The sequence below is a fragment of the Protopterus annectens genome, chromosome 2.part2 (assembly GCF_019279795.1).
Source record: "Protopterus annectens isolate FY-2018-M chromosome 2.part2, PAN1.0, whole genome shotgun sequence".
Classification (NCBI taxonomy): Eukaryota; Metazoa; Chordata; order Ceratodontiformes; family Protopteridae; genus Protopterus; species Protopterus annectens.
Genome location: NC_056730.1, coordinates 925,423,629 through 925,495,717, shown reverse-complemented (window position 1 = coordinate 925,495,717; position 72,089 = coordinate 925,423,629).

The following is a 72,089-nucleotide window of genomic DNA, read 5'->3' as shown; positions in this document are numbered from 1 at the left end:
GCTGACCCTCTAATATACCTATTCCTAATCCTGTCCAACCTCGTCACACCCAATGCAAATTTTAACTCATTCCCACTAGTACAAGTCTTTTGAGAGTGCACCGTTAACGCCTAGTGGGTGTGGCCTGAGCCTTTCAAAATGAAGTTGTCACCTTACAATTCTAACTAATACTCATTGACAGAGGTCAAATATCAGTGCAATTGTGTTTGCCATCATGTATGCTTCAAGATAAAATATTCTGATACCTTGTATGTTTCATAGTTTTGGAATTATTAATGCAAGTATGAACAAGTAATATCTGATGCCTAGAAGAGCAGTAGGAGGTAACTGCAGAAACGCCTGGAGACGTCACTCAGATGTAATGAGTTAACTCTGCCACATCTAGCTCAAACTCCTGCCTTTTTATCAATGCCACTGTCTCCAACCTATATAACATAGCTGGTCTCACTACCCTCTTGTAGACATTCCCTTTCACTCTTACAGGTACTCGTCTGTAACAAATCACTCCTGACACTCTTCTCCACCCACTTCATCCTGCCTGTACTCTCTTCTTCACCTCTCTTCCACACTCACTGTTACTCTGAACTATTGACCCCAAGTATTTAAACTCATCCACCTTCGCCACCTCTACTCTTTGCATCCTCACAATTCCTCTATCCTCCCTCTCATTCACACACATATATTCTGTCTTAGTCCTGCTGACCTTTATTCCTCTTCTCTCTAGAGCATATCTCCATCTCTCCAGGGTCTCCTCCACATGTTCCCTACTCTCACTACAGATCACAATGTCATCTGCAAACATCATAGTCCATGGGGACTCCTGTCTGATCTCGTCTGTCAACCTGTCCATCACCATTGCAAATAAGAAAGGGCTCAGAGCTGATCCTTGATGTAACCCCACCTCCACCTTAAACACATCCATCACTCCCACCGCAGACCTCACCGCTGTCACACTACCCTCGTACATATCCTGTACCACTCTTACATACTTCTCTGACACTCCTGACTTCCTCATACAATACCACAACTCCTCTCTAGGCACCCTGTCATATGCTTTCTCTAAGTCTACAAAAACACAATGCAACTCCTTCTGACATTCTCTGTACTTCTCCATCAACACTCTCAGAGTAAACATCACATCTGTAGTGCTCTTTCCCGGCATGAAACCATACTGCTGATCACTAATCATCATGTCCCTTCTTAACCTAGCTTCCACTACTCTTTCCCATAACTTCATGCTGTGACTGATCAATTTAATCCCTCTGTAGTTACTACAGCTCTGCACATCACCCTTATTCTTAAAAATCAGTACCAAAATACTTTTTCTCCATTCCTCAGGCATCCTCTCACTTTCTAAGATTTCATTAAGCAATCTGGTTAAAAACTCCACTTCCATTTCACCTAAACACCTCCATGCTTCCACAGGTATGTCATCTGGGCCAACAGCCTTTCCATTCTTCATTCTCTTCATAGCTATCCTTACTTCCTCCTTGCTAATCCATTGTACTTCATGATTCACTATCCCTACATCATCCAACCTTCTCTCCCTCTCATTCTCTTCATTCATCAACCCCTCAAAGTACTCTTTCCATCTTCTCAACACACTCTCCTCGCTTGTGAGTATGTTTCCCTCATTATCCTTTATCACCTTTACCTGCTGCACACCTTTCCTAGCTCGGTCCCTCTGTTTAGCCAATCAGTACAGGTCCTTTTCTCCCTCCTTAGTGTCCAACCTTTCATACAACTCTTCAATGCCTTATCCTTAGCCTTCGCCACCTCTCTCTTTGCCATGCACCTCATCTCCTTATACTCCTGTCTACTTTCTTCATCTCTCTAACAATCCCACTACTTCTTTGCCAACCTCTTTGTCTGTATACTCTCCTGTACTTCCTCATTCCACCACCATGTCTCTTGTCGTCCTTTCTCTGTCTCGATGTGATACCAAGCACCTTTTTAGCCATCTCCCTTACTAGCTCTGCTGTAGTTACCCAGCTATTTGGTAACTCCTCACTGCCACCCAGTGCCTGTCTTAACTCATCCCTGAACTCCACCTCACAATTGCCCTTTTTCAATTTCCACCATTTGATCCTTGGTGCTGCCCTCACAATCCTCCTCCTCTTCTTGATCACCATCGTCATCCTACAAACCACCATCCTATGCTGCCTAACTACACTTTCTCCGGTCACCACTTTACAGTCTCCAATCTCCTTCAGACTGGCCCTCCTACATAAGATATAATCCACCTGTGTGCATCTTCCTCCACTCTTATATGTCACCCTATGCTCCTCCCTCTTGTTAAAATACGTATTCACCACAGCCATGTCCATCCTTTTTGCAAAATCCACTACCATCTGACCTTCTGCATTCCTTTGTTTAACACCATACCTACCCATCACTTCCTCATCCCCTCTGTTCCCTTCACCAAAATGCCCATTGAAATCTGCTCCAATCACCACTCTCTCACCCTTGGGTACAGTCATCACCAATTCATCCAATTCACTCTAAAATTTTTCTTTCTCATCCATTGTACACCCAGCTTGTGGAGCATATGCACTAACAACATTCATTATTGCACCATCAATTTCTAACTTCATAAACATCACTCTATCTGACACTCTTTTCACCTCCAAAACACTCTTAGCATACTGTTCCTTCAGAATAACTCCTACGCCATTTCTCCTCCCATCCACACCATGATAAAACAATTTGAACCCACCTCCGATACACCTAGCCTTACTCCCCTTCCATCTGGTCTCTTGCACACACAATATACCAACCTTCCTTCTGTCCATCATATCAGCCAGCTCTCTCCCTATACCAGTCATACTGCCAACATTCAAAGTTCTGACCCTCATTACCACAGTCCTAGCCTTTCTCCTCTCTTCCTGCCTTCGGCCATGCCTTCCGCTTCTTCTCCTCCTTCGGCCAACAGTAACCCATAAGCAATGAATAACAATAATAAATAAATGCAGATAAGGGGTGGGGAGAGAGAGGAAAACAGTCCATTAATACCATTATAGGCTATTTACTTGACAGCAATACTACTATCTACTCTATGGGTATGTCCTTTCTTTATGTGTACAAGCCCCTATAGCTGCTGTAGCATGTAAATACCTCTATTCGCATGGGACAGTATGGGCCATGCAGTAACAACTGCAGGTACACTACTATACAGAACTACCCCAGATACCCCAGATACCCCTGTATCTTTGGTATTCCAAAGATACATAAAAATGAGGTTAACCCCCCTTTGAGACCCCTAGTTGATGGCAGGGGCTCACCCACCTATACTTGTGCAAAGGTTGTAGATTCCATACTACAAAAATATGTGATTAAGGAGAGCCAAATATGTAAAGACTATTGGTCATTTCTCCAAAATTTAAACAGTTTGGAGTTTAGGATGGACTACAACTTTTTCACAGTGGATGTTAAAGACCTATATACTTGTATACCTCAAGAGTTAGGCATAGAGTGGGTTGGCCTTCTATTACGGAAGAAAGGGGCTCCACCTAATGAGATATTACTGGCAACTGACCTAATGAAAATAGTTTTAAATAACAACTTTTTTATGTTTGGTGATCATTTTTATTTGCAAAAAGTCGGAGTAGCCATGGGCTCACCATGTGGGGCCAGTATAGCCAATCTCGTTATGGCATATTGGGAAGCTGAATTTGTCTTTAACAATTCTAGACTTAATGACCAGATAGTATATTACACCCGCTATTTGGATGATATTTTTATCCTCCTTAAAGGTGATATTGAGAATAGTAACACTATATTACAAATATTTAACGAATCCACGCAATTTTTGCAATTTACAGCTTCCTTTAATACAGAAGCAATAGCTTTTTTGGATGTATGGCTTTCCAAGAATAGGGAATTGGGTAGTATTTTAGCTACCATTTATAGGAAGAGAACTTATTCTAATTCCTTTTTACATTTTACAAGCTGCCATCCATACCATCAAAAACGTTCCATTATTAAAGGGCAGTTAGTACGGGCAGCGCGTATTGTGAGTGAAGACAGTGATTTTATGCAAGAATGTCAGGTTTTAAAATCAGTGTTTTTGCATAGAGGTTACCCCGTTACTTTATTGGACGATTTAATACATGAAGTCCACTCAAAGAGATTAAACGGTACATATCAACCCTTGTTGCGGTCTAAACAAATACCTGTTGTTGAAGTTGACATTTAGAGAACATAGATAACCTTCCGAAAGTTGGGTATGAATCTGAAACACAGGTAGTCCCCAGTTTGATAACTACATACAACCGGTGTAGCAGTTTGTGCTTGGAGGTTATCAAGAAGAACTGGGGCTTATTTGGTACCAACTACAATATTTGTGTTAAGTTGGGTAGTGGTCCAAGTGTAACATTCAGGAGGGGTAATGACCTTAAAAATTTACTTGAATGTCAACAAAGGGTACCTCCAAAAATCACTGGCATGTTTAAATGCCAAGATTGTAATTTGTATTCATTAATGGTAAATGGTTACCATATTAAATTTAAAGCTAAGTTCAACTGTAATACTAGAATGGTTGTATATGTGGCAAAGTGCCAAAGGTGTCCCGCATTTTATGTGGGTTAGACGGAGCATAAACTCCATGAAAGGATGTATGTACATCAATATGCCATTAGCAGAATGAAATTAGATAATGCATTGACTAAACATATCCAAAAGTACAGTGACCATAGCTTTACATTTTCAGTTATTGATCAGGTTAACCAAGCTAAAAGAGGGGGCTCAACACCATTGCAATTGGAAGAACTTGAATTAGAATGGCAAATTAAGCTTAATGCCTATAATTACCCAGGTCTCAATGAAAATTGTTCAATTAGTAGTGTATTAAAACTTAAGAGCTTGAAACGTTAATGTTGCCCATATTTTAATAGTTTCACTTACCGTGTATGATTCTTAAGGGGTTTATTAATGCTGTTCATATATGGCTATTGTTTTATATAGATATTTATGCTTGTATTAGCCATTGGTTTGCCACTTTTAGCAATTTCATAGAATACGTTACATTATTCATGTTTAGTATATTGTAATGGTTTAAATTGTACACATATTTATACATGTGGATGTGCATTTGTTCCTAGGTAGTGCATTGTGGAGTTTTAGTTTGAATATAATCACAGCGATGTGATTGATATATGTTTTTATCTTTGAGTCTGTACTGTCATGTGTTTATACCTTTAAGTAAAAGAAAGGCGGGTTTTATTTGAAAGTTTAATTGATGTGATTATATAAACTTGAGTAGTTAATATTATTAAGCTTTCCGATGAAGTGTGTTCATGGAGCACACGAAAAGCGCTTCAAATAAATAAGAGTTTGATTTTACATATACGCAAGTTTGTGCTTTTGTTTTTTCGCACTGTGACCATTCATACATTTCTTGGTTTGTTTTCTTGATTGTTTTTTAACTACACAGAACACTTGCACATCAGATTGAGCTATATAACTACCAAGGTGTATTATGGGCTGATGTAGTGATACTTTGCAATTCAGGTAATCATTTTGATGGTAATCCTGTGACAGAAGGATTACACACTACTAATTACATTATCCACGAGCAGTCGACAATACTCCTTTACTGCCCTAAAGGTGGCTGTGCTGGAGCCTGGGTGCCAGAGCCAACCTACCCCATCAGATTGGCCAGTGTTCCCTCAATCTGGTGCAGGTGACACTTGAGAGACATGTATGTGTACAGTACAGAAATTAAACAACTATCATGCCTTGCTTGGCAGGCATGGGGATAGAACCCAATAATAGTGACTGCAGAGGACATTTGCATGGAATGCATGAATTGGCTCCAGCAACTTTTAACAGACACTCCAGGCATACAGCCATACCAAAATTACACAGTTCTTTATTTCATTTTATTATATTATTATCATGTGTATTTCCTTTATCTTATGCTGGATTTTCACATTCATGCTAATGATTTTAGCAGTCTGTGACATCTAAACCCACAATTATTTACTCATAATGTGGGCTACCTCACTCATTTACCTTTAGTTCCTGTGGAGAGAGAATCTGTAAATATTACGTGACTGATACTGTAATATTTAGTCAACATAGCACTGGATTTGAACCCTGGTCTGTGTGTAGCAAAATGTACTACATACAGAGCATTTAACAGACTGTAATACTGAGTCACTATGAATTACTGATTGACTGATATTTGCCAGGAACTCACCTGGAACCAACATATGACTTTGTAGTAGTACTACACTTTTATACTAAACTGCATTGACAGTAGAACATACATGCATGAAATACAAGCGTGACAGAGATAGTAGGTAATCTATACAGTATTATATTGAATGCAGGTGTACACAATATATTGTTAGTGGGTTGAAATATCTGTGAAGTCAACAAACAATATCAGATTATGGAGTGGGCTACCTCACCCATATACCTTGCTTACCTGCTGTTTGTGGATGAAAGAGCATTATGCGAATGATATTGGCCTAGAAACTGCCATGAATGGTACTATATGTGTATGTGTTACACAATACATTTGACAGCCATTATATTTGCATTCTACAGCTATTACAGGTTATACTTGACTGCAACACCTTACCTTACAGCCTGAATGCATACAGCTATACTGCAATGGTTAAAACAAGACAATCCTGATGTACACAATTTACCTTGGTGTTATTGGTATTTGTTCATGTGTTATTGCAGAACAGTTGGCATTATTCATTTCTTGCAAAACAGCTCTAATGCCACATGTATTGCACTACAGACTTTACTGTATATACTTTAATGCAGTGTCTGTTATTGTTTTGAGTTTTTAATGCAAAACAGTTGTCATTATTCAGGTCTTGCAATATCAGCTCTACTTCCACAGTTATTGTACTACAGACTTTATTGTGTATACTTTACTGCAGTTTCTGGTACTGTTTCATGGTTTTATTGCACTACGGTTGGCATTATTCTTTTATTGCACTACAGCTCTAAGTCCACATTTATTAGTTAGCATAATACATTCATACTCACCACACTCACAGCACAAGCTGGCCAAGCACCCGGCATGTACTTTGATGTTGCGAGCCTTCTCCTCTGCAGCTGTTGGGAGAGAAGCACACTATTATGCATACCAGCTTAGCAGACATTCGGATTAGATATTGGTGTAACAGAGGTAAAATTACTTACACATTTGTGGGGCATTCCCTGCCTGAGCTTCTTGAACCCAGGTGTTCAAGAGATCCCTCTTTTGTCTCTTCAGGTTGTTATGGTGGTGATGACACTGCTCATCTGTGCAGGGGATACCAGTAACACTGGTGAGTTCCCTTGCCAGCTGGTCCCAAGCCTCTGCCTTACACTCTGAGCCCTGCCCTGGAAACCTCCTTGCAGCAGCCGGTCATCATGTTATTTTCACTAGGAGTCCAACCATGACCTTGGACTCTAGATTTCCTCAATGTTGCACCTAAAAGCATGAACCCTCACCAATGCCTGCCATAATATCCTTCAGAGACAGAACTCCAACAGATTCTGCTGTATTCCCATGTATTGGGCTTAATATATCCTGGTTTCCTGCCCTTAGACACCATTGGGCAGCATTTAAAAAAGTGCAGCATTGCTTAGCACCATGTAAACCAGCATGGCTGAGCTGAGCAGTACAAAAACCCGCAGAATCATATGCTTAGCAGTATGCAAACCAGCTGCTGAGTGGTGCATACACATTTTCAGCTATCATGTTTATGCGGTTGTCTTCGTTGAAGGTTGGGCATCAAGCTGGCACCTCGGCACCAGTAAAAATCTACTGCCAATCATTAGTGGACCGGAGTTCCGCTGTGGCGACCCCTAACCGGGAAAAGCCAAAAGAAGAAGAAGATCATGTTTATGCGGTGCTTATCAGGTCTTAGCAGAGCTTAATGAAGGGCAGCGGGCCATAATTTAAAATAACTGGCATAATTTGTATTTCAAAAATAAATGCTTATTTTACCTTCCATGTATTCAAACCCTGGACCAACTGCACATAAGAGGGTCACTTTACCTATTTAGTTATGTGGATATGTGGAATTCTGCTATACCTTTATATATACCTCTCAGCTACCATTAAGCACTGCTGAGCACCACACCACGCCATGCAAATCTGCTTAGCTATGCTTAAACATGACATCTAATTAAATAATAATTAAATACATCCTGTTTCTATTTTTAAATGTCTGGCAGGTGTCTCAGCAACACTTAGCATTACTGTGCTCCACTCCTCACCACTCAGACATGCTTAAAATAAATACATAACATTGGACTATTACTATTGAACAGTGCAGGGAGTGTCTTACTCATCTGTGGACACAGTCAGCACTGCATTCCCTACACTGACTCAATAACCGTGTTCCATGGCTCTCCCTCAGCAATGCCCTATGATTAGTATGCATGGCACACTGCCGAGGGGGAACCATGTACACAGCCATGGAAACATTCCATGTAAGCTCTACACTGTGCCTACATGGAGTTTATTAAAGCCTGGGGGTAATCTTTCACTGGGTCAATTACATCATTAAATTATTACATTTCCCAATCAGGGTAGATAAGCTTGTTACACTGCTGTCATACTGTACTGATAAGGAGGCAAGTTCCTTTTTAATCAAATATTTTTCTTCAGGTTCCCCATTGGGTCTTTCATATATTTGAACTCCAAGCTAATTCAAAACCTTTTGTCTATCAAAGATAGTAAAAAAGAGTCTCTCAAGCTAATTCAGAAAAAATCTTTAGTATGCAGGATCATCAGCCCATTCTCTCACCCTCTCTGGCCTACTTGCAAGATATCCCCCATAGGCATAGTCCCTAAGAAAAGAAAAAGACAATGTAGTTTCACTTCACCCACCATCCATTGAATCCAGCAGGATCATCTGTCAATAATTTATTGACAAGCACCAATTTAAAGTCCACTATTCATCATTACACTAAGCTGCATGGGCCATCAAAAAATTCTCAGATTTGTGGCTGCAAATTAGACTTCCAGTCCACATTCTGTCTTCTCACATTCATTAGGAGGACTAGCGATATACATTCATATTGTCGTAACTGACAATAACGATCACGCATTTGGGCAAACCAAATGGGCGTATTTCAAACTTCGACATTTGCAGAAGTTTGAAAATCAGCAAATTGAACAGCTGACTTGCTGATTTTTTAACTGAAATGTTGAAGACACATCATAATGGAGGGGGGCAAGCCCCCTGCACCTCCCATGTGGGGGGCTGTGCCCCCCACACTCCCCCTACTTTAATATACTAACTCCGAGATCACACTACAGTGGGGAAAGGGATCATTTCCTGATCCCCGCTATAGTGCAATCCACACCCACAATGTCGAATCTGCAATGAGCGAATGCCAATGTGCATTCGTCCATTGCACATTTCGACTATTTGTTTTTCAAAGTTTTGACACTTTGAAAACCTCCTTTCGAACAAAGTGGATTCGCACGACTGCATAACGCACTTTTAAAGGTAAACCAGATTAGCCTTTACTGGGTTTCATTTTGTCAGGAACTTCTTTTTGGAAACCATCATGCCTATGGGTCTGCTTCATGGCTTGTGCAGTTTTTGTAACCTATAGCTCCATCTTACACTGGTTCTGGCAGCAAAGGGCCCTAAAACAAGCTGCTATTCATTACTTAGATGATTTTCTTTTAGTGGGTGAAATGAAGTCTGGAGTCCCAGGAATCGTCACTGAGCTTTGCTACCAGTTAGGAATGCCTTTGGCTGAAGATAAATTGGAAGGTTCCTCCCAAGCCATTACATTTCTAGGCTTCCATATTGATGTGCTGGCTAATGAATTCAGGCTGTCAGCTGACAAACTTCTCCAGCTTAGGTTATCTATCCTCAATTTTTTTTGAGCATGCAAGATTCATGTCAGGTAATTCATGCAGGTGCATGGACTATTAAACTTTGTGTACAGAGCCATTGACCCAGGTAAGACCTTTCTTAGGTCATTATCCAAAATCCTGAAAGATAGCAAGAGGAAACACCACTGGATGAGGATCACTGGCAAGATCAAGGATGGTCTTCACCTCTGGAACACCTGCTTACTTATATATAATGGGGGAGGCATTTTGAGAAAGCCATTTGGTTACCTCATTTGATTTCACTGATATGTTGGTAGGTATTGGCACGGATGGCTATTTTTCAATGAAGATGGTTTGCAGCAAGATGGAACAGAAACATCACTCTTTTGGAAGTTTTCCCCATTTGGGTAGCCACGTTGATTTAGAAAGACCATTTTGCAAACAGGTGGGTTTCATTTTACTCCAACAACTTGGCAGTAGTTCATGCCCTTAACAAGAAGTCATCAAGGTCCAGGTGGGTTAATTCAGTGATTGGGTTGCTAGTTCTACTGAGTTTACATTTTAATTTGAGATTTTCTAGCCATTATGTACCAGGTAGGAATAATGTCATAGCTGAAAGCTTATCATACTTTCAGATTTCCAGGTTCTACTAGCTGGCTCCAGATGCGGCTCACTCCAGAACACCCATCCATTCCAAAGTTTGGCTCATTGGTGAAGAAAAACTGTTGTTACTTTTATCCAAGTCATGGGCATCAAGTATCAAATTGTTATATTCATCGTCCTTACATGGATTCTGTCTCTTCTACAACAGATTACCTCAGCCCCTCAGACACTGGAATCCATCATTATTATAACAGTTTATAACCCATAGGTGTTTGTTGAATGATGCTCCCAACACAATTTGTATACACCTAGTGGCCTTAGGCTGACTGACACTATTCTCAGAATTTGAGAAGACTCATTGGCTATCACCTCCTAAGACACATTATCAAGGGTCTGTATTACTTGGCAGAAGATCATTACTCTTTCATCTCTTGGGCCAACTTATTTTCCTGGCTGTACACTGTGGCCTTAAGAACCAGTGAGGTGCTGTATTCCTTGCACTGGGATAATGTTTTTATTCAAAAAGATTTAGTCCTAATTTGATTGAAGAAATCTAAAACAGACCAGGCCTGCAGGGGTCAGGAAATTAATTTAGATAGAGCTAGGCCTTACCTCAGTTACCTAGTTCGTTAGGTCACTTACCAAAGTAGGTTAGCTTTTAATGCTCTGCACTCAAGCCCAGGTTTTTTGCCTTAAGTTAGGCCACGCAATCCCGGTGGCAGATATGAACACAGCTTCAAAACAATCCCATATACACCAGGGTTGTCCTATCCAGGGCTATTCCTCCCATTCATTTAATATAGGACTAACCTTAGATTTAGCAGAGTAAGGGCATTCAACCAAAGTCCTGTAGAGGACATGGTGGTGGTTATCTGATGCCTGTCTCTCTTATATCAGGTGGGAAACCTTGTTATATATTTTACATGTAAGAAGATACTGTGGATCTTGGGGCACTCTTTTGTCCAAAGAACAGCTGCACAAACAGCAATCTGGCCATCAGGATACATTGGTTTTCTGGATCAGGCCAGTTAGTTAATTTGCTGATTTGGTTTCCAGGCTTGTCTTCATTCCAGGTTTGGGACATTTGGTATCAGTTAATAGTTGAGTCAGTAATACCAACTGCTTTGATCATTCACATGGGGACCAATGATTTAACCCCTATTCCTAAGAAAATTTTGGCAGCTAGAACTTTGTCTGACTCCCATAGACTGTCCTCTCTTTATCCAGATATCCTGTTTTTTTGGTCTTCCATACTTTTCTGATTGGATTGGAGAGGTGCCATAAGAAATTCAGCAATGTTGATATCTAGACGCTTCATTAACTACTGAGTGACCAAGGTGGCTTTGGACATTGGCTTTCAGATGATTAAATACCCTGACATGTCAAAGGTGGACAAAGACTTTTTTGATACAGATGGAACAGATCTGAATATATTAGGCGCCAACATGTTTTATTTGCAGTTAACTTTGTCTGTTAGTGACTATTGTGAATTCTGAAATGATGGCTCAGCTATGCTTTCCATTAATAAATTTGCTTTATCTTTGGCTGTTGTGTACTTACAGGCCAGAGTTTGGAGGAATGTCTACCATAGGCTGCTGGTTGCCAGGCAGCTCAGGGCGTGACCCCCCTGTGTTTGAAAACCCTCCATCCCTTCCCTTAAAGGCAGATGCCTCACTGCTGAACATCCTTGTGCTTCCTGAGGTATTCCTTCATATACTTCACCAGCCCCTTAAAGGAGTGACAGGTATGAATGACTGATGAGGTTGGGTTCTGACAATTTTATGGATGGAACAAGAGTAAGCCATAACTCTTTGTTATTATGACATGTCCGACGGAATCTGGGGTTATGCACTTGGATGATAACTGGTCACAAAGGCATCTTTGTTGTAATTACTGACTCAGCTCTGTGGACAATCGAAGGTGCAGATTATGTTCTGATGAGAGTACACATGGGTACAAAAAGCACTCAGTGGAAGCACCTTGTGTTTTAGACTGCATGTGGGTAAGCTGTTTTCTGGATATTAGTCACACCTTGTGGTGTGTTAATACCTGCAGAACTATGAGTTCTCTATGCTAGACTAGATTAAATCATAATGCAGTCACCTGACATAATGTATTCCCTTGTTAATTAGTAGACTGAAATAGCCGTAATGTATTTAGTTGTCTGGCTTGTCTGTCTTCCTTTTCAACATTATACTGTAAAGAAAAACATGTCTTTCTATGTAAAACAAATTCTTTGAAGAGAAAAAAATGCTTAGCTTTGGAAGTCTTTAACTTGTTAATAATATAATCTGTTTATACTAGTTGCTCTAAAATTATATTCTTTTACGTCATCCTTTTCTATAATTCATTTCCAGCTTGTTACTATAAAATTGTATTTCATTGTGTGGACACATAGGACTGACCATTTCATTTGTTATATGACAGAAAGCTGGTGCTCCCTCACTAAAATTAGAAATACTCATTGTGGGAGTGGCCTATTGCACATATTAAAATAAAGGGAAGCATTTGTACACTATGACAACGATAATAAAATAGAATGTGGTAACATCAACTAACATTTAGTTCAACATAGGGAAACAGTTAGTTTTGTTCAAAGCATGTCTCAATATTATCTCTGACAATGGTACAGTCTTGAATTAAACAGATCAGACCATTCACACCAGTACCACCTAGGGCTGTAAAGGAAAATTCTCAAATACATATTTAACACAAGGGTGAAGTCTCTCAGACTTCCTAGTTAAGAAGACAATAGTGGTTTACTTTCTAAAGGACACCATCAATACAGGTTCATGATACTTGTCTTTGCAGATACACTATTGTTCTTTAATGAATCAGTTAATAAGGATAGAAACTGAGAAAGAAATCATGTGTGATGAAATTTTCAGATAGTCACTGGAAAGCTGATCTGCAGCGAGGGTTATGAATTTAAGTTTAGAAAGAATGTTTTTATGGTGCTGCTTTTTATAGGCTTAATTGAAAAAGGGTTGAGTGAATCTAAAGTATGAGTAGGTAATGACAGAGGGGTATTAATGCTGTTTTTTATGAGTGATAGGATAGCGTTGATAAAGTAGCAGTAGAACTGTGAAGCAATGTTATCAGTGGTATTGGTAAAGGTTAGAACAGGGGTGCGTTGTGCCCAGGCTTCAGCAGGCAGTTAATGGCTTACCAGAATTTCTGTGGGTTATTCTGATGTGTAATTTCAGTGGTAGTGTAGTATACTCTTTTGTCATGTTTAATTTGCTTTTTAGCTAGATTACAGAGCTGTCAATAGCTGTGACTCATTGTCATGTCACTGACTTAAACACTTGTACAACTAGAGGTTACTCTGTTATTGTTCTACTTATCAGCCTACACAATGCAAATTCACACACACACACATGCACACACGCACACACACACACACACACACACACACACACACACACACACACACACACGCACGTGCGCGTACTCACATGAGTACAAGCACGCACAAACTGAAATAGATTCACAGTACTTACCAGATGGGGTGCTAACAGCCTCATTTCTGCCATAGAAAGTAATGGGTGTACGATGTCAAAAGGTGGTGTACACTTTTTGCTTTGCATCCCTCATAGCAGGTAGAGCTATTCTTTCAATTGCTCAAATGCTGCATAATGATGTTGACAAAGATTTCAAAGGTAGAGAACATGGCAAATTTTTGTTACCTGGATGGGGCAATGATGCAGAGTGTGCTGGCACTTGATGAGTGTATTTATGTCTGAAGGGACATAAATGTCTGGTGCCCTTGTGCATGTGTATATGTGTGTTACCTCGCTTGTGCAAAATGTTACACTCCCACCTAGAACCCACTCCCCCATGTCACAGCTCCTCTTATCTTGTCTATAAAAGTACAGCATGGATACAGAACTACATTTCTGTCCTGATCACTAAATATACAGCAGAATATCACACAGTTCCAGTCAGACAGCTCATGAACCTGCAATCATATGAATGGTTTGACAGCTATTTTGACAACTGAACTATTACTTGGTAAAGTTTAAAAAAAAAAAAATCACTCTGCATTTTTCAATGTTGGCAAGAAATGAATACAATAAAATCATTTAATTTTGTGTGTGTAACAATCACGTGTATGTGTGTGTGTGTATTTTAGATTTGTCCTGCTACACTATGCAATACAAAATTCCACATCTCCAATTAAGACCCCACTGCTCCAGTCAGGTGAGTACAACAGACATTCATAGCAGAATGTGATATATCCAGTTAGAAGTGTACTACAGTGCTATATGCTGTCTTCTGCTATTAGCCTATATATATATATATATATATATATATATATATATATATATATATATATGTATATATATACACATATCAGATCTGATGAAGTTCTATGAGACGAAAATGTAAGGGGAAGTGTTTTTATCAGTGTTTATGTTATTTGTGGATGTGTGTTCCTTTTGCTGTGTTTGAACATTAAATCACTTGTGCGTCGGAACTGCTGGACTCCGGTGCCTAATTTTGGATTACTAGTTACGTTTTGGGCACTTTTACCACATCTTTGCTATTTAATATATAGGCAGACAGTCACAGAGGTATAACACACATACACGCTCGTGTGTTTGTTTGTGTGTGTGTGTGTGTGCTAGCACATGATCAACCTTGGGTGAAGAGCCATTTTATCTGTCATGCTGAATAATAAAAACTCACTAAGTGCATTCACTATAGTATTTTTCTATGCAAGTGTTTGGAATATAATAAGAAATGTGTATTGTTTAAATGTAATCATTTTTTATTTGGCTGTTATCACTAGTGTCCTTGTATTTTCCTCAGCTGTTATATTTTGACATGTCATCTGACAAATTAAGTATCATAATGCTATCCAGTTTATTTCTTATGCTTTTAAAAATTAATTGGCATATACTTCACAACTACCTTTTGAAAATGCAGAATTAAACAATTAAGGAAGCACCTGCTTTTTATTCATGAAGTGTCTGAATCTCAGCCACCATCAGCTGAAGAATGCATTTAACTGTCACAATTTGCTGAATTACTTCAGTTGTCTTTGCACTATAAAAATTATCAAATGTTTATTGCAACATATTGTCAGGCTGACTGCTGCCTTAACTTGTAGATAACCATAACATTGTGGAACCCAAATCCTGTAGGATGAATTGAAAATAAACATTTCATAGATTAATCATTCTGTTTTGCTGTAGAGAAACATTACTTTTAAATGTGACCATAGATTACGTCTGGAGAAAGTTCCATATGGTTATAGATGAATCTTGTCTTTTTAATACCATTAACAATGTGGGATGACTTCATTTATTCTGTTATAATATATACATTTTCCCAGTTTTATTGTCCAGCTGGTACCAATATGCTTGGCCTACATATTACACCAGAGGCATAACAAATATCTTAACTGCCAGTATCTTGACATCTTCCTCTATGTGCAGCATTTCTGCTCCCTTAATTTACTAATTATGTTGGACATTGCTTCCATCCGTGTTTCCTTGGCTGCTTTTTTTTCATCCTGTTTTGACCAAATTCTAAAACATTTTAGCCATTTATGTCTAAGAGCTGCATAAAGGTTCGAGCTGTCTCAAACAAATTAGCATCACTGGCCAGTATTACTTTTAGTTTTGCATTTATTTATCTTATACTACTAAAAAAAAACTGTAGTTTCTCAAATAAGGCCCTCAAATCCTTTTCAGAGTTTGTTATATAGATTAACATGTCATTGACAAACAATGCAATCTTCTCATGCAAAGTCACTCAACTATACCCCCCTCTTCCAGATTGCCTAATTCTTCTTTCTAAAGACTCCAAGTAAAGAGCAAACAGAAGTAGGGTAAAGGGGACAACCCTGCCTTGTTTCTCCTGATAAGTTTATGATATCCAACATCCCCTACATACTTTATACTGCATTTAGACCCAAATAAAATTGGAAATTAACCTTTATCCAACTTGGAGGAAACCCAAATTCTTATAAAGTATTCTGCATAAATCTCCAACTACCCCCATCAAAGGTTTTCTCTGTATCTAGTCCCACAGTAATTAACTTTACATTATTTAGGTTTGCATCCTATAGTACAGACAAAATCCAATTTATTTTGTCAAATGTCTGCCTTCCTACTATAAAGCCACATTGGTCTTTATCCACTATCACCTGTATTACTTTGCGCACTCTCTTTGCCATTATGGACACAAATCCCTTGTAATCAGGGTTTTGTATCGATATGGACCTATACAAACCTCAATCAGTCAGATATTATTCCTATTTTGGTATACCTACTGCAGAGATGGGGGATTTCTGTGCCCTGAAGGACATAGTTTAACCCATAGTTTCAATATTTTTTCCTTTTTTTTCTCTTCCAGATTTAGAATGGGATACCATGTATTCATGGAGTGTTCCTCACCTTATTCTCTTTAACTTCCTTCGCAGTTCCCCTTCTGTTATACATGCCATCAATAGCCGTTTATTTGCCTCACTTATTTTTGGGAGATGTTAAGCCCTTAAATACTTTTTTCCTTTCTAACTTCTACTTCTTCATCCTTATTACATAATCGCCTGCAGTATGCTGTCATGATCTCTCATATGCTTTCTGGTTCTATAATTTTCCAGTATCTGGATTCCTTTGTTACCATGCATTCCACCTTTTGCATTCTTAACCTCGGTGCCAAATATATGGCTCCCTTTGCTGTGTAAACAAAAAAGGTTTATTTTAAAGTCTTTTAGACTTAAACTCATTTAAATTGTCCAAATGCTCCAGCATTGATTTTCTTGATTCATTAAATTGTAGTTCCTATTCCCCGTCATATGATCTCTCTTGAACCTGCCTGTCATTGACATTGGCTGTCACTAGCATGTATTTGTGCCAGTTAGATCATGGTGAAATGGAGCCCTAGGCAGGGTAACTGACCATCCCTCCCCAGCCATACCAATATCCCATTACTTAGCTGTCTCTCCCAAGTTACCATAAAACACTGCTCAAACCTATCAATGTGCATACTATTCCTTCCTTACATTAACAGTAATCACAGAGATTTGGATTTAACTTTAAAGTTTTATTTCAAATTTTACAGCAAAACACTGAAAGCCATTTGCTAAAAAAGCAAACAATTCTTACATTGAAAATAAAATTACCATGAACAACAGTAAATTTCTGTTCCCTTAGCATGCAAATGTATTGAAAATGCATCTGGTAACCAATTAAACTTCAAGAGACATATTGAGATTCATATTCAAATAGCATATATTGAAGCACTGATTTGAGGCTATGTAAAAGATGCAAGAGTTCAAAAGACAATTGTGTAAAACATTTGCTAACATCCTGGGACAGCACATTGGATACAGGTGTCCCTTTTCAGAAACAGCCCAGGAGGACTGTCTGGTGAAGTGACTTGAGTCACACAGAAGACAAACAAAAGCAGATGGAATCAAACTGTACACTACAAAAAGCAATATCTTACAGCTCATAATCTTACCTCACTGCACCGAGCACCAGGCAAACTGCTGTAGCCCAAACAGAGTGCATTTCGCAGAAACATGCCTGAAAAACTAGCCGTATAAAAATGCATTCATAGTTAAAATATTGACATTAAATTTGTAGACTTCATGATGTCAATTTTTTCACAGCTAAGGAATAAACACAATGCCAAGAGTCAACAAAACAAGAAAACCAAAGATCAGACACTAATAACATAGTTCATATAATGATGCTCATTTTTATCACAATCAATTCCTTCATTAACAACAAGACTACTCTGGCATGTAGTACTAAAGTCTTTCTACAGACACACACAGATGTGACCATCAATAACAGCCCCTTGTATGACAATGTTTGCTTGTGATTAAATGAATGAACATGAATGGTTACGACCTAGAAGTATATTTTAGACCACTGTTGTGAGAACTATAGAGTGTATCCCATTACAGCCTTATACTCTCCTAACTTCTTACCTCATGAATCAGAGACGGATATCCAAAATCAGGCACAGACTTTAAATATTGGTGTTACAAAGTTGTTAGCATAGCAGATTTTGTGTTAGCATACATTTTCTGAAGGGTATGAATTCTGAAATTCACGTGTCATGATTTAGTGTCTATAGTCCTCACCACTTTATCAGAGAGACACAAATTTCACGATGAATAGTCAGAAATATAAATGGAAGGTACAGGGGAAGGGCAGAAGTATGAAGCAAAAAATCAAAGATGTTCTACAAAATCAGAGATAAATAAAATGTGGTAATTTGCTTTTAAAAGTTAAGAAAAACAACAGATCTTGCATTAGCATTATTTTTAACAATCAAATTATGAAACTCTAATATCTGACATTGGCTCACACCAAATATCATACAAGTAGCTATGACTGGTATGAGTATGTGTTTGTGTGTGTGTGTGTGTGTGTGTGTGTGTGTGTGTGTGTGTGTGTGTGTGTGTGAGAGAGAGAGAGAGAGAGAGAGAGAGAGAGCAAATCTATCCCTGAAATTTTTCCTGAATATTTAATGAGTTATTATATGATGAAGGTGCTAACAAAGGTCTGGCAGTTCAAGGGTAGAGTGTCTGAATCTTTCTACCTCCATTTGCCTACTGTGTGACTAAATAAGTCACCTAAACAGATAGTGCTGCTGGCTTTACCTGGGTAAAAAAATACTGCCCCATTTAATAAATAAATATGACAAATATGCATGGTTAGTTTTTAAAAATAAATATGAAATATGTGTATTTTCTTAATATTAAAAATTATAAAACTTTGTTTTTACCTGGTTTAAAAATCTTGGCTGTTTTTTATAAACAGGCAGATGTGTTTGGCTGTTTTTTTAATAAATATCACTAATGTGTATTTTCTGAAAATTATGAATTATAAAACTTTGAAATTATTAAGTGTGAATTACTGGAATGCACGGGATCTGATGTTCATTCATTATAGATGTAGGGGACTTCTGAAAAATTCAATGTAAGTAATTGCATGCTCACACAAAAACATAAACACACAATGATCATTTATTCATTTATTGAAGATTGTAGCGGCAATTGTGTGTTTAATTGGGCCCTTGATGTCTGTGTTTAGCTAAGCTGGCCCCTTATTCTGTTTTGAAAAAAAAACTCCAGGAAGTCTTCTCTTATTGGCTTTACCATTGAGCCAATGAGAAAAGACTTCCTTGAGTTTTCATTCATCAAACTTGAAAACAGCTAAAATGAGATCTGCGACTCTCACCCTCTCTCTTTTTCAGTAGAGTTTTTGGGGATCCTCACCTAGGTTGCCTTATGCTGGATCTGACTTTGTCTGTCACAGCTGCCCCTCCATATTTCATCTGCTCTTACTCTAACTCAGCCTTTCTGTTTTTATTTATAATTATCCCATCCCAAGGCCAACTTAGATCCTCCATATTAAACTCTCCCAGCACTTCCAACAACTTGCTGCCAACCCAACTCAACCTACTTAATCAATATGCTGGGGACTGCCAGTACTCCCCCTCCCCATTTCTTAATTATATTTCAACTGTATCCACCATGGAGCGTGATCTGTCAAAATAATCACAAGCCCTTTTTTTGATGAATTAGATACATGTGCTCCCTCTTCACACAGTACTTATCCAATCTTGCCCAAGTTTTGTGCTTCACAGAAAAATTTGTATATTCATCCGCCCCTTGCTTCTCTAACATTATATCCACTAATCCAAAAATCCTCATGGATTTTTTCAAGCACATTTTCTCTGTGGGGATCTCTGTTCCTCATGGTTCCCCCAAAATGTCCCTCTTATTGCAAGCCAGGTTTCATTCTCCTGCTATTATTGGAGCACCTTGTTGGAAAGCTACCACTTTTTCCAGGGTCTGCTTTAGTTTCCTAATTTTTTTGGTTCCTCTCAGACCTCGTTTTTACTGGCCCAGTCCTCAGTGTATCCAGTGTCTCACATCCATGCTGGTTCTACCAGCCATCCTGCCACCCCTGCACTTAGTCCTGTGTTGCTGCGGTCAGTTGTGGATATTAAGGGTGCCCTCTGGGATCAGATGTATGTGTTTCATTCTTGTGTTTTTTTTTTTTTTTTTTTAATATATGCCCTATACAGTTTTCTTTCCCCACCCCCACAATCATCCCCTTAGGGAGCATCACCAACAAGTACCCTAACCCCAGGACAGGCATTCCCATACTTCCCTGCCATGCCATTGGACACTCAAGCAGACTGGTAAACATTGGACTTACTAATCAAACCAGGGTCGACTGGGCCTTAGTCAGGGCTTTAACCCTCTATGCCAACAGAATATCAATGTCCCCAAGTATTGATCTCAGTGGCATATAAACCCCATTAACATTTACTCCAGGTACTTTTTACTGTTACATATCTTACATCATAGTCCATAGCTTTGTCTCCTACCTGGTATCTCACTATTCTGATTTAGCATCACTATCACACCCCTCATCCTTTCACCTTCTATGTCTGCATAATACCCCTTCATTCCACTTCTTCGTTATTAGGGCCTCATTCTCCCCTTTGGACAAATGCATTTTTTTGTAGGATGATCACTTGTACTAGGCTTCTTTCAATGTACCTTAGCACCCTTTTTACTTTATCATTATCCAATAATCCATTGACATTCCTTGATAATATATTCATGTGCTTATCTGTCATTTATATTTGTATGATTACTCAGCCCCTTAACAATTTAAGCATACACTTAAGTATCCAACTCTACCCTTTCCTTTACCTTCCTCTTAAGGATTTTCCTTAACATTTTGTCATTCCAAAGGTCCCAATGAATTGTCCCATACTGCCTCTACTTTTAAAGGAAAAATAAACCATATCAATATCAATATCAACAAAAACATTGCTTCCCCTTGTCTAAGTAATCTTATATACATTCTGCCATTTGCCATCCTTAAACAGAGCTTCAGAGTAAACAAACTCCCTTCTCTCCCTCTTTGGCCCTTCCAAACTAATCCCTCCAGTGCCATCTTTGCCCTCTTGTTTCATATTTATTCTGACATCCTGGCATGTGATGCTATTTCTTTGACTTATCCCCTTGTTCCTCTGTGCTCCCACACTATGGTATGCCTCCGTTGTTACAGATCTGGTGTCTCCTCTCACAATCTACCTCCCTACTCCTACCAAGCCTCTTTACAAAATCATTGTATTCCTTACCCATTATGTTCCCCAAATCTAAACTTTCAGTGTTTGAGGTGTCCGCTAATCCTGTCTTATTTAGCAACCACATGCATGCATTTAAGTGAGTTTAACCCAGCTTCTGTGACTCTGCTGATACACAGCATACATTCCTTTCACTGCTAATAACATTTCAGTGATAAGCACATCTCTCCCCTTTCCAGTGACACATTCTGCCAGTCTGTAATTTCTCCATTTGGGGTAGACTCCTACATTTAAAGGGGTAGGGGTGACCTTTCAGATGCTATATCCTGTACTTCTTCCTGTTTTACAGACACGTATCATTAATGGTTGCTTCTACTGCCTAAGATATAGTAGAGCTTATATTAATTTCATCTTTCCCAGCTCAGAAGCATGAGTAAAGCAGACCACAGTGACATGAGCCCCTTTAATTCTCCTTCCATCCCAAACTCCCTTTGTCAGTTTTTTACATGCATAAACCTACCTGTAAAAATCATCCTAAGAACAACACTACACAAACTTACCTAGATGTATATAACAAACTATACAGCCATAGTAGGTATTTTCCAGTTGTTTGCAAAGCTTTGACACTAACATTTTTTTTTATTAAATAGCATTAACAGTTTAAAGTGACAGTAAATCCAGTGTTTAACAGTTTGCATTTCAATCCTTTCTTTGTCTCCTCCAGTGGAACACCCTGCTTCCACAGTCCAACACTTTCTTAGTAAGATCACTCATATGAATTGTTTTTTCCTGCATGTTCCTTTGGGAAAAAGGAAGTTGTTTCACAGGTAGTCCTTCTTATTTAGCACTCCATTGATCTGCCTTGCCACAGCCACCTTGAGGACAAATTCCCTCTCCATATGGTTTTTGGCCATCTCCTCAGTCCTACTTCCCAAATCATCCATCACCTTATTGGGGACAACTTAAGCCTCAGGACACACTATGTGGAATATATGGAAAGTGGCCAGATACAGCATTTTAAATCACAGCTGTAACTCTTTATGCTTTCTGATCACTGGGAGGAAAGTATGTGTCTGGGCCAAATACTCATTAGTAACATAAACATTCTGAAGAAGTCCCCTTGTGGACGAAACCTAGGTAAACATTCTTCTGTTTGTTAATAAACCTGTGTTGGTCTGGATTCGTTTTCCTAATTTTTATTTTTAGTAACATAAACATGACTGCCCCTCCACTTTCCGTATCATCTTTTTGCATATAGGACCTAAACTTGACTATAATTGGTCTTGGCCACCTCTTGGAAGACACCATCAAAACATTAATTTGATGTGCTTGCTCAATCTGGATAGACTCACTGGAGAAACCTTATACTCTTTAAGACACTATTGTTTGTAATAAAAACAATCCTGTCCTTCTGTTGTATCCAGAATACCCATAAATCCTATGTTATCACAACTTGACCTGTCTTTAGGTTCCACCATTTTTTGCTGTAGCTGGACTTGTAGTATTTCATTGTTCATCCATTTTTGCTTTATTTCTTTCGCTGCAAACTGAAGACTTGTGATACTCTCCCACTGCCATGCTGGAAGGTCCTCCAATTTGACTTGTATTTGAGCTGGAAGGCAGATGTTCATTATTTAAAGATGCTGATTAAAAAGCTTCAATTTGTTTTCTACTTAATCTACTTTTTTATAATTTAGTGTTGTTGTACCTACATATCCGAAGAGCGGGTCATTAAAGCTTTGTCTAAGGCAAAAAGACCAGACATCATCTCAAGCTGTCTTCTAAACAAACTAAAACATGAACTAGCATCATGATTAAGTACCCTTTTCAATCATAGCCTAACTACAGGCTTTGTTCCTGTGGAATGGAGAACAGCAACAGTTATTCCCCTCCACAAAGGTGGCTTAGCAACAGACTTGGGGAATTATAGACCCATAAGTCTGACCAGCCTCATCTGTAAAGCCATGGAACATATCATCATGAAGACATAGGTACCTCTAAACCCTGGATCTGACCCTATTCAGTTTTGTCAAGGGCAGATCCTGCCTGTTAAACCTGGGGGATTTCTTCAAAAATGTGACCAGGGCTATTGACAGGGGAAAATCTGTGCACACAGCATACCTTGACTTGGCTAAAGCCTTCGACACAATCCCACACTCAGGCATAACTGATAATCTTAGCAAACTAAATATAAACCCCTTTGCTGTAAGATGGGTTGCCAGCTGGCTCATAAACTGGTCACGCACTATCAAAGTGGGTGACTCCACATCAGCCAGCAGACCTGTCACCAGCGGGGTGCCACGAGGGACAGTGCTGGGCCCCTTACTGTTTGGTATATACTTCTCAGCAGTTCAGGTCAAAACTAAGGGGCTGTGGCTGACCAAGTCTGCGGACAACTGCAAGGGGTACAACTATCGAATCCCCAAATTATGTCATTATACTTAAGGACAGTCTTATGCAGACCAACGACTGGTGTCTTAGCCACGGTCCCAAGCTAAATGTAAAGAAACGCATCATCATTCCCTTCAGTAAAAACAATGTTCCTTCACACTATCAAATTAACAGCAATATCCTATGTATCTACAAATTGGTAAGGGATCTGAGATCACAAGTAGACTGCAACCTTAACTTTGACCACCATGTATTTACTGTGGTAAGGAAGGCTTTCTATGTACACTTGATTAGTAAAGGCATAGCCTCTAGAGCAAAGGAGGTTATAACCCCTTCATACTCATTACTAATCAGGCCCATAACTGAATATAACTCCCCTTTTGGCATTTTCTGTACAAAGCACCTGCAGCAACTGGAGAGACCTCAGAGGTTTCTAACAAAGAAGATCAAGGGACTCCAGAACATGCCTTACACAGACCGACTAATGTCCCTGTCACTATACTTTGTATTGTATAGACTTCTTAGGGGAGATTTATGCCTGCCTTACAGAGCAGTCTCTGACCCAAACCTCATGAATTTGTTGCACATCTGTAACTCAAACGGGACTACAACTATGCATTGCAGGGACCTAAATATGGTGTGTGACTTGAATAGGACATGCTGGAGGGATGGATTTGTCTCCCAGCAACTGCCACATCTTTGGAATAGGCTACCAATTTATGTAAAGCAGAGTACCTCTATGACACTGTTCAAAAGGAACCTGAACGAGTGGATGGGGCACCGTAAATTAATACTGGGGATAGCACCCACAACCCTCCTGGACACAGACAGTCAGTATTGGCTGGTGTATCTATGGTATTACATTGGGATGACATGGCTAGGTGTGAAATGACCTGCAGGTCCATAACTCAGTAACCTCCTATGATCCTGTGATATAACTTGTAGCACAGTTTTGCACAAGTTGGACTTACAAGTCATAAGTTCATAGGTGTGTACTAAGCTAATGACCACAAGGGCCTTTTTAAGCTTAGCCATACATCCCAAATCTCTGAAAAGTTCTGGTACCCTTGATAAGTGTAAGCATGGACTTGGGAGATGAAGTGTTTACAAGCAGGGACCTGAGAGGTGAACCATTTACAGTCTGCCCGTGACTATTAGAGACAGAGGTGCCAAACCAGGAATGAATTTCCTATTCCCCATTCAATTGTCCAAGATACACTCGACTTGGGTTAGGTATGAACCCTGCTTCACATGGATGGGGAGCCTGTTCCGGTGCCTGAACATATGAAAAGAATATTTCTGCTGTTTCATATTTCTTATGCATACTTTCTTACTTTATGCTTTTTTGTATTTTCCTTGTTGCTTTTATAGGTCTGTGTCTTGGCTGAAAAATGTCAATAAACTAGCTCAGCCAGATGATCTACAAATAGTACATAAATACAAACCTAAATGCAAAATACATACATACATACATACAAAATAAATACATACATACATGCAAAATAAATACATACATGCAAAATAAATCCATACATACATACAAAATAAATGCATACATAAATGCAAAATAAATACATACATACATACAAAATAAATACATACATAAATGCAAAATAAATGCACACATACATGCAAAATAAATACATACATACATACAAAATAAATGCATGCATACATGCAAAATGAATACATACATACATACATGCAAAATAAATACATACAACATAAATACATACATGCAAAATAAATACATACATACATACATACAAAATAAATGCATACATACATGCAAAATAAATACATACATACATACAAAATAAATACATGCATACATGCAAAATAAATACATAGATATATACAAAATAAATGCATACATACATGCAAAATAAATACATACATACAAAGAAATAAATACATACATACATGCAAAATAAATACATACAAAATAAATACATACATGCAAAAGAAATACATACATACATACAAAATAAATGCATACATACATGAAAAATAAATACATACATACATACAAAATAAAAGCACACATACATGCAAAATAAATATATACATAAATGCGAAATACATACATTGCTATAAAACATGTAGACTTCAGAAGATTTTTCCTCAGCTAGACAACAAATGCCAGAGGTGTGACTGGGAAGAGAGAGAGAAGTCAATGAAAACATGTTTTTGGAAAATATAATGAGCTGACAGGTTTTAAAAATTCCCTTCAGAGCACTTTAACAGAAATGCTGGGACAGCAAATGGTTATAGTGAAGGAAATTATTATTTTGAGCTGGGATATAGGGTCTGAATTTCCTAGACATAGTAAGGCCTTATTAAAATGAATGCTATTGGCTGTCCAAAAAGTAATTACTAGAGAATGGAAATCTGAATCAACTCCTAGTGTAACAAATTCTGGACATCATAAATGAGATAAAAGAACTGGAGTTGGGATCTTTAGAAAAAGGAAAGGAACAACTTTCATAGAAACAAATGGAATTTGTGTGACTAATACATGCAGAATAATGTTCAGGAGGAGGATAGGAGTTTAAGTGAAAACAGGAACTGAGTAATTTATGTAATGCTGGAGTGAATGAAAATTGTTAAAAAGAAAACACGTGTGTACTACATGACAATGACAATGGAGGCTCCTATTACGGTTTGTTTTCTATTAATGTTTGTAAATTCATAGTACAGCTTAAAATATGAAGTTTAATAAAAATTTTAAAAAAGAATGCCATACACCAATATTTGTTTAAAACATATATCTCATAACACAACATATTTTAGTGTCCAGATGCAGTCTTAACACTGGAAAAGAAAATGATTAATTGTAAGCTGATTATTATATTGGACATGCTTTTAAATCTGAACAATCAAATAATGTATTCACAAGGTCAGTGTAATTAAACCCTTACTATAATTTAGTACTCGGCAGATAGATTATGACAGGTAATAAAGTATATTTATGTATGATTTAGAACATAAATAAAGAAGGCACATGATTTAAAGAATGCAAGAGAACTGAGTCATCAGGAAATTTAATAAGTCCGCATGGTAACTATTTACTTTTGGCAGTGTTTCTTAACTGCTTCCATTCAGCTTTGATGACAGATTTTAGCATTTTTTTTTTATGAAAGATCTTGCAAAAGCTTTAAGAGTGACTTTCTCATTTTAAGCCAATATTGCCAGAATTCTCTGCTGTGAGGAATGTCTCATTTTACTTTACGCACCATTCTACAAGAACTCAAGTGATATTCAAGGGCCCATCTGGTCTTATAGGGTCATTTTTCAGTAGTTTGATGATGCTACCTTTCCCCAAGAAGATTTACTAATTTTAATTATGATTTCATTTGTTTTAACCTTCAGTCTCACTTTTTCATGTGAGCACATCAAACAGTTGCAGCTCTTTATAAATTGGCTACATTTCAAGAATCCATGCTGAAATTAATCAGAGGTGGTTTAAATAAATTATAGACATAAAAAAGATGCTGTCTCTGTGACAAGGAAAGAAGTCCTTTCTCAAAACAGTAGGGATGTAATGTGTATTTCCTTATGTTCCTTTCTTTCTTGTTTTATAGAAAGGCAGATAATAAAGCATTAGACAAAAACAAATGTATTTGTTAAAGCTTCATATATTTGTACCTCATAAATGTTCAAGCACAAAGCTAACATTCTGCACTGAATATCAGAAAACTAAATCTAAAACAATTTCTGTAATGATCTGATAATACATTTATGCCAGAAAGTCTTTAGCTTGGCAGAGAGTATCTTTCTGGCTGTCAATGAAAATAGCAAACATTCAAATTATGCCTTTTTATCTAACTGCATACGTGTTTAATGTCACCCTACCTTTACACCTCAGTTATAACCTTAGAGTATTACCAAAATATTAGATAGATACTTGTTAACTTTGCAAATCTGCAATATGCAGCTTCATATTTTTGTATCTCACAGAGGCAATAACTGAATTATAATCCATCAGTTAGGTGAATGCAGTATTACATATGAAAGCAGTTTGTATAGCATACATACATGCTTAAATTCACTTTCTATCCCCAACAAGCTTTCTTCCATGCCTCTACCTGCCTTCACTATTCATTATTATATGTGTTAAACTATTTCAGATTTTCTTTATGTAGCTTCTGGTCTTGTTGTCTACCTTTGAGCTAGATTTGTCCTCTCTTCTAAATAAACACAGTACTTCAAGTGTTGTGTTATTAATTATTTATACAGAGGGATAGTAACTTTTGGATTCACCAACTATTTACTGAAAATAATGATAACTTCTTTAATTCCTAGTTAGAGTGCCTCTTCTGATATCTTCCACAGTACTACCAGCCTTCTTTTTGCTGCCCAAGATTGATTACTTGCCTCAGCTTTATGTCTTTAGCTTTGCTTGATCTATATCCCTCCTCTATCTATCTATCTATCTATCTATCTATCTATCTATCTATCTATCTATCCAGCCAGCTACCTGTCTACCTATCTACCTACAGTGGATATAAAAAGTTTACACACCCTTGTTAAAATGCCATGTTTTTGTGATATAAAAAAATGAGCCCACAATAAATAATTTCAGAACTTTTCTCACCTTTAATATGACCTATAACGTGCAATTCAATTGAAAAACAAATCTGTTAGGGGAAAAATATAAAAAATAAAAAAACGTACAATACACTGGATGCATAAGTGTGCACACCCTTAAACTAATATTTTGTTGTGTGTACACATCCTTAAACTAATACTTTGTTGAAGCACCTTTTGATTTAATTACAGCATTCGGTCTTCTGGGGTACACACCTGCCATCAATTAAAGAGACTCTGATTAACCCCAAATAAAGTTCAGCTCTCCTTGTATGATTTCCCTGACATTTACTCAGTTGCCCACTACAGCAAAAGCCATAGTTCATAGAGAGCTTACAGAGCATCAAAGGGATCTCATTGTTGAAAGGTATCAGTCAGGAGAAGGGTACAAAAATATTTCCACAGCATTAGACATACCATGGAACACAGTGAAGGCAGTCATCAAAAAGTGGAGAAAATATGGGACAACAGTGACGTTGCAAAGAACTGGACATCCCTCCAAAATTGATGAAATCTCAAGAAAAAAACTGGTCAGAGAGGCTGCCAAGACACCTGCAGCAACACTGAAGAAGCTGCAGGAATTTCTGGCAAGTACTGGTTGTGTACTACATGTAACAATAATCTCCTGTATTCTCCATATGTCTGGACTATGGGGTAGGGTTGCAAGACAGAAGCCTTTTCTTACACAGAACATCATCCAGGCCTGGCGAAAATTTGCAAAACAATACATCAAGTCTCCCCAAAGCATGTGGGAAAATGTGTTATGGTCTGATGAGACCAAGGCTGAACTTTCTGGCCACAATTCCAAAAGTTATGTTTGGCGCAAAAACAACACTTCGCATCACCAAAAGAACACCATCCCCATGGAGAAGCATGGTGGTGGCAGTATCATGCTTCAGAGTTGCTTTTCTTCAGCTGGAACTGGGGCTTTAGTCAAGGTGGAGGGAATTATGAACAGTTTCAAATACCAGTCACTTTTGGCCCAAAACCTTCAGGCATCTGCTAGAAAGCTGAAGATGAAGAGGACTTTCAGCTTTAAACATGACAATGACCCCGAGCATACATCCAAGTCACAAAAGAATGGCTTCACCAGAAGAAAATTAAGGTTTTGGAATGGCCCAGCCAGAGCCTAGACCTAAATCCAATAGAAAATCTGTGGAGTGACCTGAAGAGGGCTGTGCACAAGAGATCCCCTCACAATCTGACAGACTTGGAGCACTTTTGCAAGGAAGAGTGGGCAAATATTGCCAAGTCATGATGTGCCATGCTGATAGACTCCTACCCAAGAAGACTCAGTGTTGTAATTAAATCAAAAGGTGCTTCCACAAAGTATTAGTTTAAGGGTGTGCACACACAACAAAGTATTAGTTTAAGGGTGTGCACACACAACAAAGTATTAGTTTAAGGGTGTGCACACTTATGCATCCAGTGTATTGTACTTTTTTTATTTTTTTATATTTTCCCCCTAACCGATTTGTTTGTTTTTCAATTGAATTGTACAGGTTATAGGTCACATTAAAGGTGGGGAAAGTTTTTAAATGATTTATTGTGGTCTCATTTTTTATATCACAAAAACCTGGCATTTTAACATGGGTGTGTAAGTTTTTTATATCCACTGTATGTATGTATTTTCCATGTTAACTAGATTAGTGAATTGGTCTGATGATTCTTTTCATCCATGATCAATTTCAATAACTATTTCAGATTCTGTACCAATAATAACTAAAACAAAAATTCAGGGTAATGAAGTAAAAATGGGACACTGGTGCTTCCTCAATTACCTGTTAAAAATACAGAACGTTAAGGAATGGGTGGTGGAAATTATTTGGGGAGTTATTACAACAGACAAAAAGTACTTCAGAAGGTATAGATAGTGAGTGGGGTAAACTGAAAGTGGAGTTTAAAATAGGGTGTAAATAAAAAATATAGAGATTCACTTAAGAAAACAATATTCAGAGGGGCTAACAAATGTTAAAGTATTACAGAATAAGGAGAATCTCAAAGAACAAGAAGAGGCCCGACTGCAGAGTGCTAAAGAGAAATGAAGGGAGGGTCTGAATAATATGCATGCATTTAGAAAGATCACTGTTAAGTAAATAATTTTTGATAATAACTCCAGAGCACAGAAAGTTTAGCACAATAACTTAGGCAATCGAAAGCAGAAAGGCTTGTTGCTAAACGTAGGGAGCCTATAACAAGCAAAATAACCAGAGATCCTGTAGAGGTATTAGAGATATTTCAGAAATGGTATAAAATTATAAAAAACAGATACATGTGGAAATCAAGAAAAAAATCACAAATGGAAATATTTATGGAAGATTTAAATATGCCAAGGTTAGAGGTAGATGAGGCTCCGCAATTAACAGTTAAGATAGGAAGAGATGAGACAAAAATGGTGATGAACAATCAAGCTGAAAGTAAGTCTCCAGGAATAGATGGTATTCCTGTTGATGCTAAGAACCTAGGAGTGAAGAAAATTATAAAGATGTGAAAGGTTTTGTTTAACAATATTTTAAAGGAGGGGAACAACCATCATCCTGGAAGAAGCTTTAGTGGCTGTAATACCTAAAAGATGGTATAAAGACCCATCAGATCCAGCATCATATAGACCCATTTTAATTTTAAACCATGATTATAAAGTGTTTAGTGTACAATGGCTAAAAGAATGGCAAATATGTTGCCAACATTGATAAATATGTATCAATGTAGTTTTGTGGAGGGCAGGCAAATGTTTGATAACATTAACAGAACAGTGATGATCCATACAGAAGCAGGATGTAAGAAAATGCTGATGTCATTGTTGGGTATTGATGCAGAAAAAGCATTCAACAGAGTAAGCTGGGATTTTATGAGTGGGGAAATGAAAGCATTTGTATTCCCTGATACAGTAATAAGGTTACTTAGGAGGATTTATGATGGAACACAGGCAAACATCAAAGTGGGAGGATTCCTGTCCTATAAGTTTTGTATGAACAGAGGAACCAGTCAGGGGTATCCTCTTTCCCCTTTGTTATTCACTTTATATTTATAACCATTGGCAAAGTAAATAAAGGACTCAGAAATGTATTTATTTATTTATTTATTTGTTTATTTATTTATTTATTTGCAGTTGGTTTACCAGGATAGTCCATTGGGCCAAAAATAACCCGTTTTTAATGGAGTCCTGGGGAAAAAAGCTCCAAATTCAAGGATATAATTGGTATGGTAATCAAGAAAAGTTGGCTTTATTTGCAGATGATATTATTTTGTACATAATAAAACCAGAAAAGGAAATCTCAGTGTTGTGGAACATTCTGAGACAGTTTTAATTTTTTTTTCAGGATATAAAATTAATGAAGATAAAACATAGCCTATAGTTGTAAACTATGTACCCACACATGAATTTGTTCAGTAATATACATACTTCTGAGAACATCTTATAATGAAGCATTTAGGATTATGGGTTAAAATGATTTTGTTATGGCAGGTAAGGATATGTGGGAAGAGACTAACTAAAAGATAATACAAAAAAATGACAAACTGGAAGGTCTTGTCTATGGATATGGATAGCAAGATAGCAAGCAGTAAAATGTTTTTAGTCCCTTCAGTTTTATACACTGGTCAGACATATTTTCATCCGCCAGAGGAGAAGTTGTGGATAGTAATTAAAGAATTGAAGGATTTTTTTATTGGAAAGGGGAAGAGGACAAGAGTCAAGTGGAATAAGCTGATTCTTCCAATGGAACAAGATGGTTTCGGATTACCTTATTTGGAGGGATATTTTAGAGCTGCAGATTTAAGGCTTTTATATATAACATAAGCAGAAAGCTATAATTTACAATGGAAAGAGATGATGATAAAGCAGGGAGAAAATTCAAGAAATAAAGAGAGAGTGGGATTTTGGATGCAGATACTTAAGGAGAATAAAAACAGTCATACAGAATATTATATTCGTAAAGTAACAGAACGTATTCTAAGAACTAAGCCAACACAGGAATGGAGATAGACGATTCTGCCAATATGGATGACTGCAATTAGGGGTACAGAGAATAGGCAAGAGGGGGATGGAGTTTCCTGGAGAAAACTGGGAAAAGAACGAAGGTATTGGGAACAAATAGGTTCATAGGTTCATAGGTTCATACTAGGCTATCTGCCCTAGGGCATTTATAAGCCTAGCCAGAATGTGTTTGGCTTTCGCCACCCATTTTAAATTTATTTTGCTATGCCCTTTTTCAAGGATGGTATACTGTGCCTCTGTCTAACAGTGACACAGAAGTGATACCCGGGGTAAACCTACGATCTCCCATCCACTCATCAAGATTCCTCTTGAAGAGAGTCAATGAGGGACTCTGCCTAACCTGCACTGGGATTTTATTCCAGAGTGAAGAGAGCCTCTGGGTTATGAATCTGTCCCTCCAGCATGTCCTATTTATTTCAGTGCTGAGGTTCAAGTCTCTCGAGCGTGTAGCTCGATGGGATTTGGATTTTCTGAGGTGCAGCATGTCCATTAATTCCGGGTTGGACATGGCTTTATACGTCAGGCACAGATCGCCTCTGAACAGGCGGTATGCCACTGAATAGAGCTGGAGTTTCTTTAACCGGGCAGCATATGGCATCTGTTTGAGCCCTTTGATCCTCTTGGTGAGGTACTTTTGGGGTCTTTCCAGTTGCTGCAGGTGTCTGGTAAGGTACATCCCAAAAGGGGCATTGTACTCAATTATGGGCCTGATGAGGGATGAGTAAAGAGGCACGATGACCTCCCTGATCTAGCTGTGAATCCCTTCATGATTAGGTGGGCTATATAAAATGTTTTTCTAACCACTTTGGCCACGTGGTTGTCAAATGAGAGATTGCTATCAACTTGGGTCCCCAGGTCCCTAATTACTTCTTCTGTACTTAATGGATTACCACCCATGTGGTAATTTGTGGGCACTTTGTTTTGCCAAAGGGATGACTATACACTTTTGGCATTTAGCTTGAGGCCATGGCACTGGCACCAGTTGTCTGTTTCTATGAGGCCCTTTTGGAGGATGCTTGTGTCGGCTGGAGAGTCGATTATGGCGCCCAGTTTGCAGTCATCTGCGAACTTGGTCAGCCACAGTCCTTCCGTGTTGGCCTGTACCTCCGAGAAATATATACCGAACAAGAGAGGTCCCAGGACTGAGCCTTGTGGGACACCACTTGTAACTGATTTGGAGTCTGACATGGCTCCAGCAATTCTAACCATGTGGGTTCTGTCCTTGAGCCAGTTTGCAATCCATCTAGTGACATAGGGGTTTATATTTAAGCTGGTGAGCTTATCTATAATGCCAGTGGGGTATTGTATCTAAGGCTTTGCGAGGTCCAGGTAGGCTGTGTGGACCACCTTCCCTCGTCAATGGCCTTGGTGACTGTTTCAAAGAAATCAACCAGGTTTAAGAGGCAGGATCTGCCCTTAACAAAGCCGAACTGGGTAGGATCCAGTGTTTGTAGGTCCCCAATATTTTTATTTATGAGGTCCATGATGATCCTTTCCATAGCTTTGCAGACCAAGCTAGTCAGGCTTATGGGGCGATAGTTTCCAGGATCTGTTGAGGCACCACCTTTATGGAGAGGGACCACTGTTGCTGTACGCCACTCTTTGGGCACATATCCTGTAGTAAGGCTGAGATTGAACAGTAGTTTTATGTTTGGGTTTAGCTCTTCTTGGAGTTCATGTAGGGCGCAGCCGGGACACCATCTGGTCCCATTGATGCTGTGTTTTTGCTTTGGAGAGGCGGCTCTTACCTGAGCATCTGAGATGTCAGGGGCAGCACTCTGCTAGGATAGATATTTGCCCTTTTGGTGGGGAGGGAGTTTGCGCTGAACCTGTCAGCTAGGATGTTGGCAATGTCTGTGGGTTCGGTGTATTTTTTGTCATTTTGGACTAATTCTGAGCATATCTGGGAATTACCACCCAGGTTCCTAACATAACTAAAGAAAGCCTTGTGATTATCCTTAGTGTCCTGTGCAATTTTTCTCTCGAAGCTGGCCTTAGACAATTTTATGTGTGCCCGTAGTGTTTTGCTAATACTGATCAGTGATGCCTTGCCTTTTGGGATTTTGCTCTATCATTTAGTAGCTTCCTCCTTCTATTGTATAGTTTGTTTATGGCTGGGGTCCACCAGACAGGACGTCTGCCTTTGGAGGATTGGGTCTTGGTTTTATTTGGGATCACATGATCCATGCATTCCTGAAGGTGTTCATAGAATGCGTTTATAAAGGATTCTCGGTCTGGGCGTATTTTCCACAGGCCCGAGGGCTTTGAAGGATTCCACCTCAGTTTTGAGGAGTGTGAAATTTGCTTTAGAGAAGTTTTTCACTGTGGTTTTCTGGGCAGGGGGTGGGGTCGGGATGTGAATATCCAGTGAGATTAGTTTATGGTCTGATCTTACCAGTGAGGGATATACTTCTGGTCTGGAGCATAGAGTCCCCATGTTGGTGATGATCAGGTCCAGTATGTTTTCCCCTCTTGTGGGAGTGGTAACAAGTTGTTCCATAGCATTTGAGTTTATAAATTCTAGGAACCTTTGGGCTAGGGTGTTGGAGCGAGTAATGCTCCCAGTCTATGTTTGGGTAGTTGAAGTCGCCCAATATAATGGTGTTTGGAGAGACCTTCATATTTTCCAGTGTTCTCAGGAAGGCCGAGTGGGGTTCCTGGGTTTGGGAGGGTGGTCTGTAGCAGGCTATAAACTGGAAGGCAGTTTTACCCACTGTTAGTTGCACATGGATAGTCTCTGATGCTCCGTGCTTTGCCACCAACCTGGAGGTGTGGGTATCTTTGATGAATATTGATACTCCCCTCCTTTTGTGGTTCGGTCCAAGTTTTGGGGCCGAAAAGCATGGTATGAGGTATAACCTGGTAGTGCTGGGGTGCTCTCGGGAGCCCTGAACCAGGTTTCTGTTACTGCACAGATATCGATGTTCTCCATGCTAAGGAGAGTTTCGAGTGCGTGCATCTTGAGGTTTAGACTTCTGGTGTTGAGTAGCATTACTCTTAGTTTCTTATCCCTTGTGATACCTATGGAGGTGGGTTTGTCTTTTGAGCCTTGCCTAAAAAAGGCACTATGGGGGTAGCAAGAGCCTTTGCCAATAATTAGAGAGGGAAAGGTAATAGAATGTGAAGAGGCCAAGAAGACATTAGGACTGCAGGCTAGAGACTGCCTTCCCTATCAGGGAATGATATCAGAGTATAGGCAAAGAGAAATTGCTAGGAGAATCCTAAGTGAGAGACTTGTATTGGTAGAGTTTTTAGCTGAACTAGAACAGAAGCTTCTGTTAAAAAAGGAATAATTAGTATGGCATATACAATATTGCACAAGAACTATAGGAATCAATCAGAGAAGGTTAGAAAAAATTGGGAAGAGAATTCACAAATAATCAGTGGAAGGACCTATGCCTGACTTCAAAATGTGCAAGGATTTTTGCTTGTAGGTATTTACATAGGTATTTTTACAGTTCAGTCAGACTCCAAGTAATTTGTCCTTTGGTAGATGATAAATATTGGAGGTGTGATGAGGAAGAAAGAGGCACCTGGGAACATATGTTTTGGGAGTGTACTGAGTTGGCAAAAAATTCCCTACAGAGTATTGTGTTAGAAATACTGGGCGAGAAAATGTATGTAACTAAGGAAATTATTTTTTGAATTGGGATACAGGATCTGAATTGCCTAGACATAGTAGGGCCTTATTATGCTTAATTCTGGTGGGTGCCAAAAAATTACTAAAAAATGAAATCGAAGTTTAAACCAACTGTATTTGAAGTAGTGAATATTGTAATTCAGATAAAAGAATTGGAAGTAGGATTTTTAGAAAGGGGAGGAGCAATTACATAGAAACAAAATGGAACTGTGGGAATAATACATGCAGAAAAAATTTTGGAGAAGGAATGAGGTTTAAGGGGAAGGCAGGAATTGACCAGTTTATGTAATGTCAGATTGATTATATTGTACAAAAGAATATACGCAATGTATAATGTTTGTAACTGTGGACAAGTAAATATGATTTGTTTTCTTTCCTATAAATGTAAGTTTGCCTATGTCATAAGTGATAACACAATAAAGATTTTTAAAAAGCAAATGTACATAGATAATAACTTTACAAAGATGAGTGCTTTACAATATTTACATATATACAGATCAAATTACCTGTAATTCAACAATTTTGTGTTCAAGTGATAAAAAAAGAAAATCGCAGTACGCCACTATAGATTGTTTAGTTGTCCAGTTCAAAGTAGGAGAGCATTTTTCCTTCCATAAGGTGTATGCTCGTTCCTTCTTGAATTAAAGCTAACTATCCATTTTATGAACTTGCGGTTGTAGTGAGTTCCATGAAGAGAAGACCTGTCCTTGATTGTCTTGTCTTGTTAATATAATTGCTTAAAGACTGTGTGGCAGTAAGGGATGTACAGCTTCTTTGTGTTTACATTTTGAAGCAAGAGGAGGTCAGGAGAAGCAGTTCAGTGAACTGTTAAGTTAACAGTTTAAAATGACAGTAATTCTAGCAGTTATAACAAAATGGTCTCTGTAATCAATGGTTTGATTCATTCTAGCAGTTATAACAAAATGGTCTCTGTAATCAATGGTTTGATTCATTCTAGCAGTTATAACAAAATGGTCTCTGTAATCAATGGTTTGATTCATTCTAGCAGTTATAACAAAATGGTCTCTGTAATCAATGGTTTGATTCATTCTAGCAGTTATAACAAAATGGTCTCTGTAATCAATGGTTTGATTCCCTCCATCGCCATTCACTTACTCTATAGTTGTAGGTAAGTCATTTAATCAGACAGTGCTTTCTGGCAACTGAAAAATTGGGCAAGGCTTTTTAATGGTCTCCTTGACTGCAAGCATAATAAATATCTTTGTACCTACAGGTATCCAATTTGTCTTATTTAGTGCAGAGATGTTACCTGAGGTTGTCTAGGAAAATGTTTCCCTGTTTTATTTATTTATTTTGCACTATTTTGCATTTATATTAAAGGCAGTATGAATTTAAGACTCCATATCTTCAACTAAACTGGAAAGGCAGTGCAGCTATTTAAATTGTTGCCCTTTGCATCATCTCTGTGTGCCAGTATTTACATGTATTTTGCCTTGTACTTCTTGATTTTCCATGTCTGTTCTCAGATGGAGTGCCTTTTGTATGGAGTTTGTATGTTCTCCTTGTATCCTTGTGTTCCAATTTTTTTTTTGCCAAGACTGATACTCCAAAATATGTGTGTGTGTGTGTGTGTGTGTGTGTGTGTGTGTGTGTGTGTGTGTTTGTGTGTGTGTGTGTGTGTGTGTGTGTGTGTGTGTGTGTGTGTGTGTGTGTGTGTGTGTGATAAAGAGGTGCACTGCCTGGGTTTCATGGTTTTAATCTTTATCTTTATTGCTTGCCAGGATCCCCACAACAATGAAATGAATACAGTAGCTATTTAAAATGAATGAATGCATGATTGTCTTAGCCCAAGTTTCCAATATTGACTTAATTAGTTTTCTAGAAAAAAAACAAAAACAAACCATATTAGCATTACTTCATTTGCATACATTATACATTATCTAGTTAGATATTGGTTAACTTTGCAAATCTGCAATATGCAGCTTCATATTTTTGTATCTCACAGAGGCAATAACTGAATTATAATCCATCAGTTAGGTGAATGCACTATTACATATGAAAGCAGTTTGTATAGCACACATATTCTTCCATGCCTCTACCTGCCTTCATTATTCATTATTATATGTGTTAAACTGTTTCAGATTCTCTTTTTGTAGCGTCTGGTCTTGTTGTCTACCTTTCTTTGCAACTCATTTAGTCCATCATTACATAAATTGCTCACTTCTTGCCTTCCCTTAAACCTCACTCCTCTTGAACATTATTTTGCATGCATTGTCTCACAAATTCCATTTCTTTCTATGCAGTTTGCTTCATCACTTTTCTAAAGATCCCACTTCCAGTTCTTTTATCTCTTTTACAATATTCAATACTTCACATACAGTTGGTTTAGATTCTGATTTCCTTTTTTCTAGTACTTGCTATTTTTTTGGCACTATACTGGTTGGCAGTTTGTACATGTATTTATGGAATGGAGGTAAGCTTGCAAAGAAGTTTGGAAGACATGGTGGAATGTAGGTCTTTCATTTAACTGAGAAGGAATTCTACAATGTAGGCTGGCATACTGGAAGCTATGATCTCTAGCTGTGCAAATAGTATGGGGATAGTGAAGAAGAAAAGGACTGGATAGACGCACGATAAAAGGGGAAGGGTACCAAGTAAAGACAATAGATAATGCAGTAGAAGTGTCTGGCTGGAAAAAGACATGGACATGGGGAAGTTGGGTATTGTTAGCCTATCAGGGTCAACCAATACAGCTGTCACAAAATGGGTCAGTAATGGGCAGCCTAAGTTACTTTTAGGAGAAGTCTTGCAATCCTCTTTTATACAAAACTGAGTCTATTGACTTCTGTCAAGTTCAAATTCTGTCAATTCTAAGTGTCACAGGGACTTAGGAGCAAAGGAAGAAAAAACATGTTGGCATATCTGGTTGAAGAACTGAGAGTGAGAGAACATTTAAGATGATGTAGTACAGTTAACTTTAAATCAGGTTTTTACATGACAGAAGAGTTCTGCTCAATGAATGGCATTTCCTCATCAAGGCAAAATACCAGACTTCACCTTTTCTGTGGGAGCACTAGTTAAGGAACTGGTAACCAATGTGGGCATATCAGGGCTGTGAGTATTCTTGGTACCACATAATATAACCTTGGTCTCCAAAGCACTGAGTAATGGGAAGCTGTTTGAGTGAAAATTAGAGTGCTATTGGCAATATAGCTGAGGAGGAGTTAAAGCACAGAAATCAACACAATCTGCATATTGAACAATGAGAATTCATTGCAATGTTATAATATCTCATTTCCGAAGACATTAAACAGGAGAGGACCATGTACAGCACTTAAGATGATAAGCACCCCCCAGATACACACAAACACGCACAAACACACACACACACACACACACACACACACACACACACACACACACACACTGAAGGAAAACTGCAGCTGGAATTTTCTTTGAAGCATCTGCCTTTGAGTAGTTGCTTATTCAAATGACAACATAAGCTGTTAATCCAATACATGCTAGTCAGTTAAAGTACTAGATATAGTGTTGAATGTCTTACTGAAGTCCAGAAAGAGGGTGCTTTGCTTGTACTCTGACTTCTTATTGCACATTACTAATATACTGCTGCAGTTACTGGAGTTGTAGCCTAATGGTGTTAGTTGCCTCATATTTTACTTAAACTTAAACCCTAATGATTCCTGCTGAGAATATAGGCAATACAGAGTTACAAGAATGAAACTTGCAGTTTTATGTGTAGAAATCATAGAAAGGTCCACTGTGTAAAGTTAAGTGTACAATACATTAATCACATGTACTTGAATAAATAAATGCATGCACACATGGATTCAGAGCTGTTGCAAACTGTTGTTTAGTTTATGCTAGCTGCTAGAGAGGATGCTACTGCAACTGCTAATCTCTATCAATGCTCCTTTGCTTGTTTGGGTTAAGACAATACATTACTATATTTACAGTTAACGATTTCTAGCCAAGATCAAAGCTAAGGTCTAACCATAATAGAAGATGTTTAATGGTGGATGTCAGTGAATATAATTCCACTTTTTTTATGTTTTTAACATGATTTTGTAAGAATAAATGAGATTTACATAGACACTAGATACAGTCCAGATATCATATGTTTACAGGTTCATACTAGGCTATTAATCAGATAGATCATTTGTAGCTTAGCCTCAATATCACATCCTTTTAGTAGCTTACAATACAAAGTAACTACTACATAATTTCATCTCCTTTCAATGACAGTTTGAGGAACCAGACCAGTGGTGAATTTATGACTTCCTATCCATTCATCTAGGTTGTGTTACAAGAGGGTCATGGAACCTTATTTATTGGGATTTAGCTTAAGGTCATAATCCTAGCATCATTTATTTGTACAAGTTAAGCCCTCCTTGAGAATCTGGGAATTAGATGAAGAGTTTATAATAGTTGTCAGTTCGCAGTCATCCATGGAGTTGGTCATCCATAGCAACTTGACATCAGCCTTGACATCAAAGAAGTAAATATGGAACAGTAGTGGCCAAATAACTGATCCCTGAGGAATGCCATTAGAAACAATCATATTTAATGAGAACATGCCCCAGACATGTATAGATTAGATTTGTCTTTAAGCCAGTTTACTATCCAACATAAGGGTTTACATTTAGTTTGATTAGTTTATTGACAATTCCTGAATCTGGGATGGTGTTAAAGGTCTTCTCCAAGTTGAGATAAGCAGTGTGTATCAATTTACCTGCATCTGATGCACTGGTGACTTGTTCAAAGAAACCCTCTAACACTTAGAGGCGAGGTCCACCTTTAATGAACCAAAACTGGTTTAGGTCAAAAGAGTGTGCACTGCTAATGTCCTTGTTATTAAGTTCTGTAACAATGCACTCCACTGCCTTACAGATAAGGCTGGTTAGGCTTACAAGTCTAGAGTTGCCAGAGTCAGTGGGGATCCTCTCTTGCTGAATGGGATAACTGCAGTAGTTCTCCACACGTGAGACACAGTTCAGTGGAGAAGCTGAGACTGAATATGCTTAGAAGTGAATCTATAAGGCCATGTTGGTGCTGACAAGAAAAAAGCTTGGCGTAGTGTCTGACCAGTGGAGTAAGTAAGTGTGTTTAGCCTTAGAGAGTGCCCTCAGGACTTGCTCCAAGGTGAACTGGGAGGATGTCTGGGCATTGTAATGTGTGTGTGTGTGTGTGTGTGTGTGTGTGTGTGTGTGTGTGTGTGTGTGTGTGTGTGTGTGTGTGTGTGTGTATACACGTAAGTGTGTGTACACAGTATCTCACTCTAAAAGGACGGCAGGCACTCTGTCACTTTCCTTTCTCACTCTTATAAACCATGCAGTGTTCTGAGCAACTTATGAAACTTGACACAGCTAGATTCCCTCTGTACGTTGCTACCAACTTTATTTACTTTAGTGGATTACATGTTTTTGCATTCTGTTATCTGTGATCAGACATTCTTATATATTAGTGGTATGTTTCACAATATTTAATTTGATGTGTTATAGCAATATAGATAGGAATCAGTGGTGCAGTGGTTAACTTTGCTGCTTCACAGCTCTTAGGTATCCATGTTGGTTCTCAACTGGAAAGCCTCCTATATGAAGACTGAATGTCTTGTGTTCATATGGATTTTCTCTGGTTGCTGTTAGGTGAACTTGTGAGCCTCCAAATTGCCCATAGATAGGCATGCAGTGAGTGAGTGAGTATGTCCATATCTTGTGATGGGCTGGTATCCATCCAGGGATGGAGTGTTGCTTTATGCACATCGATTGCAAGGATAAATTCTGGCTCCCATGTAACATGTTAAAATGTTAGTAAAATACTGTTTATATAAGGAAATTATGTTAAAACATGCAGAAGCAGAGAACATACTGCAGTAAAGGATGACTTGTGACACCTGCAAAAGAGCCAGTTGAGTGAGAACTTCAGTCCAACATGGCAAAACTTTTTGTCTCTGTTGGAGAGGGAACATTATGACCAAGAGCAGAGACTCTTGAAAGATGCCAGCTGAAGAGTTTATTGAAAGATACAGTAGAATTATGGGAAGACATCTACAATTTATTTGAAGGATTACCTGGAATTTATCTAAGATTACCTATAACTATTAGTGGTTGTGAAACTGGAAGTAAAAGACTGTTTTTCTTGCTGAAGAGTTAAGCCTGTGTTTACTTTATATATATATATATATATATATATATATATATATATATATATATATATATATAAATAAATGACAAAAAATGAATGGGAGGGCAGCTGAAAGATCACCACAGACAATAAATACTCTGTATAATCCAAAAACAGTGGCGACTACCAAGGCTGCGGTTTACAGCATAAATCTCTTGTTGTCCAAAAGCAATAACAACTCCCAGGAGCAGGATGACTGATACAAACATCTTTACTGTAAGCTTGAAGCACAGCAAAAAGAGATCTGATGAAGGACTTTACGTCCGAAAGCGCTCATCTTCACTTTATCGTTTTTATTTTTGCTGTGCTTCAGGTTTACAATAAAAATGTCTGCATCAGCCATCATGCTCCTGAGAGTCATTATTACTTTTAGACAACAAGAAATTTATGCCAGCAACTGCAGGCTTGGTAGTCACCGCTGTTTTTCGATTTTATATATATATATATATATATATATATATATATATATATATATATAATACACCTGCTCTGTCTTAGCTTACTAGTCACCTATCATACAAAAAACAGGGCTATTGCCTGGAAGAATGCAATCCCTGATAAATACCAGTCTCCCAATAATGATCATCAGGACTCTGTCCCTCTTTCTCTATCTTTCTGTAAAAAATCAATAAAATGCAGACTAAGGGATGGCTAACTTATACAATATGCAGATGATGCCACTTATTCATCTTGTAGCAGCACTATAAGTTTCAACACATTAGGCAATGGTTATCCTGCAAAAGGCTTATCCTTAAGGAAAACAAGCTAAAGACAATCTTTTCCTGTGGCATCCCTACTAGTAAAAACTTAGCTGTCATTGAAGATTCAGGCACTTTAGAGACTTCCTGTCTTGCATTACAGTTATTTTATACTGCTATAGTATACTTATGTTCTTTGTTTCTGCATGCTTTTGTGGTAAAACCACTGGGCAATATTAATACTTAATTAGTGTCATGACATAAGCTATTATTTTGTTGCAGTAGTTTTCTAATGCCTTTTTCTCCTTGTATCCCTTCTATAAATTTACTGTTTTCTAGGCTAGCATGGTTAACAAAATGTAACTCAATAAAATAAAAACAAAATCAGCAAGCCTCAAATATCAAATCATTAATCTATAAGTTTCACAAGGAAATTAATAGAAACAAAGGATCATAAAGTATAATTTAACTTACAGCTACTAGACTGCTTCAATGTGCTCTGCATCTGAAACCTTAGACTGAGTTCTGTTAGCTTGTTCTTCTAAAACTGAAGTGAGAATATTTGTTGCCTAGAAATTACTGAAATGTTAATGGGGAGGACTATGATATAAAGCTTTGATTACTTTTGCAATGAAATGTTTACATTATTATAAATGTCATTTATGTTACTTTTTGTTTTATTAGTATTTATATTTCACTTCCTTTCATGTAAAATCATGCATCCAGATTCAGTAAACATCCATGCAGGAATAGTTTATTCCTGCATGGAAGGGACCATTCCCGTGCAGCATGGCAGTGCGCCATGCATATTCATAAAGTCATGCTGCTGTGCTGTAATACGGACATGGTTTTGTGTACGAGTGCAGGGGGCATGTCTGAGAGCAGTGCTCTCACAATACATATGCCCCCTGCACACCAGAATTGTCGTACGGCAATCTAAATAGAGCGAGATCGCTTGTTACAACTCCCAACCCATCAGGGTAAGAAATCTGGACAAAACCATAAGGGCCAATTGTCCCTGCAAACCAAGAAAGTTGATAGAATAACAGGTTTAGCATTAGCATGAATTTTCAGCAGGGTATGACGTATATAACGCACACCTCTCAACCCTTCAGAGTAAGAAATTTGGACAAAGCCATAAGGGATAATTGTCCCTACAAACCTAGAGAGTTGATAGAATAACAGGTTTAGCATTAGCATGGATATTCTGAAGGGTATGAAGTAAAAAACGCAACAAATATATATTTTTTCATATGTGCAATAAAGTTTAAGTGTAGCTGTGTGGGTGTGCCCATTGATTAGCTATGCTTAGCCCAGCTGAAATGGTACGATAAGTTAAATAGCAATAGACATCCAACATATGTAATAGTGTAGCAGTTAGAGCATATGTCTTGCATGTAGTCATTCATGGTTTGAGCCTTACCAAAGCCATTTCCATCTTGTATGTGTAATCATTATAATTTTAATTTATTTGTATATTTATGTAGGAAGCAACTTATATTTCTCAACCAGAGTAGTGTATTAGGCCCAGATGTGAGGTGTCATTGTAATAAAGTAGTGAAATCCCCATATAAACACAAGTGCCCCATACAGTATAGTCACACAAGAATAACTGTAATTACAGCACATTGTGGGATGTCAGGGAAGATAAACAAATTTATAGTATGTAATGAATGATGAATCAATCCCATACAGGTGGTAGTCCGATAAAATAAAACATAAGCAATGCTAAGCATTGCACAGCTATGCTAACCAGGTGTAAGCTTAGCTTAGCTTAGCTCAGCATATTCATATGGAATTGATTTTAAAGTGATGAATAGATATAATTTAAAGTTTTTTAGAGAAATGTGATGTATTTTTGTGATTAAATTAAATGTATTTTAATATTAATGAGCTTTTAAAAGTAAGCTGATTTGTTTATTTGAATTAATTGGTATTTTTTGATTGGAAAATGAAAATGAAGGAAGTATATAATGGATGCTAATAAATGATGTAAGAGATTATCTGATGAAGTCCAGCTATAGGACGAAAACACCTTGATTTTGGAATTGCGTTAATAAATTGTGTTTTTGCACTTTGTTTTTAACTATGGTGGAATCTATCGTGCTTGGTGACATTCTACAGAAAACTGCTGTTTTTTCTTGGTTGCTGTTTGGCTTGGTTTTTGGTTTTGGTCATTTTTGCATTAGCGGTTATTATGGAGAATGGATCCCCGACCCATACAGGGCAAGATGAGCTTGGCCAGTCCAGGAAGCTCATTGGGCAATTGACCGAGCTGATAGACTTGTTAACGCCCTTGTGTTACACGCTGGTAGGAAGGTATTCGCAAGCGTCCCAGGGGAAAGGAAGCGGAAATGGTGAGCCGAGAGGGCAGAAAAGTAAGAGGAAGAGAGAGCTGATGGGTGATGGGTTACACGCCGGAGACTCTTCAGAACCGAATGGTGGAACTTTTAATCCAGCCTTCACACCAGAGGTGTTACAGGACTGTGAAAACAGAATTAATCAAGCGGAAAGTGTTGGCGCTAATTCGCAACATACGGGTGATGCAATTTCAGGTACTGTTTCTCCTGGTAGACCCGTTTTAACAAAAGACTGGTTAAACAAAAGTATTTGTTTTAAACTTGATATGAATTGCCCAAAAGGAAAAAGGAATGGTGATTCATATAGTAAAATGATTGATAACCTGTCAAAGAATATGTTTAAATATAAAAGTTTACATATTGAAAATGCATATCTTACTGAATGTATCAAGAGAAATGTTGTTCCAAAAGGTCTTAGAATGTATAAATATCCTAACAATGTGCAAATAGGTTCTACTTTTCACAAGGAATTGTTAGAAGTTTTTAATAATAGTGGTTTGGATATTTTAAAATTAATTATTAAGGAAAATAATAGAAATTTCATTGTGTTACAAAATGATATAGAAGTATTGGAGGGGCTTATAAAGGATGATTTATTTTTTGATATAAAACAAGAGAGAGAGAAATTTTATAAAATAAGAGGTGAAATAGATGAAAAATGCACTGGATTAATTAATAGAAAAATGGAAAAATTAAAACGTGATTTGATTGATTATGAAAATGAAGTAAGTTATCCTAAACCTGGTGCTTATGGAAATTTATATAATGGAAAGAAAGGGTTTAATAGGAATATCAATAATAATTTTTTTTTAACAATAAAAATATTAATGGAAAAAGAAATGATAGGGAATTTGATGAAATGGGACAGAGATGGAGAGATGATTTGTATGATAAAGAATTTCCCCCATTAGAGAGAGTAAGGACTAATAGTGGAATGGATGGATTGTCACATGAAAATTTTCCCATGGGGGGGGAGGGGGAGGGGGATATATTAAGTATATGTACCCCGGACCCAGTATCTTTAAATAGTATTGATATAAATGAGTATAATATAAATGATGTAAGTATTATAAATACTTTAAATGGTTTTACTATCTATAATTACAGTGATGTGAAGCTTCAAGATGAACATTTTGGCTTATTAGGAAAAGGTTTCAAATTTATTCCACAAGTAAAAGGGGAATTGACAACTACACTCCTTGATTTAAAATTATTTTTGAGAAAAGTTAATTTAAAATTAATATATGGTAGGAATGACAAACAAATAAATCCACATCATATTGATAGAACTTTAGTGAAATCCTCAGTTTTTAATCCCCCATTGCATCCACAACTTAAAAATGCGGAAAGTATTATGGAAGCAGAAATAAGAAAAACATATAAAAAGATGGGAAATGATATGAACATCAGTAAGGAGGAATTTAAAGCATTGAATGAGTTAAGGAATAATTCGAAGATAAGAATTATGAAACCCGATAAGGGAGGGGGGGGGCAGTCATTATGGACACCATTACCTATGAAAGAAAAATGAATCAAATCTTGAGAGATGAGAATAAATATAGGGTGGTGTCCAGAAATGAAATTTCTTTAGCTTACAAGAAGATAGATATGGAATTAGAGGGAATGTATAGTGAATTATTAATTGATGGAAAGATGTTAAACTATTTAAAGGTAGAAAAACTGAAAATACCAGTTATCTATGGCATTCCTAAAGACCATAAAAATGTATTGGACCCACCGCTGAGACCTATTGTCTCAGCGGATGGTTCAAAAACATTACCTTTGGCCAAATTTATAGATAGTAAAACAAAACATATATGGGTTAATAAGCTTGCTATTTTAAAAGATTCTTGGGATTTACTAAGGATGATAGATAATAGTATGTATACTGAAAATCTATTGTTTGTAACAATTGATATAATAGATTTATTTTCATCTATTCCCAGTTTAGAAGGTATGAATATGTTTGAGGAAGAAATATTTATGGATGAGATATTGACACATAATGATAAAATAATTTGCACAGGATTGATGGACATGGTACTTAAAATTAATTTCCTATTATTTAATGGGGAATTTTTTCAACAAACGCAGGGAGTAGCCATGGGAGCAGCCTGTGTACCTACATATGCAAATATTGTACTGGCTAACTGGGAAGAAAAATATGTACTTAAATCGGAGTTCCACAATTATTGGAACCTATATAAGAGGTTCCTAGATGACATAGTCATATTCTGGGTAGGGGGAAAAGAAAAATTGGAAGAATTTATAAAATATATTAATCAAACTACTGATTTTCTTAAATTCACCTATAATGTTTCTGAGAAGGTTTTACAATATTTAGATATAGAAATAATTAAAAGTGAAGGTAATTTTGCATCTAAAGTTTATAGAAAGGTAACTTACTGTAATTCTTATTTGCATTATAATAGTGCACACCCAGAACATAGTAAAAGAAATATAATAAAAGGTCAATTTGTGAGGGGGTCACGAATGACAAGTAAATCGGAAGATTTTAAGATATAATGTGACTTGTTAGAAGGTATGTTCCTAGATAGAGGATATAATAAAAGTTTGGTACATAGTGTTAGATTGGAAATAGAAAGAGGGAGAATGGGAAAATTTGAGCCCATTTTAGGTATTAAAGAGACTATGGGCAACTATATGGGAAACAATAGTAATGCTAGTTCACAAGAAGAATATAAATTGTCCTTTGTATTAGAGTATAATGGTTTGAATCAGAGCATTAAATCAGTTTTCTATAGAGAATGGGAAAGATTTATAGCTCTTACTGATTTGGAAGATTTACCTAGAGATACTCCAAGGGTAGTATACAAAAATGCTAATAATATAAAGGAATATTTGGAACAAAAGAAAAAGGAAAATAAAAATATAAGTACCAGCTTGAATTATAAAAAGGGTACATTTAAGTGTGGGAAATGTGGTCAGTGTAAATATATAGCAAATAAGGAGAATATATATGTAGAGAGTAGAGGTAAATTGATTAGGGGTAATGGGCTATACAATTGTGATACTAAAGGATTAGTGTATTTGGCTACCTGTGTCAAATGTGGGTCCTTTTACATAGGTAAAACGGAGAGAACTTTAAAAAGAAGAATATATGAGCATACCTATGACATTATAAAAATGAAGGAGACTAATGCATTGTATAGACACAGGAAGATATGTGAAGAAAGTATTTTTCAGTTTTTTGTAATTGAACATATAAAGAATAACATCAGAGGGGGGCCATGGGAAGACACCATAGGATATAGAGAATTATGATGGCAGATCACGTTGCAAGCAACTAAATCCCCAGGTTTGAATGAATATATTTCAATTTTACCTCTACTGAAATTAAAAGCAGCTAAAATATAATCCTGAGTGCAATAAATTATATGGTCAATAGATGGTGCTGTTTGATGGAAATATATGCTATTTGATTGTGAATTTTATGAATGTAAATATTTTTTCAAATATGTATATATAAAAATATATTTTAGCCCCTGCAATATGAATGGAACTGATTTTAAAGTGATGAATAGATATAATTTAAAGTTTTTTTAGAGAAATGTGATGTATTTTTGTGATTAAATGAAATGTATTTTAATATTAATGAGCTTTTAAAAGTAAGCTGATTTGTTTATTTGAATTAATTGGTATTTTTTGATTGGAAAATAAAAATGAAGGAAGTATATAATGGATGCTAATAAATGATGTTAGAGATTATCTGATGAAGTCCAGCTATAGGACGAAAACGCCTTGATTTTGGAATTGCGTTAATAAATTGTGTTTTTGCACTTTGTTTTTAACTGTGGTGGAAGCTATCGTGCTTGGTGACATTCTACAGAAAACTGCTGTTTTTTTCTTGGTTGCTGTTTGGCTTGGTTTTTGGTTAAAGTAGTGAAATCCCCATATAAACACAAGTGTCCCATACAGTATAGTCACACAAGAATAACTGTAATTACAGCACATTGTGGGATGTCAGGGAAGATAAACAAATTTATAGTATGTAATGAATGATGAATCAATCCCATACCGGTGGTAGTCCGATAAAATAAAACATAAGCAATGCTAAGCATTGCACAGCTATGCTAACCAGGCGTAAGCTTAGCTTAGCTTAGCTCAGCATATTCAAAACCATCCACTCAAGGCAAAGGGCGGGAAATTGGCCTTATTTAAACCCCGCACCTGGGAATACAGCTTATAGCTGGTTATAGTTCCCCACTGTAGGCAGTATGGCAGGTGTCAGAGAGGGCATGCTTTTTCGGGTGCAGCACTGGGGCATACAGGAGTCCAAGGTCATGGTAGGACTCCTTATAAAAAAACATGAAGTGAGACTGCTGTAGGACCAGTACCAAGGCTCCCAATACAAAGCAGAAGCCTGGGAAAAATCTCGCCATGATCTCACCAGTGCCACTGGTATCCCTCGGACTGGTGAGCAGGTCTGGCACCACTATGCTGACTTGAAATGTAGGAAGAGGGAGCTCTTGGAACAGTTGGGGAGCTGTCCCATCAGTGTGTAAGTATTCATAGCAATAACTGTTTACCAAAGTCCAGCCTGTGTATGTGATGGATAGGTATGCCTAAATGTTTTGTTATTTTCATTACAGCTCCAGCTGAGCGGGCTGCAAACTAGGAAGCCTATGCCAGTAGGTTGCAAAGGCTGCATCGTGAGGCTGGTGAGTAACAATCCTGCTTGTAGTAGTCATACCAAATAAATATAAAGGTGTAGAATGTCACCTGGCAGTATAAAAATGTGTATGGTTTGTACTGAATAAACCAGACAATATGACAGTAATAGTCCCATATAGGTCATATTTAAATAAAACTGTAACTGCCTGGCAATAAAGTTCTAAATCCTGGACTGTTTGTGTTTACTCTGGTATTGTATGGCATGAAATGTTGCATTCACCGAGATCTGATATCTGAATAGTAAAGTTGTGTTAACTACTGTTTCCCACACTGTGTTACATAAAAAATATGCCTAGGAATGTCTGTATAAGAATGTTTTAATTACAAGGTCAGATTGTACAACCAAGAGAGAATTAGACCGAAAACATTGAAGGAAAAGACAGCAGTTTCTCAATAGCTCACTCTGATGAAGCACAAATTGTTGAATTTTTAGCAGACACAGCCATGGTTTGAATCCCAAAGTTGTAGTAAGCTGTATGCATAATTTCAACAATGATTTTGTGAATATGTGTAAAAACAGTCAGGTAGTATTAACAAACATTCCCCACACAGGTCTTCCAGGTAAGAGAACTGTAACTGCCTGGCGATAAAGTTCTAAATCCTGGACTGGTTGTGTTTACTCTGGCATTGTATAGCTTGAAATGTTGCATTCACCAATACCTGATATTTGAACAGCAATGTTGTGCTAACCACTGTTTCCCACACTGTGCTACATAAAAATATGTCTAGGAATGTCTGTATAAGAATGTTGTAATTAAAAGGTCAAATTGTACAACCAAGAGAGACTTAGAAAACACTGAAGGAAGAGACAACAGTTTCTCAATAGCTCACAATGATGAACCACAAATTGGTGTATTTTTAGCAGACACAGCCATGGTTAGAATCCTGGGAGTGGTAGTAAGCTGTATGCATAATTTCAACTAGGATTTTGTGAATATGTGTAGGAACAGTCATGTAGTGTTAACAACCATTCCTCCCACAGGTCTTCCAGGTAAGAGAAGTAGAAAGTAGATATAAGAAGGTTGGATTATACACTGTGTACAGACATACCGCTGCCCAAACCAAGGCCATAGGGTATTGTAATAATACCTGTAGAGTAATGATTAGAGCAATGATCATTAAAGATGCAAGTACTGCAAGGATATACAAGTTGTTAATTGACATCTCCCCCCCACCATATCTTCAACAATAATCTAAACACACAAACCAATGGGTATGTTTTGCACCAAACCTACTGTTGGGACATACGTCCTAATGCTCAACAAATATTGAAATGTGTTTCTATTAATATTCCATGTTGAAATACTATAATTGGTGGCCTGTTGCTATCAATGTAACCTGCATGCCATTGTAATGGCCACTGTGGTTCCATATATGCATGTGTTCTCTTTGCTATGCAACTGTTCTAAATCTGTTGTTTCCAGTTAATGGTAATATCTATGCATGCTGTTACAACTAATCCTGGATTGTGTTGACTATTACTAACCCACATATGCTCTAAAACTGCAACACCATAGCATGTTTGGGAAGGCTGATCCCAGCGGACCCACCTCTTCTGCCTCATCTGACTGTGGCACTGGGCCCCAGCACATCTGGGACCCACCTCGGGACCTCCTTGTCCGCTGGTCCTGCGCCACCTCCTGGTGGAACTGCCTCAGGGGATGGGGCTCCTACACCCCTGGAAGTGGGTGCGGACAGGACACCGTCACCTAAAGCCAGATCCAGGGATTGGTGTGTAGCGAGCTCTGAAAGGGGTTTGCAGATCTGCTACACCAGCTTGAAGGCCGCATAGTGCAATTAGAGGGTCAACCTGGCCCTCCTGCTCAGCCCCCGCCCAGCCACGTTTGGGGCCATGAAGGTGCAGTGGTGACTGCCCATGGGTGGGGACCTCAGTCCCACTGTTTCCATTTGGGGGCTCATGGGCGTTTGATTTCCAAACACCCCTCCCCATCCATGGTGTTTACCCCCCACATGTGTCATATACTGCCCCTGTATGCTGTCTTGTCTGTCCTGTCTGCCTTCCTACCCAACCTACCTCCCCAACTATACCTACTAGCCTTCCCCAACATCCTACTCTCACCTTAAAAAAATATATAGAGAGAGTGCAGTCAGACATTGGATCCACACTCTAAACCACTTACTGCAACAAATCTGACCAAAGGGTGTGTAAATGACGGTGAATGGGCCAAAACTAGGGACCTCTTGTAATTATTGCCCTTATCCCTTCCTCCACAGCAGAACTGTTCTGCCTTGCAACAAAATAATAAGGCCTGCCAAGTCCTGAACACAGGACCTTATAAATTATGATCAAAGAAATGTACCATTACACCATCAGAGCCCTACAAAATAGTGATGACATTCCAAACATATCAGTTAGTACAGTCATCCAACAGCAGGGAAAGGAGTCTGTAGAATCAGTCAGGTAGTCTATATATACAGGTATATATGTATGGAGATGCATATATGTGGACAAATCTATACATGATATATATATATATATATATATATATATATATATATATATATATATATATATATATCCACATATATGCATACATACATACATATATATAGAAAGGTGAAGAAGTATATATATATATATATATATATATATATATATATATATATGTGTGCGTATATATAAATATACAGAAATATATGACAGCTACAAAGACATGCAATCAGGGGGTCATGCTGCTGCACACTGGAATTCTAAATATGGAAAGTCACTCACTGGCAGAATTCTTTAAAATGGGGAACAATTACATCTGTGCTGTAACAAAGACCTCTTTAAGGCAGCAGGAAGGACCCCTGCAGTACCAGCCTATAATTAGTTCCATAACTTTTGGCTGCAGAATGTGGACTGAAGCTCCAAAGGTGGTGGTATTTTCATATTCACAAAGGATGCACACACCTCCAGAGTGGTAGACCAACATTATGCATTACAGATCCTGCAGGTGTAGCTGACATTGGGTAAGACAGTGGTTCAGGTTGTACCCTGCTATACATCCCCATACATGTCCCAGGACTCGCACTCATGTCCATAAACACCTTGGAGAATATTAGTGTCCAACCTAACACTATCATCCTGGTTAACTTCAACTACCTCACCATTAACTGGGAAAGCTACTCATATACCGATGCACATGCCCATCACATCGACCTGGTCCTTCCTAACATGGGCAATTGTTGCTCTACACCAATACTCAACTCCTCCCTTGTTGTATATGAACACAAATTAAGAACCTTTGGAAATCCACAGCTCTCCTACCCCCCCCCCCCCATGCACAGGTAATCACCATGAAAAGCCTTTCCAAAGCTAACTATTGCCTCATAAAAGCAGAGCTGGCTAACCTCATGGCAGCCATGCAAATGGACACCAGTTGCATGACAGCTGAATCAAACAACAATGCACCATGAACACGTACACAAATGCATGGATATCACCTTACCCAATACAACCAGGGCCCTCACCTCCATAAAAAGGAAGCTGATCTGGTGGTCCCCTACCATAAAGAAACTGCACAACAGAAGGAGGGAACCAATATAGAATGAGGTGAAGTCCCATGACAGGAAATAAACCCTTATCAGCCTCAATGAATAGTTGAGATCTCTCATAAAATCCTACAAAGTTAGCTGCGAGAACAGAATTGGAGCACATAGTAAAGACAACCACAAAGCCTCATACAGTTATGTAAAGAATCTCCATGGCAATACCAAGAATTTTTCTGAGCTACTAGACAATGGTACTTCCCAGACTGAGCCAACAAATAATGCCAATATACTGGCTGGCATCTTGAGTGCAAACATTATCCCTCACCCCCCCCCCCCCATAAAGGACCAATCATGATACCAGTACACTGCCAGGCAGCCAGTATTACTGCAGCACAGGCTAAAACACTACTGTCCAAGGCCAAGAATACAGATTCTATGAGACCTGAGAATATCTCTGGCTGTATTCTACATGAACTACAGAGCAACCTGGAACCTTACCTGTGTGCCCTGTTCAAGCACAGCCTCACATTAGGCTTTGTCCCTACTGAATTGTGCAGTTCTACAGTCACACTCTCCACAAATGAGGTGTAACTACAGGCCCTGGGAAATACCACCCCAACTGCCTGACAAGTCTGTTATGCGAAGCTATGGAATGCATCATCATGCACCTAATAAACAGGGATATGTGAATCTGCAGACTCAGGATTCCACACAGTTTACCTTTGTGAAGGGTAGGTCATACCTGCTCATTCAACCTGGTCAACTTCTTGGCGTCAGTCACCTGAGCTGTGGATGAAGGCAAGGTGACATATATAGCCTATACTGATCTGGCCAAAGCCTTTGATAATATTTCCCATTCACTAAGCTCGGCATCAACCCCTATATCACTAGGTGGGAACAGAGGCACAAACACAGGGGTAGATTGGACATACTACTGCCATACACTGAGACAGTTGCAGATGTCACTGGGTTTGTTGTAACATCCTTTATGAGGAATGTGATGTCAGTAATAACCATAGATGTAAGTATTTACTGACTGCATTCCCCAGAGTCCACGACTGATTTACCAAGGACCAACTGTCTGGTGAACACACAAAACATAACAGGCAGACATGTGGCCAGTCTGTGGACAGCGTGCCAGTGGAGAGCTATGTTAGACACATATCACTGTGAGTCATGACATCACACACTAAATGCATGTCCACACAAACCCTGTCAATCTGTCAATACACCATGTGTATAACAGCATTGATGACATAGAATTTGTACACAAATCTGGGTATATGTCCCCCATGTTGGTTGGCTGTCTCCACATGTCCTGTCCTGTGACATATTGACACCCAATGTATATGAATCTGTAGGTCACCACCTCTGTAATGTCCCTCACACAGGCAAGAAAATGGGGCATGGCGCACATTAAGGAATGTCCTATATGTCGGAACTAGCAGCATTATCCAGGCCCACAGCACAATGCAATGTTGCTACCTACATAGTGGTATGGCTGTAGCAATACCTGATATCTGCACATCTGTACAGAGGACAGACAGAAAGTAGATAGCAATAGGTTATGCATTAGGATGAATGTTTTGAAAGATACATGTCTGAAACTGAAAGGTATGCCATTACTACATGACAGCAGTCTTCAATGACATGTCAAAAAACATAGTAGTCTACAGTTAATATCAACATATCAGATCAATATCCAATAGGAGATACATATAAACATACAGGTCAAACACCAAGAACAAGATACTCAGTACTCAGAGTCCAGCTTTGCATGCATGGGTTATGGTTCCAGTACTACAATCTGCAATCTACTCTTACTTAAAAAAGCGCTGATAAAAGTACTAACGTGATGATACAATATGTGTTAAACTATTTCTGTCAACCAGTGCACTGCAGCTGGTGTAACATGCAAGTGCGACTGCATATAACCTGTAGTGCTACCCATGTATGAAACAAATCCAAAGAGAAAGGATTGTGGTACTACCCATGTTTACCCAGGTGTCCCATACAGTATAGTCACACCCCTTGCTACTGTAATGACAGCACATAGAAGCATGTTATGTACAGGAAATGAAATACACTTATTAAAGATGTCATTACCCTGCTATTTTATCAGACTGAAATGTGATCACTGCTTACCAGGGCTAAACTCTAATTCGCAGGTATAAGCATTGCTTAAATATAAATGCTAAGCAGATTTGCGCACTGGTAAGCGAAGCCTACATGGTGTAAGTGCCTAATCATTTAACCATATGTTAGCACCTCTTACTGTCTCGCAAAACTGCACAGACACACTCAAAGCTGCTCAAAATCACCTTAACCACACTGTATCCAACAGTCCATGTTCTGCCTAGCAACAAAATAAACAGCTCTTGCAGGCCTTGAACCCAGGACCCTGCACACCACAGCCTATGCAGTTTACCAGTAAGCCACCTCAGCTGTACTGCTTGAGGATGTTTTCTCAAACATACCCTTCTTTACAACCAGTCTACAATAGGGAAGAGACAAATGTGCAATCATGAAGGATTGGTATCTATAAATATATATATATATATATATATATATATATATATATATATATATATATATATATATATATATATATTTATATATATATATTTATAGGTTCATATGTTCATAGGTTCATACAAGGCTATCTGCCCTGGGGCATTTATAAGCCGGCTTATGCCACCCTTTGATTTGAGTATACTGTGCCCTTTTTAAAGTTTATATACATATATATATATATATATATATATATATATATATATATATATATATATATATATAAACATACATAGAGAGAGAGTGGAATATATAGGAAGATCCATATATGTGTACAATATATAGATATATTACCAATAAATACTGAGGTGTACATATATATATATATATATATATATATATATATATATATATATATATATATATATCCACATAGATGGTGCACAAACCAATGACTAACCCCAAGTGAAGCTGTGCATGGACAGTAAATTATAAACACATAAAATTGCCCCAGCACCAGCTCACACCAGCTCGTTCAATAAACGTTCAACATTGTTTTTATCCAAGCCCAAATTATACAAAAATGTGCGTAAATCAAATCCTGTAGCCATCTTCACAAACAAATTATATTCCACACTATTGTGTTGAAATTTCTAAAGCATCCCTCAGTCAGCACTCACAAACCACAATAGATATCCACATAGATGGGGTACGAACCAGCGAGTAACTCCAAGTGACGCTGTGCATGGAAAATAGATTATAAACACACAAAATTCCCCCAGCACCAGCTCACATCAGCTCGTTCAATAAATGTTCAACATAATTTTTATCCGATTCCAAATTATCCAAAAATATGCGTAAATCAAATCCTGTAGCCATCATCACAAACAAATTATATTCCACACTATTGTATTGAAATTTCAAAAGCAGCCCTCGGTCAGCACTCACGAACCACAATAGATATCTACATAGATGGTGCATGAACCAATGACTAACCCCAAGTGATGCTGCGCATGGACAGTAGATTATAAACACACAAAATTCCCCCAGCACAAGATCACACCAGCTCATTCAATAAACATTCAACAACATTTTTATCCGAGTCCAAATTATCCAAAAATGTGCGTAAATCAAATCCTTTAGCCATCATCACAAACAAATTATATACCATACTACTGTGTTGAAATTTTAACAGCAGCTCTTGGTTAGCACTCACGAACCACAATAGATATCCACATAGATAGTGCACAAATAAATGATTAACCCAAAGTGAAGCTGTGCACGGACAGTAGATTATAAACACACAAATTTCCCCAACACCACCTCACACCAGCTCATTCAATAAACGTTCAACATCATTTTTATCCGAGCCCAAATTATCCACAAATCTGCATCAATCAAATTCTGTAGCCATCATCACAAATGAATTATATTCCACACTATTGTGTTGAAATTTCAAAAGCAGCCCTCTGACAGCACTCACGAATCACAATAGATATCCACATAGATGGTGTACAAACCAACGACTAACCCCAAGTGAAGCTTTGCATGGACAATAGATTATAAACATGCAAAATTCCCCCAGCACCAGCTCACACCAGCTCATTCAATAAACGTTCAACATCATCACAAATGAATTATATTCCACACTATTGTGTTGAAATTTCAAAAGCAGCCAGTGAAAATGGCTACAGGATTTGATTTACGCACATTTTTGGATAATTTGGGCTTGGATTAAATTGATGTTGAACTTTTATTGAATGAGCTGGTGCTGGGGGAAATTTGTGTGTTTATAGTCTACTGTCCGTGTACAGCTTCACTTGGGGTTAGTCATTGGTTCGTGCACCATCTATGTGGATATCTACTGTTGTTCGTGAGTGCTGACCGAGGGCTGCTTTTGAAATTTCAACACAATAATGTGGAATATAATTTGTTCATGATGATGGCTACAGGATTTGATTTACGCACATTTTTGGATAATTTGGGCTCTGATAAAAATTATGTTGAACGTTTATTGAACGAGGTGGAGTGAGCAGGTGCTGGGGGAATTTTGTGTGTTTATAATCTACTGTCCGTGCAAAGCTTCACTTGGGGTTAGTCCTTGGTTCGTGGACCATCATTGTGGCTGTCTATTGTGGTTCGTGAGTGCTGACTGAGGACTGCTTTTGAAATTTTAACACAATGGTGTGGAATATAATTTGTTCATGATGATGGCTAGAAGATTTGATTTACGCACATTTTTAGATAATTTGGGCTCTGATAAAAATGATGTTGAACTTTTATTGAATGAGCTGGTGTGAGTTGGTGGAATTTTGTATGTTTATAATCTACTGTCCATGCACAGTTTCACTTGGGGTTAGTAGATTCATGCACTATCTATGTGGATATCTATTGTGGTTTGTGAGTGCTGACCAAGGGCTGCTTTTGAAATTTCAATGCAATAGTGTGGAATATAATTCGTTTGTGAAGATGGCTACAGGATTTGACATATGCACATTTATGGATAATTTGGGCTCCGATAAAAATGATGTTGAACGTTTATTGAACAAGCTGGTGTGAACTGGTGCTGGGGGAATTTTGTGTGTTTATAATCTTCTGTCCGTGCACAGCTTCACTTGGGGTTAGTCATTGGTTCGTGCACCATCTATGTGGATATCTATTGTGGTTCGTGAGTGCTGACCAAGGGCTGCTTTTGAAATTTCAACACAATAGTGTGGAATATAATCCATTCGTGATGATGGCTGCAGGTTTGATTTACGCACATTTTTGGATAATTTGGGCTCAGATAAAAACGATGTTGAACATTTTTTGAATGAGCTGGTGTGAGCTGGTGCTGGGGGAATTTTGTGTGTTTATAATCTTCTGTCCGTGCACAGCTTCACTTGGGGTTAGTCATTGGTTCGTGCACCATCTATGTGGATATCTATTGTGGTTCGTGAGTGCTGACCGAGGACTGCTTTTGAAATTTCAACACAGTAGTGTGGAATATAATCCATTCATGATGATGGCTGCAGGTTTGATTTACGCACATTTTTGGATAATTTGGGCTCGGATGAAAATGATGTTGAACGTTTATTGAATGAGCTGGTGTGAGCTGGTGCTGATGGAATTTTGTGCGTTTATAATCTACTGTCCATGCCCAGCTTCACTTGGGGTTAGTCATTCATTCGTGCACCATCTATGTGGATATCTATTGTGGTTCATGAGTGCTGACCGAGGGCTGCTTTTAAAATTTCAATACATCAGTGTTGAATCTAATTTGTTCGTGATGATGGCTACAGGATTTTATTTATGCACATTTTTGGATAATTTGGTCTCGGATAAAAATGATGAGCATTTTTTTGAATGAGCTGGTGTGAGCTAGTGCTGGGGGAATTTTGTGTGTTTATATATATATATATATATATATATATATATATATATATATATATATATATATATATATATATATATATATATATATATATATACACACACACACACACACACACACACACATATATATATATATATATATATATATATATATATATATATATATATATATATACACACACACACACACACACACACACACACACACACACACACACACACACACACACACACACACATAGGGTCTTTATTACTAGAATGAACGGTTAAATGTTAAAATCTGTAAAGGTCGACTTTTACAGATTGAACACTTAAATGTTCAAAATAGTAAAAAAATATATAAAAAAAACATGTAGAAAGGGTTTAGGCAGGGGGGCAAGCCCCCCTGCACCCCCTACACCCCCCGCTACTTTAATATACCAACTCCAAGATCGCACTTCAGTGAACTACAGTGCTGGAATGGGAAATTTCCCATTCCCTACACTGTAGTGCGATCTTGGAGTTGGTATAGTAAAGTAGGGGGGTGTGAGGGGTGCAGGGGGCTTACCCCTCTACTTAAACCTTTTAGGTTTTTTTTTCTATTGTGTGTTTTTTTAATTTTTGTAAAATTTCGATCACTTAACTGTTCAATCTCTAAAGGTCGACCTTTAGAGATTCGAACATTTATGCGGTCGAGCATCTAATATAGACCCTTGATATATATATGCATACATGTCCCAAAATGACCATACAAACATATGCTGCTGATAGACCACCCACAACTGGGGCAGCATGCACAGTTGGATACAAAAGCAGCCATAACACCCACATCTGCCCCCCCCCATAGTCCAAATAAATAAGTGAACAGTACAATGCTACAAAATCGTGATAGGCCATACACAATGGCCAGGCATACAACAACCTCTTAGCAAAACAAATAAAATGTCTGAACATAGCAAAGGAAAACACAACCAGTCTGTAATTCACACATCTTTATTATACTCTGATGTCTTGGCCAAAGCCTTCAAGGACTAAACATTACCAGCAATACATACCTTAATCACAAGAAGCAATTAACACCTAATTACATAATTGAATGCACAGCCTCCATATACACTCATCATTTAACCCCCTACAGGATAGAGTATCACAGTTAATATCAATACATTGCATCTGTACATAACAATTGTCCTTTTATAAATGTTTCATCACACTGAGGAACAGACGTTTTCAGAAACAGTACCTTGAGACCCACTCCTGTCCCCATGGTAAGATTTATTCAAATGTACAGCTATATAACTGACATATTTCTTATCAGTAATACATCTGACATGTTCTAACAGCCTAGTTTTAAAACACGTGTTACTGTCCCCCACATAAAATATGTTACAAGGCCATCTAAGAGCATTTTCTATACACCAGCCTCTTAAATGTACAGACTTCAACATGTTTCCCAGCCATTCCCCTCAGCAGGAATTACAGCACTAAAGAATGATAGACCAGTATACCTATCCACCTACTACTGTATGATATCTGGAGAAAACCTGACATAATTGATGGACAGAAGCCCAAATATATGGCCATACATGAAATATTGCTGTTATACACTGAGAAAGTTGCTGGTGTTACAGGGTTTGTTGTAACATTTCTTTTCTGAGGAATATAAAGTCAGAAAAACAAATTGATTTTACCATCTACATAATGCAATCACCAGAGTATGCTACTGATTTGCCAAGGACATCTGTATGGGGAATAGCCCATACATAACAGGCTAACTTGTGGCCATTATGTGGATGGCCCTACAGTCGAGAGCTATGCAGAGACAGAACTTTGTCAGACTGAAACCCATGCAGAAGTAGCATGTGCAGACAAAATCCTGTTAAACTAGCAGTATTCCAAACATATAACAACAATACTCACATTCTGTCCCCAAGTCTTGAACCTTCCCCACCATTTAGTTGGCTTGTAAGAAGTAGTTGCTCACACAACTCTGGGATGTCTTCCTCACAAGTAAGGAAAAGGGCCAAAGCCCACATGGAGTACTCATTTATAGGCATGTGTTGCCATGATATTGGCTATTGGAAGAACTACACAGCTGCACTGCATGCAATTAGCAAGTGGGGGAACCCCACTAGGTGCACAGGCCATCACCTGGTCATGAGCATCACCTACAAAAGCCATGCTGCCACCTATTCAAATGAGCTCTATCCTTGTAGTGCACAGAGACAGAGAGTGAAAAATAAATGAAACATAAAGTGGAAAAGAGAAGAAAGAAAAAAGGTAAGTGGAACATGTATGCAAGTAATTTAATGTAGTATCTGGTCTGTAATAATGGAAAATATGATTTGGAGGAATATATGTCCCAACAAGACATGCAGTACTAATGTCCTGCTAAACAGCTGCTATGGTCATAGCATCTGGCCCTCTCTGCAGTGGGAGATATCACAGACATACCTCTCAACTGTACAGATCTTCACAAAATGTTCACATTTTACCATCATGTATTTTGGTCTGTTCCTCCTGAGATCTGTACTTTTCTGGCAAATAGCTGAGGATTGAATTCATCAGGTAATGACAAACACTTGAGTTTAAGACTCCACATCCTTAAGAATATTCACTGCAATGCTAAATGTATCATTCTACGAACATTCTATCTTTGTAACAGGAATATTTCAAGTCTGTCCATATTTATCCCCCCATCATTTTAGGCATTGTCCAGATGTGATGTTCTGAGAGGTTGTGAGGTGGGATCACAGCTCAGGAGCCTGACTCACCCTGGGAAAGGACAGCTCATATATGACAACCGCAGGGGTGTCTGTCAAACAGTTGTGACTGTGCCACTGCTAGGCCAGTTAATGCAATGTTTTCCATATCCATGTTACCTGTGATTATGAGTATGACACATGTTTGCCTTGTAAAGCTGAGAGACCTATAGAGTGCATGTGCATAGTAAAGTACTGTTGCAGATGTGTATTGAACTGCATGTGATATCCTGAATTAATAACATTCAACTGTAGAGTGCTCTGCTTGAGAATAAGCACATTTGTGACTGATATATGTAGTCACATACACATATACTTGTGTTATGTCAGCCAAACCATTGGCAGGTCTGTGAGCAATGACATTGTAACATAATAGCCTACTTATGACTGTTGGACATCTTCCAGGTTATCACAGTGATGTCAAACCCTACTGTGCAATTGATGTACTAATGTATGGTGCAGCTATATTAATACAGTATCAATAATGATGTCCCCTTTGGCACCCATTTATGTGTGCCATTGTCCAGATGTACTGCTGTAACAGGTTGCGATGTATGATTGCGTGGCAAGACTGTAACTACAGTGTGCCATACTAACATACAACAGAAATGTATATCAGGTACACCCTTAGCACATGTATGTATGCTTATGTTCAGCTGGAAGGCACGATATTAAATCACATGGGTTTCAAGCATTCAGGTACATTGGTTGTGCATGTTGCACATGTGTGTAATATCAGTATCTGTGCATACAACAGACAGAAATATGTACAGCTACTGGTTGTTGCAGTACCCTGACACTGATATGGGTACTAGAGTAGGCATGATATTCAGCTATTAATCAGAGAAGTGTCCACCTGTGTTATGACCCTCTGTCCATGCCTTCCACTACCAGCTATATCCACACCTATATACAGTGGATATCACAAGTGTAAACATCCCTGTTAAGAATGCCAGGTATGTGTACTATATGACAATCAGACCACAGAAGATCATTTCATAATGTTTATCATCTTTATGTGACCCCTAACCTGTACAATTCCATTGAAATACAATCAAAGATGTTTCTATGAAGGAGACCATCTATTGCCAAGTGAAGATGTGCCATGATGTTAGAGTCCAGGCCAAGAGAGATGAATGCTGTAACCATCTCAAGAGGTGAATACACAACACATCAATTTAAGGCTGTGCACACTCATTCAACTGGCTTACTGCACTGAGTATTAATTCCATATGTTTTCACAGACCTGGTTGCTATGCTTTCAATTGAATTGTACAGGCTATAGGTCACACTACAGGTGGGAATTGTTATGAAATGAGTTACTGTGGTGTCATGTTCCAATTGCACAAATACCAGGGAGTGTATCAGGGCGGTGTACCCTTCATATCCACTGTAGCTATATGGAATCAACAGTACCTGACCTGTATATCCAGCCTCCACCAAGGTAGAGTAATCCACTTTGGTGGACAGCAGCAATACACAAACCACATAATATGTTGCTACATTGGCTGTACAGGGACACATAGGTGCAGGCAGCAACTTTGAAGCAAGTCCACCTATATATGCACAAACATGTACTTTCACAGGTGACTTCCTGTAAGGCTGACTATGACTATGAATCAGACATATCCACACCACCAAGGACAACTGCAACCATGTCTCCACATATGTTGTACGTCTCAAATGAAACAACACAATTCACCCTGTACTGGGGGTAAAGAACACCTCATACACACATGCTGTGGATATAGGCAACCTGCATCACACAGGTTAGGTGGGAACATCACCACCCTGTCCTCCCCAGTTGTACAGGGAGATATGCACATCAACCACACTCCTCCCCTCAGCAATGGTGAGCATGTACATATTGCCTACTGATGGTAACAACAGCATATCTCCATGGGGCATAATAACATCAGTGTCTACCTCCTACACGACCTCAGGCATGTGCTTAGAGCTCCATCACACACCTCAGTCAAACACAGACCTGCCACCATCCACACACCATCCACATGAAAAATGCCCACTGTCAACCCTCTACACAGACATGAATGGAGGTTAGAGGATTATGCAATCAAGTGTCCAACACTGGGGGAATAAAATAGCTCAGGGACAGAGGTGCAATGCCAGCTGCTATAGCCATGATAGCTTGGAGGCTTTTGGTGTAGTGTGGATTATTTGCAAGTAATATCCACTGTTGATGTGCATTTTGTCAACCATAAGAGGTCCTGTGACCTTTTTCTTGTTTATGTATTCCAGGTAACATGCAGAGTGCTGGCCTACCAGCATTCTCTGTTGGGGAAATAGACATTATCACCCAGTATGTGAGTGGACATTATACCCTGTCCTTTGGGCGGTGACCAAAAGATGTGCGGGAGATGACTGCCCTGTGGAACAGTATGGTCCACAGGGTAAATGATGCTGGCCTGCACAGCCATGAAATGCCATGCCTGTCAATGGGCTGCTGCTGTAGTGAGGGACCAGCTAGGTACAAGTGGGGGCCCAGCCATCCAGCCCCCACTGACACCCACCAAGGAGCTCTTCACCACACTTGGGCCACACACCGAACACACAAGCCATGATGCTGAGGGAAGCATTGTGGAGGTGGGCTGCATACACACACTGGATGAGGACCGTGCAGGTAAGGGCCCAGTGGGGATTAGTACACTAATGTGTCAGACATATATGTATCTGTATTTTATCTACATGCATGAATCAGGTCCAATTGCAGTTGTGGATGGTGTTTTCTGCACAGAGGTACACATCTATGGTGAGGACAGGACATTGTGTATTATTGCGGTTAGTACTGTAGTTGTGCAGACATGCTACATCCATCCTGTACCAAGGCCACATGTGCGTCTGCTGATTATAACTCACTCTCACAACTACCTAGGACCCTCTGGTCTGCATATGGAACAGCAGCCTGAATCTGCTGAGTATGCCATTGTTCTGTTGTTGCCTGGCAATACCCCAGGGATGTGAAACACATGCAATTTACCATGCACCCGACCATCAGTAATAGCTATATTGCTTTATGTAATAGCTATATTGCTTGTTGTGCATGTTCACTTGTGCTGGGGTTAGCTGTATTGCATCACAGTGGTCACCACTGGGGCTTATCTTTCATGAACTCAACATTCCTGTAGCATACCTCACAACCTGTCAGTGCCAAGATGTCTGGACAAGGGTCAGCAAATTTTACTGGACAAACGACCTAAGGTAAGGCCATGTGTGACACATTACTGGTATACAGTGGATATAAATTATGTACATACCCCTCTTAAAATGCAAGGTGTTCCTGTTACATACTAATTAGGACCACAATATGACAGTCCCCACCTCTTCCAGCCTTTAATGTGACCCATAACAGGTACAGTTCACTTGTAAAACCAAGCATCTGGACTCATGTATTGCACCTACAAGGCTGGCCAACTGTGAGGGTGGCAGACACCCTATCAGCATGATGTTTCAGTCAGGTATGATACGTCATGCTGCCATGTTTGTCAGTACACTCACTGTGGCCTATTTGGCTATAATATCACATGCATGAGGATTGTTAAGGCACACAGACCACTTCTGACCATGTATAGGTTTCAAACATATGGATATCCCAGACCCATCTGTGCAGAAGTCTGTACAATGGTTTAACCTGCTGCATGTGAGGCAGATGCTGTTACCACACTATATAAAGTAATGGCATTGGGAGGTGGTCACCAGCTGTGTATGGTATATACATCAAAATGGTATAAGCCACACATGATATGATCCTCACACACACACCAAATGTTGCCAGTATTAGGATTAGAACTCCTGCCAATCTTGGTATGCCTACTATAATGCTACACAGTTATCAGATGCACCACAGAGCTTATACATTTTCACCTCTTCTAAAGGTACTTCTAAGGTGGATGACATCAACAGATCTACTAGGTGGATGACATCAACAGGTCTACTAAAACAGAGTGAAGGGAAGTGTAAAGGGTAGTATACAGGTCAAAAATGGCATGAGCCAGACAGCACATAATTTACACACACACACACACACACACACACACACACACACACACACACACACACACACACACACACACACATACACACACACACCAGTATTGGGATTAGAACTCCTGCCTAATTAGGTATGTCTACTATAGTGTTCCACAGTTAACGCATGCACTACAGAGCTTAATGAACTTTCACATGGTCAAAGCTGCTGATAACCGCACAGCTGTGGTAAAGTATTACAGGTGGCAGACAATCTGCCTTCTGTTCCACCAGTACATCATGCTAGTTCTTTCTGTCTTGCATTTCAACTAGCATTATGGCTTGGCACTTCACCAGGTTATTGTATCAAGAAGTGTGGTGACCCTGTGAGCCGTCAGCAGTACTCGTTCATTACAGATGTCACCCCAGTACTTAGTAGTTATGTCGACCTCTCCTGGCATGTTTGAAGGGCAGTTATCTATGCTTTCACCCATTAACCTGGGGCACTTGTCCATTCTGGGGTACTGTTGCAATTACTGCATGTACACAGACAATTCCAAAAGACAACACACAGATTCCAAAGACAACCACTAGGCATTCTATAGTTATGTCAAGAATCTAAATGGCAATGCTCAGATCTGCTCTGAGCTACAACAGAATGGCATTAAATATGCTGATCCCAAGGATATTGCCAATATCCTGGCAGATCAATTTAGTGCCAACCTCACCCCCCTCTCACCCCTTAAAGGGCCCATCTCAATACCAAAAGATTGACAAATTCCGATAATCACGACCACACAGGTAGAAACCGCACTCTCCAAAGCTAAGAATACAGCATCCATGGGACCAGATGACATCCCAGGCTGTGTACTACATGAACTACAAAATGAACTGGCATCTCACCTAAGTGTCATGTTTAATCATAGCCTCACCTCAGGCTTTGTGCCTACTGAGTGGCACACAGCTACAGTTATCCCGCTCCACAAAGGAGGATCCGCCTTGGATCCCGGGAACTATCGTCCCATCAGTCTAACAAGCCTGATCTGCAAGGGCATGGAATGCATTATCATGGAACTTATAAACAAAGACATTGGCAACCTTCAAACACTGGACCCCACCCAGTTTGGGTTTGTGAAGGGCCGATCTTGTCTCCTGAATCTGATTAACCTCTTTGAATCAGTCTCCAGAGCTGTGGATGAAGGTAAGGTGGTCCACACAAGCCTAACTGGGCCTCGCCAAGGCCTTCAAAACAATCCTTCACTCTGGAATCATAGATAAACTTACTAAGCTGAGCATAAATCCATACATCACTCGATGGGTTGCCAACTGGCTTACTGACAGAACCCAGACTGTAAAAGTAGCCAACTCCAAATCCAGCTCCAGACAAGTGACAAGTGGAGTACCTCAGGGTTCAGTCCTGGGTCCACTCTTGTTTGGTATCTACTTCTCTGAAGTACAGGCCAACACTAAGGGACTCTGGCTAACAAAGTTTGCAGATGACTGCAAACTGGGAGCCATTATTGAATCCCCAAATGATGTGGATATTCTACAAAAAGGCCTTACAGAAACAGATGCCTGGTGCCAGAGCCATGGGCTCAAGCTTAATGCCAAGAAATCTATAGTTATCCCCTTTGGAAAAAAACATGTACCCATGAATTACCACATAGGTGGCAGGACGCTAAACATTGAAAGTGTGATGAGAGACTTAGGGACACAGGTGGACAGTGGTCTCACTTTCGATAACCACATCGCCGCAACAGTCAGGAAATCCTTCTATGTGGCACACCTCATCACTATGGGCTTTTCATCCAGAAAAAAGGAGGTCATTGTCCCACTGTACTCATCCCTCATTAGACCCATTATAGAGTATAATGCCCCTTTTGGTTTATACCTCACAAGACATCTGCAACAGCTGGAAAGGCCACAGAAATACCTCACTAAAAGAATCACAGGCCTAAAGCAGATACCATATGTTGACCGTCTAAAAATAACTCCAGCTATACTCTGTGGCATATTGTCTACTCAGATGTGATCTCTGCTTAACATACAAGGCCATGTCAAACCCTGAGCTGTTCAAATGGAACCTTGATGATTGGATGGAAGATAGGAAATTCACCCCGGGGATCATGTCAGTCGCCCTACTAGACTGGGGCCCAGAGAAGTAAATATTGTGGGAAGAAATATCCAGGGAATTGTTATGGCTAGGCTTGCATAGGCCCTAGGGCCGATAGCCTAGTACCAACCTATGAACCTATGAACAACCCTCCCCTCAAACTCCAAACACTCAGACCTGTGAGGGTTACCCATATATCACCCAATGTGGACATATGCACTCTCCAGCAAAGACTGGACTAGCAAGTCAAGAGGATAAGATCAACATCTGCACCACACCATGTGGAACATGTAGCTCACCATGACACCCACTTTGACAGCCATGACATACAGTGAAAAGCCACACCACCAACTTCCCAGAGGCACTCAATGGACATCCACTCAAACATCACAGACCAGCAAGGCAGAGACCCACTCAGACACTGTGACATGGTACATGCCAAGGGACACATATTTAACCTGCATAGTGTGCCCCCAAACTAAGCCCCTAAGGCTAACCACCTTGCACAATACAGTGATCATGGGTAACTCAATACTGAGGCACACACATCCCACTCACTAAGTTGAATATGGAGCAGGTAACAGCCAAATATCAATCACATGCCAGCATCTAACACATGCCACAGCCAGTCATGTCACTCCACAACAACTACGGGTATCACTCCATATCCATGTGGGTGTGAATGACTTGGGACACACCTCCCTGGGCTATATTACAGGAGACATGGTTGGACTCTCTGATTATGTGGTCCAGGCAGGTGTGACAGTAACCCTGGGCAGTGTACCGCTGTCACCCAGAATGATGTTGCAGTACTATCAACAGATGGTTGACTGCAATATTGGCTTACATGTTATGTGTCATTCTCAGGGGATCCAGGACCTCACTGCTTGGGATGGCATGATTGACAGAAACCAATGACTTGCCACAGATGTCCTACATCTGTCACTGCTGGGTTGCCAGGTACTGGCTAAGTGTCTTGCCACCCCTATGGTGCCTTATTATGCAGTGTTTCTAATGTTATTACCACCATAACAGCTATACATGCATGCAATCTGAGGGTCATGCTGCTCAACAGTGGACATCTAACTATTAGGATGCAGTCATTCATAGCAGTCGGAGTGGAGGAAACATGTCTGCTGTAATGGAGAGGTGTTTCACAGCAGCAGACAGCATACCTGCAGTATCAGGTTATGACACATTCCACAGTTGTCAGCCCCCAAACATGGACCCCACCACACCTCCACAGGTGGTGTTGTCTCCATATTCATTATGGATAGGAATACCTCCAAACTAGTAACCCATCATAATGCATTGGAGATACTTCCAGTACAACTGCCTTGGGGTAATACTGCAATCCAGACCATAGCCTGCTATGGGTCCACATCTATGTCCCTAGACTGTCAATGCACATTCCTCAACACCCTGCCATCTCTGATGATCCAATGCAACACTGACATAGTACAAGTCTTCAACTACCCCTCCATCACCTGGGGAATGTAGCCAAGCACCAGTACAGTGGCCAAACACTTCTGAGATTCATCATTTTGATTGCCCTAGACCAGCTCATGCTGACCCCTGGTAGAGGATACAACAACCCTGACCTGTGTCGATCACTTAAATATGGGAATGTTGCTCATCCCCAGATGTCAATCCCTGCATAGTGAGATTCACACAGGCTGTAATCAACATGGAACTCAACATATCAGCCACACCCCCCACAAAGATAACCACCTGGCAAAACCTCTCCAAAGCTGATTTTGCAGCCATGAAAACAGGGGTGGATGTCTTCACTGCACCCAAGGCAATGGGAAGTAGCTGCATGACTATGGAATCATACACATAGGCACTGTACAAACAGATCCATGAATGCATGGTCCTAGCCAGAGCTAACAGACTCCAGACACTGTCCTCCAAACACTGGGAGACAATGTGATGGTCCCCTGTCATTACTAAAGTGCACATCAGAAGGAGGACACTGCTGCAGGGAAAGGTGATGTCCCATGACTGTTGAACTCCCTTAGTAGCCTCAAACACAACTTTGGATCCCTCATGGAATCCCAACAGGTATCTATGGCAGCAGACACTGATGACAGTCACAACAGCCTTTGATAGTTACATCAACAACATCCACAGCATTAAACACAAGTGCTGCGAGTTATTGCACAAAGCTAATACTTATCCTGAGACAACAAAATTGGCCACAGTCTTGGCAACACATTCAGTTTCAGCTTTACCCCTCTCTCCCCTGACAAGTGAAGTGCTGAGTGAATGTGTTCTCACATGCTGTATCCCATTTCCATTCTAGTCATCTGTGTGTCACCAGGATGTGGCCCTGCAGCAAGGCCACAGGGTATGGCAGTGTGGTCACACATTCACCATGTCATAGGTAGGGTACAGTATGTGCACGGTAATCCCCAGTCTGTAACACAGTGATTGCGTATGCCTCACAGATTATAGGCTTTAGGGTTGTACATAGGTACATGTTGATGTACAACATCTGTTGTAAAATGGAGAATGGTACATGTTCTGGTTTGGACACACCTCCAATTGCTAATAACCACAGCCACAGGGGATACTCATCAACCAAACACACTGGGATTACTATTCACACACACACACACACACACACACACACACACACACACACACACACACACACACACACACACACACACACACACATACACACACACTTGCCAGTACTGAGATCCATAGGTTTACTGCTTCATAGGTGTGTACTAGGTGAATGGGCCTGAAGACTCTACAAGGCTAGCCAAAGGGAGTACCCTGGCATCAGGCCACATGACAATAGTCCCCAGTGTGGCTCAGGAGTATAGTCACTGAGTGGTCCCCAGGGGTGGGTATTGTATTCCCCATTCACTTATCCAGATTTCTATTGTGGGTGGCCAGTAATGTGCACTGCTTCCCATGTATGTGATCTATATTTCAAAGCATGGACAGTGTCTGGATTGTGCACATGTCCCACATGCATTTTCTTTGATGTGTGGAAGTGGGCTTGAGGTCTCTGAGCCATGTTGTGTGAACAGATTGGTATCTTCTGAGGTAGCATTCCTGACCTCATTTGGTGAGACCTGGCTATGTAACTGAGGTAGTGATTGCACCTACATTGACAGTATGATACTGGTATTCAGTAGAGTTAGTGGCATCTGTCCATACAAGGCATATGTATAAGGCATGGTATTCCCTTTGTGGGGTACATTTGCAGACTCTACAGTTGTTGCAGGCGTCCAGTGGGGAACATGGCAAAGGGCCACTGTATACATTGAATGGGCTACTGAGGGGATGGAACAGGGTGCCATGTCCTTTTACTTGCTGGATAACACACACTCAGTCAGGAGATGTAACACATCAAAGTACTTTCTGATGTCAGTGGCACTGTTGTGGTCAACAGGCATATAGTCCACTGCAATCACACCATCGGTACTATCTGTGAGGCAATATGCAGGGGAACTACTGATATAGTGGTTGTTGCCTAGCCAAGTGTGTTTGTGTATGATACATGGGTGGAAAGTGCTAATTCATATTGTCACGTAGTCATTGCACATGGCACTAGACATTTAGGGCTGTGGATTGTCTACACCAACCTCTACACTGTTTGACAACTGTTGGCCTTGTAATGTGGACATTGTGACATATACTAGGTCCTCAACATAATAATTTATCAAACCCTCCCCCCAATGGATTCTGTTTTTATACAATCACACTGACCCCCCTCACAGGATACTGAAAAACCTGGCCCCCAATGGATCCTACTACACAATCACACTGACTCCCACACATGATACTGAACACACACACACACACACACACACACACACACACACAC